The sequence below is a fragment of the Antedon mediterranea genome, chromosome 9 (assembly GCF_964355755.1).
Source record: "Antedon mediterranea chromosome 9, ecAntMedi1.1, whole genome shotgun sequence".
NCBI classification, from domain to species: domain Eukaryota; kingdom Metazoa; phylum Echinodermata; class Crinoidea; order Comatulida; family Antedonidae; genus Antedon; species Antedon mediterranea.
Window position 1 is genome coordinate 15109097 of NC_092678.1, and position 62584 is coordinate 15171680.

A 62584-nucleotide genomic window follows, 5' to 3' on the forward strand; every position below is an offset into this window, starting at 1 on the left:
GAATATAATTGCAACTTCGTCCTCATTGTTTGTACCTCCTTAAATACAATAGCTTACATTCTTTGCAAATAAATTACATAAAACAAACAATTAAAAATCAACCAAAAAATAACAAAACACAGTGTAAGCATAATGTACTTCACACCATTTCATATTATACACCTATCGGGAGCTAATGAAATTACCAGCCAATCAGATATTATATCGGCCTAAAAGTGAGCCGATTCCCGTTACACCTTGGCCGAATCATCCCGCATTCAGCTATTTCATAGACCTTGTATTTATTGAGAAACATAACCTACGGTAGCTTAGTGTTATCACTGCATTTGGTGTTTGGAAAAATGGTAAAGTGTTGCTGAATTAAGTTTGGCGGGAGCGATGTTCATGATATAGAAACATGAGCAAGAATACAGTTTTGTAGGCCTACCGCCCGTTTTATTTGAAATGTGGCACGGAGTTCTGCCGCTATATTATAACTGCAGCTGCGCTGTTCACATCACGTGTGCTCTCTCGATATCGATATTGCTACTTACCCTAGTGATCTAATTGTGACGAATGAAAATGGCCAATAATTTCCGAAAGCGGAATTCGGCAATTGCAAAGAAATTGGCCTAAAACACATTTTTTCGTAGACATTTTCGTTATAATATAGACTAATGGATAGAGGAGAATTAAAAGGTGCCCCATCTCGAACGGTGCTAGAATCAGTTTGGGAGGAGATTTTGGCTTAGTGCTATTATAGATTGAGCCCACGTTCACAGACCAATAATACACCAGCAAACCCTTTTATTTTAATTTGTTTTTTGTTTTATTATAATTACTTTTCTACAATTATTTGCTGCAATAACATGTATGTATAAATATCATGATTATGAATTAATTATACGACGGAAATTCCCATGTCACATACATATCTCTAAAGCCTAATTTATTGAATAAACGTCCTGCTTTGAATAAATTCCCTCTCAGATAGACAAATAAAGTGAGTGAGTGGCCGAGCGGTTAAGAGAGTGGAACCGTAGCCATAACGTAAGGGGTCGAGGCTCACTCGCTCTATGGTTCTGGTGGTAGAGAAAGAGTCTTCTCGGATAAAGACTATAAACCGTAGGTCCAGTGTACAAATCTAGCTCATGTGCATTTTAAAGAAAGTGCATATTATATTTATACGAGTAGGTGGTTACACCGTTGTACTACATTACTAAGCAGCCACAAACTAACTAATGAGGGCCCTTCCTTCAAAAGAACTGGATAGGCCACCCTCATTAAATATGGTATTAAATAAAAAAAAATAGAATCTCAAAAATGGTATACTTACCATCTAAGATACCGACAAAAAAGTTTAGGTTTAGTTCTACGAATTGATCATTATATTTGACTAATATATATCCATTTAAACATGCATAATATTTAAAAGTAGTTGAGGATGTATTGTCCCCTTGACAAAATAATTGTTTTACATTTTTTGTTGAATATGTCATTTTAATTTCACGTAATAGTTATTCACTTTGACCAAAGTTTGGATCGAAAAAAAAATATTGACCTGAGAAAACTTTAATGTAAATCAAAACATTGTAAAATTGTATGCAAGACAATGAATAAGTAAAATCATTATTTTCTTTGGGTTTTTTTCTTATTGAAGTGAATAGTTTTATTAAAACTGCAAAATGATCTATTCAAAGTCTGACTTTATAGCTCTTTAATTTTCATGATTTTGGGGGCAATACATCTTTAATTAATAATAATAATTATTATTATATGGTAGCCAATCACCAAAAATGGTTGTTGCCCAAACGGCCATACATCATTGTACAACCTGGAATCTCTCAACCACCCGATTCCTACCTCTGGATTATTTAGCTGTGTGTCAGACAAATCTAAATTAATGTGAAACTGCAGTTCTAATTAAAGTTTTTTTTTTTATCAACTATTAAACAGTAGCTGTTTCGTCTGGATGTAATGTGGTTGTCTCACGCCATGAGCAGCAAATTTGATCTGATGTTTTTTGATATTATGATGATGTGTTTTCTGTTTTAAATATATCTAACAATCTAGATTTTCAACTTTTCAATTATTAATTGTATCATCATCCTCACCATCTCCTTTTCAAATACATCTCTTATCACTATTGTTGATCATCTTTTGAACCACTTTCCGATTTGCTTGAACCATTTTAATTAACTGAGCCAATGTAAGATGCAATGCCTCGCGAGCTTATGAATACGTTGTAATAAGCCAGCTTTACTCCAATCCTGGTGTTGTAGTTGTTCAAGAGTCGCTTATATTCGGCAAACTTTGATTTTGCAATCATTTCAAAGTTACCGGTTCCCATTTCTTTATAAATGATCAACCTATCAAGTGATCTAAAACCTTCTGACTTTCTTAATGCATTTCACCATTCCTAATAATGGAGTATGGGTATTCATGTTTTCAGTTGTTACATTATAACAGTATTTCATTTCATTATTTATTCTGTCTATTTCAATATATAAATAACAAAATGGTCAACCTAAGTGAACTTAATCACTGTAGCGGAGCCGGTTGACCCAACCCCAAAGTTATTTATAAGACTCATTATATTTGATGTTTATGACTTCTTCACAGGCAGGAAACACACCGATCAATATTTATCTGAGTCGTCGTGATGTGGAATTAGAGATATTGTTTTGTCTGATAACCAATGGTGTATCCCCCACATTAACAAAAGAGGTAATTCGTCATAAAAATGTAAATCGAAATAAAGCATACTGGTTGTTTTTGTTCATCCTATTATTACCTTCAAATGTAGAAGGTAATGTACTATTGTACTATGTTGTTTAATTATTATTAACACGTTGCAACTGCTCTTGGTATAATACATTTAGCTCCTTACAATTAATTTGATTTAGTTATCCATGTTGCATAATCAATCGAAGAGAAATATTTATTTATTAAAATATAACATTTTTTATTTGTTTAGGAAGGAAGCAATGCTCTACATATACATCTAAGTGGTAGATATGTTAAACCTACGTTAAGAATAGTGACTAATCTTCTTAAACTTGGTGTATCTCCAACATTACAGAATAAGGTAAAGTACATAAGAGTGTGCCTATATTCCCGTGATCTAACATTGTTTAATTATCGGGTGGGACTCAAACACACCTCAGATCACGAGTATGGTGTTGTTCATTGTTTGTACCTCCTTATATACAATAGCTTACATTCTTTGCAAATAAATTACATAAAACAAACAATTAAAAATCAACCAAAAAATAACAAAACACAGTGTAAGCATAATGTACTTCACACCATTTCATATTATACACCTATCGGGAGCTAATGAAATTACCAGCCAATCAGATATTATATCGGCCTAAAAGTGAGCCGATTCCCGTTACACCTTGGCCGAATCATCCCGCATTCAGCTATTTCATAGACCTTGTATTTATTGAGAAACATAACATACGGTAGTCTAGTGTTATCACTGCATTTGGTGTTTGGAAAAATGGTAAAGTGTTGCTGAATTAAGTTTGGCGGGAGCGATGTTCATGATATAGAAACATGAGCAAGAATACAGTTTTGTAGGCCTACCGCCCCTTTTATTTGAAATGTGGCACGGAGTTCTGCCGCTATATTATAACTGCAGCTGCGCTGTTCACATCACGTGTGCTCTCTCGATATCGATATTGCTACTTACCCTAGTGATCTAATTGTGACGAATGAAAATGGCCAATAATTTCCGAAAGCGGAATTCGGCAATTGCAAAGAAATTGGCCTAAAACACATTTTTTCGTAGACATTTTCGTTATAATATAGACTAATGGATAGAGAAGAATTAAAAGGTGCCCCATCTCGAACGGCGCTAGAATCAGTTTGGGAGGAGATTTTGGCTTAGTGCTATTATAGATTGAGCCCACGTTCACAGACCAATAATACACCAGCAAACCCTTTTATTTTAATTTGTTTTTTGTTTTATTATAATTACTTTTCTACAATTATTTGCTGCAATAACATGTATGTATAAATATCATGATTATGAATTAATTATACGACGGAAATTCCCATGTCACATACATATCTCTAAAGCCTAATTTATTGAATAAACGTCCTGCTTTGAATACATTCCCTCTCAGATAGACAAATAGAGTGAGTGAGTGGCCGAGCGGTTAAGAGAGTGGAACCGTAGCCATAACGTAAGAGGTCGATGCTCACTCGCTCCATGGTTCTGGTGGTAGAGAAAAGTCTTCTCGGATAAAGACTATAAACCGTAGGTCCAGTGTACAAATCTAGCTCATGTGCATTTTAAAGAAAGTAGTGCATATTATATTTATACGAGTAGGTGGTTACACCGTTGTACTACATTACTAAGCAGCCACAAACTAACTAACGAGGGCCCTTCCTTCAAAAGAACTGGATAGGCCACCCTCATTAAATATGGTAATAAATAAAAAAAAAATAGAATCTCAAAAATGGTATACTTACCATCTAAGATACCGACAACAAAGTTTAGGTTTAGTTCTACGAATTGATCATTATATTTGACTAATATATATCCATTTAAACATGCATAATATTTAAAAGTAGTTGAAGATGTATTGTCCCCTTGACAAAATAATTGTTTTACATTTTTTGTTGAATATGTCATTTTAATTTCACGTAATAGTTATTCACTTTGACCAAAGTTTGGATCGAAAAGAAAATATTGACCTGAGAAAACTGTAATGTAAATCAAAACATTGTAAAATTGTATGCAAGACAATGAATAAGTAAAATCATTATTTTCTTTGGGTTTTTTTCTTATAGAAGTGAATAGTTTTATTAAAACTGCAAAATAATCTATTCAAAGTCTGACTTTATAGCTCTTAAATTTTCATGATTTTGGGGGCAATACATCTTTAATTAATAATAATAATTATTATTACTAGAGGGTGAGCTCGCTTCGCTCGCTCCCCCTCTAGGAAGTGTAGACGATGGTTCTCGGAATGATAATGTTCTCCTTATACATTTTCTGTCGGTTACCATTATTGAAAATGCTTGACATTCGTAAAACTAAACTACTTTGTTTCACAGTGTTTTAGATGATTAATAACATTTTAAAGTATAGTTTTTATTGTTTGGTAGGGCCCTTTGGGGAGGCGGAGGTCATTTGAGGGAGGTGCTTATTCGAGGGATATACCGTATGTTAAATTGTTTAGTTCTAATAATATGGTAACATTTATAATCAAATGAAATCCTCTCATAGATATGAAAAGTGGTAAAAAAGAATAACAAATGCTTGGTAAATTGCAGATAACAGTGCGGTGAATTCTACTACAAATAGTATAATTGTGTTATTATAAATATGTGGATGGACGTTTATTAGATAGTTGGGTTGTGGGGGGGGGGGGTTGGGAGGGCGGGGGTTTATTATTCAAAGTGATGTTTTATTGGAGAGGCGTTTATTCAAATGAATACCATCCTAATAATTATTAATACATTATTTAATTTAATCATCTTTTGAAACTAACTGCCGTGACAGAGTGGGCCCAAGAAAGAAGACATTACGGCTTGCAACATGGGCAGACATCTCGGTCCTAACGGGACACAGGAAGATAGCCTACAGTTATTCCTGCAAGCTTACTTAATAAAACTCAGCTATCGGGATTTCACTCGAAAAATGTCTTATCAAATCTCCCTATGTAATTTTATAATACTATTCCCCACAATATATTCTGATTCTTTATGGCGTATATTTAATTTGATCTTTATTAATTTGCAGTATAATTCCTATTATTTAACTACTGTACCTTCACACACGTGTGGTATGTTTTAAAATAAACAAAAAACTGAAATGGCTATGATTAATGGCCAATTTTTTTTTTTCGTCTTCCAAAGGGACACTGTATTGATTGATGGAAAGTGCCTGTTTCCAGTCACCTTTAAGGTCAAATCTATTATTTTAACTGCTCCCTTGTGTATAAAAGAGAGAAAATATTTGAAACTAAGTTGAACTTATCTTAAACCCGGAAATTACTTTGACCGGGAAGAATTGAAATTGAGAGGAAAATCCAATGTTGAAATCATAAATGTTGTTAAAAAACTCTTTATAACATCTTCCTAAGATATTGTGATATAAAGATATACTTTTATATTTAAGAAATTGACCTTTGTATCGGAATTTAAATAGGTTCACAAACTTGACCCAGAAAGTCCAAAGGAGAGTTTGTCCAGATGTTTTAATGACCATTTAGTTTATAATAGAATCCCTAAAGAAAACACTTAGCTTAATTTTGTGACCTTTCCCATCGTTAAACCAGGAGTGATGGACACTATTTAAGTACAGATTTGACAGTGTCATCCATCACAGAAATACCTTATTATACCGTTAATCACTCCCACTTAAACACCCCTGGATCAACTTAGGACCAATCGTTACCCTCACAGATGATGTAATGACATTATGCAAATGAACTGAGCCAATATACTCCCAAGTTTCAGAAGGGCCCAGACACACCTTACAGCCACCTCACGGAGCACACACCTTACAGCCACCTCACGGAGCACACACCTTACAGCCACCTCACGGAGCACACACCTCACAGCAGACCTACACACTTCACACCTCACCGACAGCATCATTGACCGTCCGTTCCTTATGTATACTTATAGTTGTATATTGTACTGAAGTATTATACTGAATAAACAATATAGTGTTATGACAGTCAAGCGAGTAAGAGTCTTTCATTAGTACCTCAACAACCCAAACGTTATAAAAGGGAAACAGAGGGATGTGATATAAAGATATACTTTTATATTTAAGAAATTGACCTTTGTATCGGAATTCAAATAGGTTCACAAACTTGACCCAGAAAGTCCAAAGGAGAGTTTGTCCAGATGTTTTAATGACCATTTAGTTTATAATAGAATCCCTAAAGAAAACACTTAGCTTAATTTTGTGACCTTTCCCATCGTTAAACCAGGAGTGATGGACACTATTTAAGTACAGATTTGACAGTGTCATCCATCACAGAAATACCTTATTATACCGTTAATCATTCCCACTTAAACACCCCTGGATCAACTTAGGACCAATCGTTACCCTCACAGATGATGTAATGACATTATGCAAATGAACTGAGCCAATATACTCCCAAGTTTCAGAAGGGCCCAGAGACACCTTACAGCCACCTCACGGAGCACACACCTTACAGCCACCTCACGGAGCACACACCTTACAGCCACCTCACGGAGCACACACCTCACAGCAGACCTACACACTTCACACCTCACCGACAGCATCATTGACCGTCCGTTCCTTATGTATACTTATAGTTGTATATTGTACTGAAGTATTATACTGAATAAACAATATAGTGTTATGACAGTCAAGCGAGTAAGAGTCTTTCATTAGTACCTCAACAACCCAAACATTATATTACATGGTGGAAGACCCAAATTTCATAAGGAACGGAGTGAGAAAACAAGAAATAAACACTTAACAAGACACGAAGACGAAGACGAAGACAAAAATAACCATATTTGTTTGAAAGGAGAGAAATTTACTTTGACTCAAAGGACAAGCTGAAATTATATTTGAATGAGATCGAGACAAGCAGAAATTTTATCAAATTATTACCATTGGATAAAGACAAAGAAGATAATCGAGGAAGACACAAAAGACGAGCTGAAATTATATTTGAATGAGATCGAGACAAGCAGAAATTTTATCAAATTATAACCATTGGATAAAGACAAAGAAGATAATCGAGGAAGACCCAAGCAGAATCAAAACAGAAGCAAGCGGACAAGAACTGTTTCGTTTGGACACTTTCAACTTCACGCAGTTTTTTTTTCGATCGTTTTTTTTAACATTTACTTTTTTGAACATTGATGAACACCTTTCGCATTTTTTTTAATTCGTTGTTTGAAAATTTGAACATTGATGAGCACCTTTAACATTTCTTTAATTCGTTGTTTGAACATTTAAACAATATTGAACACTTTTGCATTCCTTTAATTCATTTTAATTGGATCCGAAGCATTTGGGGTAAGTCGAAACCATTTTGAATTTTGATTTGTAACCTTGATTGAAAAAGTGAGAGTTTACATATATATACACTAAATTGTTTTTGATATTTGATTAATAATTAATATTATAAAGTATGGTCGACGTTGTTGATAACGAAGTAATTTTAAATGAGCCCGTCAATCCTCACCCCGTGCCCCACCTAAGACAAACCGATTTCCTTCCCAAAAGATATGACGGTTCCATAACCGATCACGACCAATGTAGTGCACACTACTTATCGTTTACCGACTACCTTGAGGCCCACACTTTAGAAAACCCTGTAAACAATGCCCAATTAATTAATGTAATAAGTATTTTTAAACGTAGCCTTCAGGGCCAAGCTAGACTCTGGATTGAGGGAAAGCAGTTCGATTCACTAGAATCCTTAAAAACCCAATTCATCAACAGGTTTAGTAAAAACAAATCAATCTATGCGCACATAAGAGAATACGATTCAATTACATACACCACTGGCGACAACGCCGAAAAGCACTTAACCAAAATCAAACAAGCCGCAGACAGAATTGGATACGCTGACCAGCAGATAAAGAATAAATTTATTTCGACCCTTCCACCAAAATGTAGAGCAGCTGTAGCCATGTCCACCCCAATCGATGCCACTATTGAAAATATTGTAAATAGCACACAAAATTACCTTGACCTTTCCGTAGATGATGCCACACGGGAAGTTTCATTCAATATCAATAAGGAAACAGATAGGCCTAATAGTCTCGAATCGCTCCAACATGAGATAAATTCTCTCAAGTTAGACATGGCCACAACAAAACGATCCCTTAATGATGATACTCGACGCTCACGTTCCCCCACCCGAAATTATATCCCAAGACGAAACCGAAGCCCAAGCCCATACAAACCCCGATTCCAGACCCCACCGACCCCAAGATATAGACAACCTCCCCCAACCTGTTATTACTGCGGGAAACCAGGCCACATAGCAAGGCACTGCCGACAACAAAACCGCTCTTACGGAAACTATCCCCCGCCATACCCATACCAACAGTCAAACAATTACTACCCTAGCCACCAGCAGGATTTTTAGAAAGGGGACTAGATGCCGCCTATAATCTGGCCCCCCATACTAAATACGACAATTTTAAGGCAAAATACTTAGGGAATTCAGATAATATTGATTTGTTACTTAACGACAGAAATTACGTTAAAGGAAATTTACCAGATGGTAGAAATGTTTTAACTTTATTTGACAGTGGTTCAACTAGAACTATAATCTCACAATCGTACGTTAATTCCTCACTTTATTTATCGCGTTTAAAGCCAGTTAAAGTAAACACAACTAAATTTCGATTAGGTAACGGTGACTTCTTATATGCCAACCACTTAGTGCAATTCGAATTATTTATCCAAGGACACAAATTTAAAATTTCAGCATTAATCGTTAAAAATTTGACAGGTATTGACCTGATACTTGGAACCGAAACATTGTCTGAACTCGACGGTACTTTAAATTTTAAGGAAAACACATTTCGCATTAGACCAAAGATTTTTAGCTTTCGTCCTGTACACAAGATTTTTCTTAAACCCGGTGATACTAAAACAGTTAAATTAAAAGGAAGGGTTCCCGCCTTTGTACGCAATTCTGATGTTGTTCTACATGCAACCACCCATATTTCAAAACTTTGTCCATCAGATATGTTAGTAAAATTACACAGAGGAGAAACCAACATTGATATCACTAACAACACAAACAGAAACGTATCTCTAAATACACATCAACCTATCGCGAGCCTTCACTTAACCAACCTTGTTAAACAGCAACAGTTAAATTAAAAGGAAGGGTTCCCGCCTTTGTACGCAATTCTGATGTTGTTCTACATGCAACCACCCATATTTCAAAACTTTGTCCATCAGATATGTTAGTAAAATTACACAGAGGAGAAACCAACATTGATATCACTAACAACACAAACAGAAACGTATCTCTAAATACACATCAACCTATCGCGAGCCTTCACTTAACCAACCTTGTAACAGTTACTAACGACCTACCAATTGATAGAATAAAGTTGACCAATGACAACGCAAACAAGTACCCACATTTAGAACGTACAGACCCATTGCTAACTTTAACCGAGGAAGAAATAATTAGAAAACAAGTTGATTTAAAAGACAGCGTTTTAACACATAGAGAAAAAGAAGATTTGTATATAACATTACAACAAAACAGAAACGCATTTTCACTTTATGGTGAACTATCTAGCTGCCCAAACTTCAAAGCTGACATACGCCTCTCTAACGATGAACCATTTTTTATTCGACCATACTTCGCGACAGACAAAGATAAACATGTTATTGAGGCCGAATTGAACAAATTAGTCAAACTAGGAATCTTAGCAGTAGGACACCAATCGTATACTTCCCCTGTCCTTCTTGTTTCAAAGAAAAATTCAAAAGATAAAAGAGTTGTCACAGACTTTCGCTATCTAAATTCCAGGATAAAACGTATTAATCACCCATTCCCATTATTAGCCGAAACTCTGAAAACAATAGGTAACGCTAATTCACAGATTCTTAGCGTAATTGATTTGAAATCAGCGTTCCACTGTGTACCATTAGCCGAACATGCCCAACAATACACAGGTATAGCTTCATATCATGGTGGAAAACATTATTATTATAAGAGATTAGCACAAGGATTAAACGTTTCGCCAGGTATATTTCAAGCAAAGATTGACGAAATTTTAAATGAAATCCCAAATTCTAGAGAATTCTGTATCGCCCATCATGATGATATTATTTTATTTAGCCAAGACAAATTTGCTCATAAGCAGCACCTTGTTTCCGTTTTACAAGCCCTACAATTAAATGGTTTTAGAATTTGTCCAAAGAAATGTAAGTTATTCAAGAATAAAGTGCAATATATGGGACACACCATCCTGATTAATTCTTCAGGACACGCATGTATCACACCATTAGGCGACAGGTGTGCAGCTATCCGAAATTTGCCAGTCCCACGAACCCATAAAGAAACTAAACGATTTATTGGTGCAGTAAATTATGTATCCCATTTTTTCCCTCAAATACAATCAATTTTACGTCCGTTACACACACTCGCAAGCAAACGCCGAAAATTTTGTTGGTCTACTGAACACCAGAAAGCATTTGACGAAATTAAACAATTAATGGTTAAACCACCAACTCTTCAAATGCCTAGAAAAGAAGGTAGATTTACGCTATATAGCGACACTTCAAGAACCGCAACAGGTTCATATTTAACACAAACAGTAAACGGTAAAGAACACATAATAGGTTATTATTCCAAAATCTTACCACAAGCCTGTCAACGATATAGCGTCACAGAATTAGAGTTATTTGGACTTTACATTAACGTTTCAGCATTTCGACATTTACTAAAGGGTTGCGAATTTGATGCATTCGTAGACCACTCAGCAATTGTACAAATTTGGAATTCAAAAGATCAGCCATGTACACCCCGTTTACAGAAACTAATATTACGATTGTCCGGATACATTTTCCAAATTGGTTATAAGAAAGGAACTGAATTAGTTTTAGCAGATTTTCTCTCCCGAGCCCCTCGTGATGACGATTCCGAAATCGATCAAGTTGTACCCATTGCATTTAATATTACAGAGACTGAATCTCTTAACCCGATTACAAACACATTTACTAGCAGACCAGTAACAAGGTCATACGCCAAGAAAATGGGAATAAATATACCTGACCTACATAAACCCAAACCCAAACAAACGCCTGTCATTAATCAAAATCCAGTGACACCAAACACGCGACCTACACCTCAACCTACCGCTACACCACAGATAATCACGAGACAACAAACAAACGCACATCGATCACCGCCTATCATAACGCCACCTATCGTAACACCACCCCCAATACGTAATGTAAACATTCGACAACCTCCAGAGGAACGACTAGTAGACAAAAGTAAGCAAAACAAAGATACTACACATCGAAACGTACCAGTTGAATTGTATACATCGCCCAAACCACTAGTACCAAACATAACTGAATTTAAGTCAGCACACATCCCAAAACAACAAGACTTAGATAGATTAATGGATGTTATTCAAAGAAAGATAATTAGAGATTATAACCTCCCAATAGATGTTAAACAATTACGTGTTGAACAAGAAACTTCACCATTTTTTAAGCCAGTTTATGATTATTTAGTTCATGATATCCTTCCAGCTGATAAGAAAGCAGCTCGTGCAGTTCAGAATAAGTCAGAGCAGTACATATTGTGCAACGGTTTACTATTCCGTTTATTTTTCCAAGATAAAGGTGGAGAATTTGTATTGCAATTAGCTGTTCCTGAAAACTTAGCAGAGACTGTTATTTCTCAGTATCACGACAATTTGTTAAGTAGCCACCAAGGTACGATGCGTACTTACCTTACTATTAGGAAATTATTTTACATGCCCCTTATGTTCGAGAAAGTCAACAATTATACCCAAGCGTGTCTTAGATGTCAACAATTTCGTCCCAAAACCGATAAATTACGTCCTTTACACGATCGAGTACCAGCAACTTACCGTCCCTTTCATACACTCAGTCTAGATTTTAAGAGTATGCCAACTTCACCTTCAGGTTTTAAACATATTATGGTAGTATGTGATGAGATAACTAGATTTTTTATTTGTGTACCTTTGAAATCCATTGATGCCGAAACAATTTGTGAAGCACTAATTCAAAAGGTCATCAGTATTTTTGGACCCCCATCTCGTCTTATTTCAGATGCAGCAACCTCCCTTACAGGAAAATTATTAACACTATTATGTAACACCCTTAATATTGATAGGAAAATCATCAGCGTCCACAATCACGGTAGTTTACAAGTTGAACGTCATATCCGCACCGTATCGGACCTGTTAAAGGTCAACCTTAACCAATTCGGAACAGATTGGGTTAGATTTGTATCAACAACATGTTATGCTTATAACTCGTTTTCATCCCCACATCTGGGAAACCACTCCCCTTACGAATTAGTTTTTGGCCGCCAACCTCCAAGTTTGACCTCATTAGCATTTAACCCTATTTCAGGATTGTCTCATTCCTATGAAGAATACTTTGAACATCTCAAGAAGAAATTTCAAAACATTTCACAGACAATGCTACAATTACAGCGAACACAACAAAACGTCCAAAACTCAAAGATTTCCCAACGCTTAGAAAAAAGTCCAATTTACTCAGTAGGACAACTCGTATATTTATACAAGCCAACATCATCATCACTAACAGCAAATTCAAAGAAAATCGCCGCAGAATGGGTCGGACCATTAGTGATTCATGAAGTACTAGACAGAACACACTACATCCTAGCAACGATTAAAGGAGAAATACTTCGCGACGTATTCAATTATAACAGACTGAAACCCTGTTTTATGAGAACGCCTAAAGAACGCAAAAATTTTACACATCTCCAAAAACTTAAACAATTGTTGAATGAACCCACCGATGATAATAACGATAAAATCCAAAACACCATTAATGTAGTAAATGACGAAACCAATGTTGAATTTGTAGACGAACATGATAGGACACCCACCCAATTGCATACAGATACCCTTACACATCCAACTAAGATAGAACCCCTTAACTTGCAACCTTACATTGACTGTGTAGAGAATAACATGGGATTAGCAGCCCCATTCCAAATGAAAGAAGAACAAATAAAGGAACAAACTAATCTAATTATGACAGCACCTAATGATTCAAATATGACATTAAACCGAGGTAGATTTAAAGCAGGACATTTCCAAGTTTTAGTTTCGTATTCTAAACCGACTTCAGTCAAACGCAACACTGATAAAACAAAACACGAATCTAATGATCGCAAATTTTGGTGGAATATTGACAGATATAACGATACAGATAAATTGATTAAAGAGATCATTAATGATAAACAGATACCGATAAGTGGATCGCCAAAACGATTCATAAAACGTTTGTATAATGCAACAAGTTACTGATTTAATTTTTTTTGCAGGATTATTTTTAAATTACGACATTTGCTAAATTATTGATAGCATAGTCTACGTATTTGATGAGATTTGTTTAGTAATGATGTGATTTCAGTTAAAAGAGAATTGAATTTATGTTTAAGTATTGATTTTGTAACGAGTTTGATAAAGATTAATTTTGAATTTTGAATGATCGATATATTGAGATATTAAAAGGAACGACAATCATTTTGTAACAAATATTTTGTTTAACCTTTGAGTCGTTAATCTCAAGCATTAATTAATTGATATACAAGAACAGGAGATTTTCTTAGTACTCTTAATTGTAATTTTGTTGACATTGAGTACAAAAGTCGAATTTGTCGATTGATTGAAATCGTAATTACCTGTAAATATAAATGCTTAAATCGATAAAGTTGTGACGATAACGATATATTGTGGATAAGTTTGTGTCAACGGGACACATACATTCGTTTCTTTTAAAGTTTTAAGTGATTAAGTTTGATATTTGATTTTAGGCTAATCAGCCACAGTTTCTTGAATTTTACGTTTTGATTTGATTGATTTATATTTGAAGGCCATTAGAACGCGATAAGTTGTCGCGCTATTTGATATATATTCATTGTACATATTCTTTAAGTTCTTTAAATTTGACCAATTGACGTTTGATTAACGCTCGAGGGAGGAGTAGAGCCAATTACGAGCTATATATATAAACAACCGGATGGGCAGACTATAAATAAGTCGCACGAGCGTATCAAATATACAGTATTTACTGTCGAATTATAAGTTAATTTACTTTTGTGAGATTGTTATAATAGTTGAACTTGAAATTTTATTGTTTGAGTTTATATCGTTTATTTAGTTTAATATTGTTTATTTTAAATACATTTTAATTTTATTTATCTTAATTTTAGTCAATTCCAAATTTCCCCCTAAAATGGAATCCGAAAAGCTTGACGTTACACAGTTATGCTTAAAACACAAAATTCAAATGACGCCCCTGTCCACAGAATGTGCCCTTATAAAGAAGATAATCCTTTACCAAAGCGAACAAAACGTAATTCTCCATATTACCAAAATGATGCCATTTACTTTAGATTCCTTGAAAAGAGTTTTATTATTCCTTTGCGACATCCGTCCAGCAGACCAACTGACAAACCTCAAATTAAATACCCTTTTACACATTGGCAGTTATTTATGTTGTTTCGACAAAATGTCCTCCCCCATTATAGACTACATTTGGAAGCATAAGAGTGAACCAGCCCTACTTGACTTTTCCACAATCGACCTTTCCATTAATCTAGACGGCATCGCCACTTGTATACCAAACACACATGAATTTCACAGACAACATATTTATTCTATGACCCTCCTGCTCTTAGCAATTACAAAAGACATCAAAGCCCCACAATGCACAACATTTTTTTCAAGAGTCCGACAACAAACAGGCATCATACCCCAAGACGAATTAAAACCTAGCGAACACTCACCATTTGGATATGTTGTAACTAAATATAAGAAAAAACTATATTCGCACATTCGTAACATGCAGTACCTGGAAAATAAATACCAAGATACCCCTGCCAAATTTGTCAATGTAACCCCGAAATTAAAAACTTTCATACTGATTGTACAATCAACAAATGCTGCGGAACATTGTTTCACAAAAATTGCCAACAAATAAACAAGAAATACCAATGCTTGAATTGCGGTATGGTATATTTGAATGAGATGCCTTACACTGCTACCTACATATTGGACGACGGCACACTGTGGACTACATCCCATTATTATCGATTATTATATGATTGATTTCAATTTATCCTTTATAAATTTTTTTTCTATTTCAAATAATTAACGAGAGTCGACTTCTTGACCGATGTTTTTTAGGGAAACCCAACCGTTGTGATGTTTATATTTCGGTAATCCGAGTGTAGCATGCCTCCAAAGCAACGGACCCACAATTATGTCGATCTTGAAGAACACTTTTGTTTTTTTTATATACATTTTTTGTTTCAAATTTTATATAAATTCCGGAATTTTTATACGAAATTCATTTTTAATTTCATTTTTTTAAGAGAGAGAAGAGAGAGAGTGAAAGTGATAAGGTTACACTTCAGAGTCAATGGTTTTGGCTAACTCAATTTTTGCTTATATGTATAATAATGTTTTTTTTCTTTTATATAACTTTAATTTTGCATGCCACTATTATAACCATTTTTATATGTTAAATAGATTAGAAAAAAAAAAAGGGAAACAGAGGGATGTGATATAAAGATATACTTTTATATTTAAGAAATTGACCTTTGTATCGGAATTTAAATAGGTTCACAAACTTGACCCAGAAAGTCCAAAGGAGAGTTTGTCCAGATGTTTTAATGACCATTTAGTTTATAATAGAATCCCTAAAGAAAACACTTAGCTTAATTTTGTGACCTTTCCCATCGTTAAACCAGGAGTGATGGACACTATTTAAGTACAGATTTGACAGTGTCATCCATCACAGAAATACCTTATTATACCGTTAATCACTCCCACTTAAACACCCCTGGATCAACTTAGGACCAATCGTTACCCTCACAGATGATGTAATGACATTATGCAAATGAACTGAGCCAATATACTCCCAAGTTTCAGAAGGGCCCAGACACACCTTACAGCCACCTCACGGAGCACACACCTTACAGCCACCTCACGGAGCACACACCTTACAGCCACCTCACGGAGCACACACCTCACAGCAGACCTACACACTTCACACCTCACCGACAGCATCATTGACCGTCCGTTCCTTATGTATACTTATAGTTGTATATTGTACTGAAGTATTATACTGAATAAACAATATAGTGTTATGACAGTCAAGCGAGTAAGAGTCTTTCATTAGTACCTCAACAACCCAAACGTTATATTACAATATAAATATGGAACAATAGCGTCGGCGTGCACACTAATGTTATCAAATCTACGTTTCGCGGTACATCTCGGATAGATAAGGTAGGTATCCAAGGCGGAGATTTGTAGAGAAGTTTTTGCATTGTGCTCGCCTATGTCAGAATTAACCATAATTTATATATAGATATGGTAGCCAATCACCAAAAATGGATGGTGCCCAAACGGCCATACATCATTGTACAACCTGGAATCTCTCAACCACCCGATTCCTACCTCTGGATTATCTAGCTGTGTGTCAGACAAATCTAAATTAATGTGAAACTGCAGTTCTAATTAAAGTTTTTTTTTATCAACTATTAAACAGTAGCTGTTTCGTCTGGATGTAATGTGGTTGTCTCACGCCATGAGCAGCAAATTTGATCTGATGTTTTTTGATATTATGATGATGTGTTTTCTGTTTTAAATATATCTAACAATCTAGATTTTCAACTTTTCAATTATTAATTGTATCATCATCCTCACCATCTCCTTTTCAAATACATCTCTTATCACTATTGTTGATCATCTTTTGAACCACTTTCCGATTTGCTGGAACCATTTTAATTAACTGAGCCAATGAAAGATGCAATGCCTCGCGAGCTTATGAATACGTTGTAATAAGCCAGCTTTACTCCAATCCTGGTGTTGTAGTTGTTCAAGAGTCGCTTATATTCGGCAAATTTTGATTTTTCAATCATTTCAAAGTTACCGGTTCCCATTTCTTTATAAATGATCAAACTATCAAGTGATCTAAAACTTTCTGACTTTCTTACTGCATTTCACCATTCCTAATAATGGAGTATGTGTATTCATGTTTTCAGTTGTTACATTATAACAGTATTTCATTTCATTATTTATTCTGTCTATTTCAATATATAAATAACAAAATGGTCAACCTAAGTGAACTTAATCACTGTAGCGGAGCCGGTTGACCCAACCCCAAAGTTATTTATAAGACTCATTATATTTGATGTTTATGACTTCTTCACAGGCAGGAAACACACCGATCAATATTTATCTGAGTCGTCGTGATGTGGAATTAGAGATATTGTTTTGTATGATAACCAATGGTGTATCCCCCACATTAACAAAAGAGGTAATTCGTCATAAAAATGTAAATTGAAATAAAGCATACTGGTTGTTTTTGTTCATCCTATTATTACCTTCAAATGTAAGAAGGTAATGTACTATTGTACTATGTTGTTTAATTATTATTAACACGTTGCAACTGCTCTTGGTATAATACATTTAGCTCCTTACAATTAATTTGATTTAGTTATCCATGTTGCATAATCAATCGAAGAGAAATATTTATTTATTAAAAATATAACATTTTTTATTTGTTTAGGAAGGAAGCAATGCTCTACATGTACATCTAAGTGGTAGATATGTTAAACCTACGTTAGGAATAGTGACTAATCTTATTAAACTTGGTGTGTCTCCAACATTACAGAATAAGGTAAAGTACATAAGAGTGTGCCTATATTCCCGTGATCTAACATTGTTTAAATATCGGGTGGGACTCAAACACACCTCAGATCACGAGTATGGTGTTGTTCATAACTATATACCTGCTCAAGAGTGGTTACAGCAAGCAAATACAGTTGGACACCACTAACGTTCGTGGTACCGATATTAAATATCTAAATAGGAAATCTAAATATATATTTTTTTAATTATCCGCATCCTTTGTTTAATTTAATTCTTTATTGTATAAAATAAGTATGTATGATTTATAATGAACTTTAGAGAAAAGTGCTATACGTAAGTAAAGTAGTAACGTCGAAACCTAAGCTAATGCTAACGGCCTTAGTGCCCGTCTCCATTTCCTTAGCGTTTGGTCCAGGCTCCACTAAGTGTGTATGTTTGCGGGGTACGCCACTCCTCCCGCACAAACGAGTCTGATTTACCTTCCCAGTACTTTTAACATACCGGTACCCATTTCTATCACCTTGGTGGGGAGGAACAATGTGGATAAAGAATCTTGCTCAAGGACTCAACACCGCAGTGACCACGATATTTCTTTTCGTACATAAGTTGAGGACCCTCGTGAAACGTCACAAAATAAACATAAGGTGTGACAAAAGAATTGAGCTAACTACAATTCGCTAATGGAAACGATTTCTGTCGAGCCGTCTGTGTAGTCGAGTGGATAAGACTGTGGACTTTATATGTCGATGTATGGGGTTCGACTCCCATGAGCTACTTCTTTTACTTTATAGTGAGAGAGATTATTTGGAGGGTTAGGTTTAGTTATATTTTGGAAATAGTTTGCCTATCTTTCACATGGGTCCCCAACTTATATACGAAAAAAAAATCGCGGGCCGAGCTTGAATCGGCAACCTCTTGATTGCAAGTCCAATGCTCTAACCACTGCGCCACAGTGCTCCACTAAGTGTTGCCTTACGTACGTCTTCATTATTATGTAATATTACATCTTCATATCACATAGCATAAGGTATAAGGATAGAGATAATTTATTGAATGAATTATCAATTTAACTATGTTTTATGTGGACATGTCATTATAAAATTAATGGTTGAATTTAGAATGATGACTGGAAGCAATGTTCACATTAATCTGTATGTAAAAACTACACGATTATGATTTCTTTTGTCAGTAAAATTGCAAAATTAGGGAATCAACAGACAATTGATATAATTCGGTCTACGTTCAGAGCATAAGCACCTGCCAGCAAAACCTTTATTTTAATTTGTTTGTGTATTATTTATCATTGCATAACATAACTGATTTTCTGCAATAACCTGTATGTATAATTTCTTTATAGGACGGAAACACCCCGCTGCATGAATACATGCGTTCAAATAAACCTACCTTAGAAGTAGTAAACTATCTCAGGAAACAAGGTGCTTCAATAACAGCACTAAATAAGGTAATACAGGGTTACAGATAAGTTATTATGATTACGTACGTATGATCTGCACCGCAACAATATCTTATCCACTTATTTTATATCATATTACAATTGATAATAACTATACTTATTTGCTGCAATACACTGTTTGTATAAACTTCTTGATTATAATTTCTTGAAAGAACGGAAACACTCCACTGCATGAATACATGCGTTCAAATGAACCTATCTTAGAAGTAGTAGACTATCTCACGAAGCAAGGTGCATCCGTAACAGCACTAAATAAGGTAATATATGGCTACATATAAGTTATATGATTACACCTAACGTCGGCGAAATTATGTTTTTTTTATCTATTTTTTACCCCATTTAAAAATGTAATGTTTTGGTGTGATGTCACTTACAACAATGGCATCAAAATAATCAATAAGGATACGAATGAATTATACGGTGGCATATAAGTGTCACGGAAACTTTCAAAAAATATCACGGCAATTTAAAAAAAAAGCCACGGCAATTTGAAAAAAGCCACGGCAAATTAAAAATAAAACATCACGGCAAATTAAAAATAAAACATCGCGGCAATTTAACAAAAATACCCCGGCAACTTAAAAATGAAACACCACGGCAAATTAGTATTGAAACACCACGGCAAATTAATAATGAAACACCACGGCAAATTACAGAATGCCACGGCGGAAGGTTCAAATAAACCTATCTTAGAAGTAGTAGACTATTTCACGAAGCAAGGTGCATCCGTAACAGCACTAAATAAGGTAATAATGGGCTAGAGATAATTTCAAAATAAGGGAATGCACAGACAATTGATATACTTCGATCTACTTTCACAACATATGCACCAGCAAACATTTTATTTCAATTTCTTTGTGTATTATTATCATTACCTAACTATAATTATTTGTTTCAATACACTGTTCGTATAAACTTCATGATTATAATTTCTTTAAAGGACGGAAACACCCCGCTGCATGAATACATGCGTTCAAATGAACCTATCTTAGAAGTAGTAGACTATCTCACGAAGCAAGGTACATCCGTAACAGCACTAAATAAGGTAATATGAGGCTACAGATAAGTTTATGATTACACCTAACGTCGGTGAAATTATGTTTATTTTTCTATTTTTTACCTCATTTAAAAATGTAATATTTTGGTGTGATGTCACTTACAACATTGGCATAACAATAATCAATAAGGATACGAATAAGATAAGATAAGATAAGATAACTTTTATTGATCCTCAAAAAGGAAATTCATTGCTTGTCATAATAACAAAGAAAACACAATAAAAACAAATATAGCATAAAACCATTCATATAAAAACATCTAAAAAATTACAAGATAAAATTATCTTCTTGACTTCCTGTTGTACTGGATGATACCGGAAGGAATAAAGGATTTAGCAAATCGATTTGTTTTCACACTGAGGAGCCTCAATCTACCACTTGGATTAAGTTGGTCTATGATCACTTTGTGGAGAGGATGAGAGGCATCCGACTCAATGCATTCGAAATGAATGAATGAATTATGACTGGAAGAACACGCCGCGGAATGTTCAAACGTTTCTATTCCAGTACGAATACTACTTTCAATTACAACCTAGCTATCTCATATTGCATCTTGCATAACACTCAACATCTCCTTACCACAATGCTAATTTTCAAATAGATTCCAATATATTCATGGTATGTGGTACTGATATTGTTTACGTTTAATAATAAACTTCGTCTTAATATTTTTTTTCTCTATAGGACGGAAACACCCCGCTGCATGAATACATGCGTTCAAATAAACCTACCTTAGAAGTAGTAAACTATCTCAGGAAACAAGGTGCTTCAATAACAGCACAAAACAAGGTAATATAAGTCTGAAAATAATTTATATGATTACACCTATAACGTACGTATGATATGTGCCGCAAATATATTTTATCCACTTTATTTCATATCAAATTACAATTGATTGAGTTATTTAGAATTACTTGCTGCAATAATTATTTAGTAGTAATTAAACAAGATCCTACAATTATTATGGGATTGGTATATTGATTATGTTTTATGTGGACATGTCATTATAAAAGAGCTGAATTTAGAATCATGAGAGAAAGCAATGTTTACGTTAACATGTATGCATAAACTACACGATTATGATTTCTTTAATGATTCTGTAAAATTACAATATAAGAGACAATTGGTCTGCTTTTGACCCCATTTAAACATTTAACTTGTTGGTGTGATGTTAATTACAACAATGTCATCCAAATAATCAACAAGGACACGAATGAATTATAACCGGAAGAACACGCCGCGGAATTTTCAAAACGTTTCTATTCCAGTACGAATAATACTTTCAATTACAACTATCTCATATTATTGCATCTTGCATAATACTCAACATATCCTTACCACAATATTAATTTTCGAATAGATTCAAATATAGTCATCGTATGTGGTAGGCCTACTGGTATTTTTTTACGTTTAATAATCCTTTTATAATATAATGGCTTCGAATTTTGATAATTTTATCTTATTTTAGGAACAAATGTAAGTAAACTTACCAATTCGATGTTTACCACTTCGAGTGAACATTTTGAAAACATTCAAAACACATACATATGTGTCTAGGCTATACTAAAATAGCTTCCAAGTTGGCTACATCATAATCGGAATCACCCTGGAACCATCAACTTTAACCAATAGGTTCTAACCAAATTTAAAAGAACCGCACAAATACACATTTGACGCGTAATGCTTATAATGTGGGCTGAAATTGTTTAGTACGCGAATGACCTAGATATTTGATATACTTTTATGTTCATAGGAAGGAAAAACAGCAGTATCTGTTTTAGAAGAAAATACGCAGATAGAAAAAACAAAACAAATCATGATTTTAGAGTATTTTGACAGTAAGTTAATAAGATTATATTAAAATTTATCTAAATTAAAGTTGATTTAACTTTAAACATTTGCATTTTAAAAACAAATGTTATTCATACATTAAGTTTTACATAAAACCATGAATGCGAAAACCGAAATGATACATGTATGTTATGCGTATTTTTAATTATTTGAATTAGAACTGCTAGTTCCTCCAGAAATATTTGCCATGGGTAAAGAGGCTATTAAGATATATAAAGATGAACTGAAAGATGGTAAAATTGCAGTTGTGAATTCAAGATGTATGTTTCTTGGGAAAGAAGGTGCTGGTAAGACAAGCTGCGTAAAGTCCATGCTTAGAGAGAGGTAAAAAAAAATACAATTGATACAAATATTATTGTGTTAACATTAGGATAATATTATTAATCAATTATTTCAACGTAAATATATACTTGTATTATGTTGACTAAAGGTTGCCTCTCTTGAATTTTTATAATATATACAGCCTTCTAAAAGTGTGTATTTGTATCACTAGTTTGATAATTTCAATTCGTTAAACGTAATGTAATGGACTAAACGTATTTAATGAATTTTGTTTCAACTTCAACGTACATTAGTAAAAACTTTCATCTGGATCACTGTATAGTATTCAAGTAAATTTTCTTTTGGATGATCCAAAGTCGACCAGCGAAAGCTAGAGTAAAAAACGTAAGTTTTACGATTTTTATTTGACTTTGGATCATCCAAAAGAAAATTTACTTGAATTCAACATTCATGTTTACAATAGATTCAACCCTAAAGAACCTTCGACAGATGGTATAGTTACAGCTACCGTGTTTAAAGCAACTGGAGAGAGCAATTGGAAGAAGATTAAAGACGGTAAGATAATGTGATTATCCGAACTCTAATAGAGAGAAATGGCGAACCGCGATGACGTCACTCAAATTTCACCGAGTGGGTATAGATTGTAAACAAACCATTTCGCCACATGTTTTTGTATGGGAAATTCCGATGGGTTGAGTTAAAAAGGTAGGTAGAAAAGAACGTTTAAAACACACATAATAGCAGTATCTTTTTTTTTTGCAACACCCTTAACAATTTTAATGTTATATGGGCAAATCTTCAACATATTTTATTTTAATTTGGATTGAATTAAGACGCGTTTTTGTTATATACTGTACCCAGCTCTAGCTAGGCTGGCTAGGCCCTAATAAATACTGTAGTTGGCCTGTATGCTGTAGTACCTTGAGTACTCGAGCCTTGCACGGATTATCGGTTATTATAATAATAATAATAATATTGGAAATTCGTTATTGCATACTGTACTACTACTACTTTAGCTAGGGTGCTGCTAGGCCTCTCCTAGCTAGGTAGTAAGACTAAATAGAGCATCTCTAGTAGATGTAGGCCTAGCATTAGTTTCAGCTTGACAACAACTGCCATTTTGTTATGTGGCTAGTGATGCTTCCTGTAGGTGAGGGGGGGGGGGGGGGGGCTACCGCCAGTAATGAATACTTGATAACACCATTCTACTATAATATTATAGACCTACAGATATGAGATATTTTTAGGAATATGATTGTGAATGATGGATGACTTTTATACATATTTCATTGTTTTATTGGTTTATTTTCAGTTATATAATGCCACACTACTGTATTGCATTTGGTTGCAACAATGTGTCATCCGAACATCCCGAACTGTCATATCACAGTGTACCGTCACACAACCATCTCCTAAGAAATAAGTGGTTCAACCGCATAAAAAGAGACAAACAGCATTTGGCGTTAACATCATCTGCGAAGGTGTGCTCAAGTCATTTTCATCAACAAGATTTCTGTAACCCAACATCAAAAAACAGACGACGTCGACTAAAACCAGATAGTGCACCTTCAAAATTTGCTTGGACCATACCTGCAGCTGGCGAGTCATCTTCAGAGGATGATGAAGTACGGTCTGCCTTTAAAAAGCGTGAAGATTTCAGGGCCGAGCAAGAGGATGAAACAGATACCGCTTCTGAGGGAAAATGCGACATTTTCCCTGAAAATCCAGAAATTATTTCAAAGTCAACTCAATACAGAAAAGTGGATTATACTGAAGATGAAGAAGATGAAGTAGAAGAAGAATGCCATCACTCATTCTCAGCAAACCAACTCTACTATAAGTGTCATACAGAAAAAATGGAGTACAAAATTTTCATGCATTTTACTGGGTTCCCATCAAAACAGCGTTTCATTGATTTTGCTCAATTTGTTATACCAACATTTGGCAATGATGATATTGTTTATTGGAACACCAAAGCTTGTAAAAGAAGGCGGGTTAACATGGAGCAATTGCTTGAGGTTGGTTTAGAGAACACTGAAGACGAGACCGCTAGTCTAGACGATACCCGCCAGAAAAGTCGCAAGATGACTGTTTGGAATGAGTTACTACTGACATTGATGAAACTACGAACAGGGTGTTCAAATATCGACCTAGCAGTCCGGTTCAACATTGCCGAAGGAACAGTGTCAAATAAAGTAATCACACATGTAAATCTACTTTATACAACTCTTGGGTCCCTTAAAATATGGCCACATCGTGATATCATACTGAAGCATGCGCCAACAAAATTTTTAAAGAAGTATCCAAATACAGTTATTATAATAGATGCTACAGAGCTTTTCATTCAAATCCCAAGTTCTCTACAAAAACAAAGTGAAAGCTACTCACAATATAAGCACCACACTACCATGAAAGGGCTTCTTGGTGTTGATCCTAAGGGAGGGGTTATCTTTGTTTCACAATTATTTGAGGGGTCAATCAGTGACAAAGAACTCGTCAATAGAAGTGGGTTCCTAAATGTTTTAAAGGCAAAAATTAATTGCGGTGTAATTCATAAAGGTGACACTGTTATGGCTGATCGTGGTTTTCTTATTGAGGATGAACTAAGGGCTATGGGTTTAAAGTTAAATTCACCACCTTTCCTGAGGGAGAAGGGTAACTTCAACGTACATGACGTAATTAAAATCCAGACTGTAGCAAAACATCGCATTCACATTGAAAGGGCTATTGGAAAAATAAAACGTTCATGATTTTCAAATCAACACTTCCAGTAGCAATGTTTGGCACATTAAACCAAATTTGGACTGTTGTTTGTCTGTTGTCAAACTTTCAGAACCCTATCCTGACAAATGAAGATAATGAAAACGTAGATAATGAAAATGTAGATTTTGAAGCAGCGACAAGTAGTAGGGCAAATTAGCAATGTGGCAAGTACATACTGCCCTTAAGTATTAATATACAGTATTGCAATACAACAGAAATAATTATACAGAGAGATTACAAAACTTTATATTTAGTTTTCACCTTGTTTTTTTTATATTAAACATGAAAGTTCTTTTATATTTAACACTGTAAATAACATTGTGTATCATTCAGCTTGAAACTTATCAGTATATTCATTTTTATACATTATAATACATAAGAAAAAATGGTGCTTTCTCTGTAATATTGATTACAAAACTTTATATTTAACACTGTAAATAACATTGTGTATCATTTGGTTGCACAATAACCAAGTACTGTGTACTTAGTTCAGCTTGAAACTTATCAGTATTTATTTTTATACATTATAATTTACATAAGAAAAAATGGTGCTTTCTGTGTAATATTGATTACAAAACTTTATATTTAATTTTCACCTTGTTTTTTTAAATGCAACACTGTAAATAACATATAATATGCAATACATAAGAAAAAATAGTGCTTTCGAACTGTATAATACTGATTACAAACTTGGTTTAATAAATGTTTTTTATACACTTTAATTTTATATAAACTTTTTATTTACATAGTTTACTTCAACAAACATCTTACATTCGTTTTAGATAAGGAATAGAATGCTTGTAAAATTTGTTTAATTTAAGAAGGAGACTGTTCCAATATTGTTCATTGAACTTAACTCTCAAAACTGCCATTTGTCTAGAATCTGACAAATACACAACAAAATCACACCAGGTCAAACCTGTGATCGCCATTTGCCCTTGTATTTGTTCATAATAACCCATTTTATGTTTTTGTTTCAACTCCAGCTTGCCATCAACCCGATTGATATAAAAGTCACCATCGCTTATAGCATCTTCTATTGTTTGGCTTTTTTTAGTAAGTGGGCATTTAATTTCCACAAGTCCATAGCAGGGATTAGAAGAAGGGTCATATACTTTGCCATCTGGTGTAGCACCAAGGTGTGGTAAATCTGGATTAATCACCAGTCCACTATCGTAAACCATGAAGTTATTAACCCGTTTTGCAGACTCTGTTGCATATATTTTTAATGCTGGTTTTTCATTTGCACTTCCATGGCTAACAGACCGGATATGTCCAATATTTTTGCTATTAAATATAGCCTTATAAAACGATACATTAGCACCTTTCACACGACTGTTGATTTTACCAAATTTTGACGATGTCAATCGCAATTTTCTCTGTTCTCTCCATTCATTAGAGTTTGATTGCAAAACAGTTTGCCTTTCTATGGCTCTCGCATTTTCGAGATCAACGGCTATCTGACCTAACCACTCCTTATCCATATCCTGAAAATTATAACGTCCACAACCCATTGGTAAATCTGGAAAACCTTTACATTCTGTTATGAGTATGAGAGGCCCAGGATCCTTAGAGAAAAACATGGTCACTCTTTGTTTTCCCGCATCTGTTGCCAGTTGATAGGAAAGGCAAGAGCCTAGCGGCACACTTCCTAGTGGTGTTTCATAAGATACTGATGGTTCCTGATCAGTTAGTAAATAGGAAAATGGTGGCGGAGAAATTTCATCGCAATTTTCTCTCATTCTTGTAATCGCAGGAATAACTCCTATTTTATCAAAGGTTTCCTTTAAATATTTTCGTCGTGGGTCATAAAGTTTACAAAAAACAGGTAGCCTTTTTCTACCATGCCTGTCAGTTTCTGCATTTGCATAATGTGTACCCATTACAGGCAAAGGAATGATTGGGTCCTGCCTAGGTATATTCCACTCTTGTGGTTTACTTGTGCACGAAATATCCGACGGAATTTCACTCAAGCCATCTGAACTGTAGTGTAGTCCAAAAACTGATAAATTATGGCCAGTACGTGATTACACAGCCCTCCTGACCCTGCAACACAAGAGCAATGAGCTTCTCTAAGTTGTGCTCTCCCTTCAAAACTAAAAAAGCATATGTTGCTACAATGTGGGCTTTGTCGTTTTCTTTGGCTGCGATAGCAATATGCCTGTATAACATAATCTGTGCCTTGGCCATCCGTCCTAGGCACATGGGCAATAACCCCACCGTGTACGTATTTTTCCTTAAAAAAAGTCCACGATTTACCGTCGGTCTCCTTTACCCCTTTTGAAATCCAATCTGCCATAGTAAGCGGAGTGAATTTGGGAACATTTATCAATGATTTTTTTAAATTTAACTCACGTGTAAATACACAAATACAACAAGAATTATGAGCGTTACAGCAACAACATTGGTTAGACGACGCCATGATTCACGTGTATAAACATAAGAAATGTGCCGCCCTCAACGGTTTGTTATGATTTCATACCCACTCGGATTTTAGACGTCGGTTCGCCATTTCTCTCTATTGTTTGAGTTACTTTACTTTATCACAAGTATTTATATTTGTTTAAAGAATTGATAAACTCTGTGTCAGGAATAGTCACCATGTTATGTGAATGTTTAAAACACTGTCACTACACAGTAATACAGATACAGGTTAAATTTAATTTCGTCTGTCTCATAAATTAAAAAAAAACAGCTTTTTATACGATTTTAATTTTTTTTTAATTGCATTATTTGCACAGATTCTGAGCTCACCAAGAAAATGCGTGAAAATGCGTTAGCAAAAAGAGTTGATAACGAGTTAAAAAAAGGTAGGTAGGCCTACAGCAAAACCAATGAAAGCGTGTTTATATAAGATAATAAAAAAAAGTCGAATCATACATTTTAAAATACTAAAAACATGACATTAAACATACCATCTAGGTCGTGCCCACAGATTGTTCTCGAATACATACTAATTTCAGCGTAAAAAAACTGGTGATTTCAAATGTACGTACAGCAGTACTTTAAAACATTGTCGTTTACAGAAACAAATAAATAGACACAATTATTTATGAAGTCAACCAAAATTAGCACCCTGGAAATTACTTTCAAAATGAGTCCAAATTTTTGATTTGGACTCATTTAAACAAATCCAATTTGTGTTTTGTATCTAATATTAGAATTGAGGGTTGGGGATGAGGAGAGGTACAAAGAGGAACAATTTTTTAAATAATATTAATAATAATAATAATGGAAATTTGTAATATATTCTTTATATTATATTATTCTTTAGATTTCTTTATTATCCACTCAGTAACGAAATATTTTTGTATAGGCTTATAATAATATACCACTAAATAGATTAAAACATTTCCGATTTAATACTTTGTTAAAACTGTCACTGTCATAGTCGATTGAAATAGTAAAGTACATGTAACGATATACCACTACGACGTTTATATTTTTTGTAATTATTAATTAATACAAACGTTGAAAAGCAACTGTCAGTAATGAAGTATTATATTATTATGTGTTTATAATCTAAAAGTAGGTGTTACCCACACTCACAGTAAAAAGGTTTATTAGTATATTTGTTTATATTATATCTAACAGTACCTACTGTACACTCACTATAAGAAATTTTCGATTCAAATGGGGATCAAAAGTGGTTAATACCTATTTATTAGTAGTGTATAGCATTACAATAATATTTATGTTTATTCTCCATGGGCCCATAAATTTACCTACTTGGACGTGTTAAACCACGGAGGTATGCATCCATAGTTAAACCAAATAATGTGGAATGTTCCATTCATTGCAAATCAATACATTTTTATAAACGTATATTAAATGTATCAAAATAGCATTTTTTAAAGAAAATCGGCCTGTCTTCAACATTATGATGCTGTACACGAACTGTTAAACCGGTTTTCAGCTATTAAAAACAATTATCGTAGGAGGAGATAGGAAAATGCGAAGCGTCCTCGTATTATTGTGTGCGGGTATTTTTCAAATTGACATCCATTAGACAGTGTATATCGGAAAACACCCCTATTTGGGGCAAATCGTTGAACCTAAATTTGTTTTAATCGTCAATAACTAACTACCGAACACAATTTAATTAGTAAACAGGGTTACATCAGGTGGTTAAAATCAGTACCGAAAGTACGAACCAACTTCATATGCCATCGAGTAATTAGGATACAACGTTTTCAGTTGCTGTCTAATGTACACATATTTAAGGTGTTTTTATACACAAGATACAAAATTGTATATATCGACGTATATAAAAAAAATTAGTTCATCTGAGGATTGTTGGATTCTCTCTGTGTAGCCAGATGTTCTAGAACAATGAATAACTGTATTTAAATACCGATAAAGTGGATATAAATAAATGCACCATGCAATATAATAGCTTCACAATGATGATGGGTAATGTTTCTGGAACATGTTTGTAGGTCGACAACCATCCGTAACTATCAGCTTTAAACTATTTCAAACGAGTTGTTTTATTTTCATTTTAAAACTCTTTTTGAAATTTTGAATTATTGAATCACTCAAAAAATATGATTTTATTTCATTCTTGTTAGAACAATGTGTTCTCTCGATTTCGTTTTCTCTTTTTTCTTAACATCATTTTGTTTCCTAAAATTGTTATTTTCGTGACCTCAACACTATTCTATTTATTAAAAAAATGTAATTCCTCCATCGAAATCATGTCTTTCTTTCTAATTTACATTTGAAGAAAAAAAAACCATAGGCATACGTAAATACACCGGACAGCAGTTCAAATGATTTTTGTTTATATTGTGTTTTTATTTATGTTATCATGTTATCAAGATTTTGTAAGAAGTAAAACCAGAAGTGTTGATTCAGAGAGTATTCCAAATGAAATAACTAGCATATGGGACTACGCTGGTCAACTGGACTACTATATAACACACAGGGTATGCTAATCAAAATGTTATTTAAAAAATACAATATAAACAATATAATACAGTATATAAACATGATGTACATTCAATTTAAAATTATCCCTAAAATGAATAGGTAGGCGTAATTTAGATATTACCCTTACCGTAATTGTATATTACATACCAACCTATTAAATTAAAAATTATATGCGGTGATGGCTATCTATATTAACATTTTCTGCGATAACGTAATCATCCCCTTACAGTTTCAGTATAAATAATTCTTCATTATTGTATTATAACAATGCTGCTATATACATATTACGTTACGTAAATCTTGATGTAGGCCTAAATATTTTTCAAAGCGTAGTTTGCCTTGTTTGAACTGCAATGAAACGATTATAATATGTATCATTTTAACATTAATCAGTTTACATACTCGTCACAGAATGCAATATTTCCGATAGCATTGCGTCGATATGATATAATGATATTGTCACATATACCTAAATTAAAATATATATAAATTCAACGCCAAACATATGCGAATGATGTTCAGTAGGAAAATTAAAGAAGAAAATAATGAATAGTCTATTAGATGGCAGATCACCAATCAACCATTCGTGTTCATAATTATTACATGTCAGGTATAATTATTCTAATTGTCATTTTGGGGATTGGAGCATTCTCCAATTAAATTTTAATCCTAATCGGTCCCCATAGTTGTCAAAAATGTCATATACCACAATGCACCTACCATAAACAAGATTTTGTAGTAACAAGGCCATATACATGGCTGCAGTCTCGTGCTCAAGTTAGTGTCTACCGACCAACCGTCCGACCGCCCAACCGGCCGACATAGTGAGCTGTAGAGTCGCGTTGCACGATACTAAAAATGTCCAATAAAAAGAGAATTAAAAACAATGTACACAACCTACATGTGTATAGTATTAGTAGTATTAACCACAAATTGCGCTCCATGCAAGTTGAGAATGCTCCAACCGGCCAAAATGAGGTTCAACAAATTATTATATCCTATACATCAATTATCTGTGTTTTGTTCAGTTTTTCCTCACAAATACAGTATCGTACTGCGTTGCGTTTAGTGCGTTGGATAAATTAGACGAACTAGCTAAAAGACGAGATCCAGCTTTGGTAAGCTCACCAAGTTATATTATGCTTATTATATTAAAATGTAATATTAATAGTTTAATATAATATACGCTGGCTATATATAATAGAGTATATATCATTTAAAAATCTATTTTACATTTCAATTCAGGGTCCGTTAGGAATGACTAATTTAGACATAATTCTGTTCTGGGTAAGGTCAGTATATGAACATACTGTGGTACAACATGCTTCAGGAAACACCATTTCAATTGATGGCAAAGTGATAAAATCGCCTCCCATCAGTTTGGTTGCTACTCATATAGACAAATTGCCAGGAACAAAATCAGAAAAGCTGAAAGAGGTAATAGCCATAATAAAATAATGAAATATACAGATTTATGAATATATATTGATTATTTCGGTCTATTAATTTATAGCAGTGTTTACTGAAGTAGCAGTATGTAAAAACATAATTAATATAATATGAAGAGCAATGGTCATAACGTTGAGTATTACAAGATACACAGATAAGATGTATAATATAATAAATATTACACTATTATCAAAAATAATATTCCTGGGGTTGTTTTTTTCGGGAGAATCACAAATGTTGTATACATTTATGAGTTCTTAGAAATCATCAATATATACTGTTATGCGTTTGGGTAACGGTTTCCCAAGAAAATGGAAATAATCAGCACACATCTATCACATCAAATAATGATATCAGGAAAAAAAGTGTGTAATTAAGAGACTGATTAGTACCAAGATTAGTGCTTCAACAAACAACAACGTGTATAATGATAACGCTAAGAAAATTATAGGTGTTTCAATGAATGTTTTGTGTTGCAAGCTATGCACCAAAATGACACTAAGATACGTCTGAAACAATAATACACATACATCACATATACATTGAAATCAACATCAAATCCGAGAAAAAATAGCCCTATATAATATAAACTGTGTAAGAGGGTGTAGGCGGGAGGTTAGATTGAATGTCTTACTTACAAAATTTGGAGGTCTGAACCTCGTTGCGACCAAATTGAAGAGGTTGAAATTAGGCCCTCTCTAGTTTCAAAATAGAATTGTGTTCGACTGACACTATTCATATTTGTATTTTCCGAATTTGCACTTATGCACTTATCAACATGTTCTTAGACTCATCAACTTTATAACAATTCCAGTTAAGCCAACAATGTTTCCTTATAGCTTGAATAGTGTTTGTCCGCAAATATCTCTTTCTCACAAAGTGTTTCAATTCAATCGTAGGCCTAATGAACCAGTGTATGCTTATTTAAAATGAATCACGATACCATACTGTATTCGCCCACCACAACCAAACGGTTGCATTAAAGGCCTTGTGCGGGCTAAACATTTATATTGGTCATACATTCCAATAATTATCGATCTATAGTTTCCCCTATGTTTCATAATTTTTGGGATTTTATTTGTGTTACACAAGCTTGTTAAAAATAAGCACTTTCATATCAGTGGGGGGATAGTTCAAATTTCACAGTAAAATCTCTATTCTTTTGTACACACATTTTGTAAATAGAGAGGCATTTTAAAAAGCTATGAAAAATAAATGGTGTGGTAAAAAATGTTATCAGATGACTAAATATTTTTAATTTAACTTGAATATTACATTTCTGATATTTTTATTCAACTTATGATTTTTATTTTCATGCTATAGCAAAAATTATCCACTGTATATCCATCATCTTTTTTCGCCGTCTAGGGAGTCACCAGACATGTTATTACATTAGGTTAACTACCTAACTACTGGAAAAAGGTCTTCCTGGTTTGTATGGAAGAATTTTGCCAAATTTTGTATTTGACCATACTAAGGGAAATTCATGTTTTTTGTCTCGATTTCTGTTACAAATATTTGATTTATGTACAAATAACCAAATATTATATTTAAAATTCATGCCTGTACCTGAGCTTTAAGATAAATGTAGAGTTTATTTTAGTATTGACACGACCGTGGTTGTAGGCATAGTATGTATCGACATAGGACATCTCACGTAATATCAGTTATCTAGCTTCGTATCATCTGGACCGCTAGGCATATACTGTACATTAAAAATAGTATTCCACTGAAACAACATTAAACATTGAATCTTATAAATTTTACAAACTTTAGCAGTAAGCATAGTTGGCAACATTAAACACAAACTGTAATTATATTACAGTTAAAACGTATTAATTATTTTAGAAACACAGACTGTAGTATTAATGCATGTACTGTTATTATTTGAAGGTTCAAAATATGTATAAGACCATTTTTGCTACAATGGAAAGAATGGAATATGCCGAACATGTAGATCGTGAAATGTACATGGTCAACAACACGGTGAAAAAACACGAAGGTATTGAGAAACTTAAGAGAAACGTTGTTAGATACATGGATGTAATAGGGACGAAGGTCATTCCTCTAAAGTGGCTTGATTTTCAGGACAGATTGCAAGCAATTGGAAAAACAAGACTGTGCATTTCATTTAATGAGGTAAACCTTGATTGTGCTTTCATGGTATAATAGCAATATCTATTTCTATGCAATTTCTACGTATGTGTGATAGCATTTATTGTGTGCACAAAATATTTGAGCTTAGTTAGATGCATCTAACATGAGCTTTACATATAAACAACAATAAAATAAATAACAATATCCAATGAAAAGGATTATAATTGAATGTCGGTTTTCTTTTGATCTACCATTTCCCTCTTGGTGAGTTCATTCTTATTGAAATCACGTGTTCGTTCAAGAATAGTCGGACTCGAAGACAACGTCACAATACCAACAGTTTGTTAGATGATAGTGTATCATTTTGTAACGGCTAACTGAAAACACAAGTATTTGAGAGATTTGCAATTACTCTAAAAGACACTGTAGAAAAAAACAGTGTAGTTTATTAGTATGATAGTATAACTATTTTTCTCGGTTCTTATTATTTATTTAAAAACCTAATTTTGAATACGTGATTGTTTACTTATTGTATAGGCTTTGCCAAATACACTCCTTAATTGTATCACATTTGAAAGAAAATCTCTACCGCATTAATGATATTGTACCACGTATCAAATTAATAGCTAAATATGTCGATTTTGTATGTTTTAATTTTTAATTCGATTGTTTTAAAGGAAATTTAAAGTAATAAATTATAGTTTATACACAGCACAAGTACTTTCTTTTAACTAAGGATGTGGTATATAAATGTGGGTAGATTTCAGAGTTATAGAAGTTTTAGGATGAATGGTTTTGTTTTTAAATGGTAATTAAAAAGTGAATGTTATTCAAGGGAGGCACTTTATCAAAGTTCCAACCACATTTATTATTGACATTTTATTTCTGTAGACCAACGGGTATATGAATGTATGGAACCACAATATATATATATATATATATATATATATATATATATATAAATCTGATTGATTGATGATTGATTGATGCATACTAGCACACTTCATTGTTAAATTAGCCGTTCAATAGTTTTACAAACTTTTCAATCTACCCACCCAGCCATCCCCCGGCATCATCCAACACCTAACTTCAACACAGGCGCAACTCATATGTTACTCATTTTATTCGCTCATTTGGCTGGTTTAATTCTGGTGAATTATTTTGCCCTCAAATTCCACAATTTATCTCACTTACATCTTTACCGATAAATACTGAATAACAACCATTTGATTTACTGGCTCCTGTGACCACACACTGGACCTTTAATACAGCGATTTCATATGAGTGGTAGCCCCCAAGAGGCCAAAATGTAGTTTATTATTAAGCTATAGTAGTACTTCGTTAGCCTCCGAGCTTTAATACACCAGACACTAATTGTATCAAAGTAAAACATTTACGCCATCCTAATAACACAATAAATTATCCATTGTTTTTGCGAACAAAATTAAAAATATACAAATAATACATCAAAACACAATGCTGTTACCTTAACCAGCTTACACGTGACAACCAAATATCAACGAATCATTATACATTCAAATACAGAAATGTATACAATATGAGCCGTATCTAAAACTATAAACTAATTAACTAACTAATGCTTAAATCAATATAATCTAATGATACTGTTAAAATAAGCCTTGTAGGTTATTATTATTATTATATAATAATATTTTTCCCTTATTTGCATTATAACATTTAATAACATAATATGCATTGTAGTAATTGGAAGTGTAGGCCTAATTACATTATGAATACAATTGTAGTTTGTTATCACAAAGTTTATATTACTCGCTTACATGTTATAGCATGTTGCAAGGATAAGCTACTAACTGCATGAGACCTGTATACCTACCTGGATAGTGAACGTATCGGTTGCATTAAATATAGGTACACTTTTGTTATTTATTCTAACTAAACATCTACAATGGCCAACGTTGAAAACAAAGAGCCAAATATTTCTAATTTTAATATTAGCGCCGCTGAACCGAACACCTGGCTGTCGACTCTCATCAAGTCAATCATGGGCTGCAAAACCATTGCTGATATTAAATCAACATTATGCGACGCAGTCACCAAGATTGTCTCCTTGGAAAAAGGCATTACCATCCTCAATCTTGAAATCACCGGTTTACAAAAAGAACTGAGGAATTTGCACGCCGATAAGCAGGAAAATTCTGATTTCATGGATGTTAAGCTGAAGGATATTGCCGAGGATACGCAGCAATCCACTACGGAATGCATAGAAGAGATACGCGACAAAATCGACAACCTAGAAGGACGTCAACGCCGTAACAATCTGAGGTTTACTGGCATACCCGAACAAGCGGAGGATAGCGAAGGTACTGTTAATTTCCTTTCCTCATTTATTTCCAATACCACCGGCATCTAAATCGCTAATGATGATATACAACGAGCCCATCGAGTTGGACCACGTAATACCACCAGGAATAAACCGAGACCACTTGTTGCATACTTTCTCAGATATTCCACTAAAGAATGAGTACGCAATGCAGCTCCAAAAGTGAGACCTAAATTTAAAGATAATAACATCTACGTAAATGATGATTTTACCAGCAGAGTGATAAGTAGAAGAATGGCATTATACTCATCGATGAAATACCTGCATTCCAACAAAGTAAAGGCCTGGCTCCACCTTGACAAATTGCGTTACATAGATACAAATGGTTATGTTCGCACATTCATCGACATGGATCATCTTGCCAAATACTACCCGAACCTCAAGGAAGCACATGAGTACTGAGTAATTCTAGTCGTTGCAATAATTAACTTTACTTTGACTCTACTTACCGTCAACCGAAATATTACCTATAATAAATTTTTATTTCAAGAATTGTTTATTTTGCTTCTCATTAATTATGTATTAATGTATACAGTCTCATGCATGCTTATTGCTGTATTTCTTTTTTAGATAACGTTATACGCAGCTATTGTTAATGAATGTTAATTATCTTCACTTACTTCCTTTTTATGACTTTAATGTGAACTCTGAACTTACTAACAACAATGATATTTCTAACATAACCTTTAATCCAGTTAATTACAATGAAAATGACAAATATGATGAATCTTTTGATCAACTAATTAATAATCTCAATTCACAGTCAGTTACCCTAGATGAATGCAGCTTTTATGATTATTCACAATTTACTTCTAAGTTTAATACATCCTTTAATACTAAACTATCTCTCCTGCATCTTAATATTAGAAGTATTACGCATACAGTTAATGATCTCGAATGCCTTTTGAATTCAATTAATAACAAATTTTCCATAATCGGTATCAGTGAAACATGGCTTAATGAAAACTCCCCTATTCCTTTCATTAATAACTACTCCTTCTTTGCAAGCAATAGAAGCAATAATCAAATTGGCGGAGGAGTTGCATTTTTTATACGTAATGATATTAGCATTACAATTCGAAATGACTTAAAATTACCAGACGACCTTTCCGAATCACTTTTTGTTGAGATTGAAAATTCAAAGACAAAAAATGATATTATAGGCATTATTTACAGAGCCCCCTGTGGAGGGCTAGATTCTTTTACTAAATCCGTCGATAATGTATTAACCCAAATTAACAATGAAAACAAAAATTGTCATCTCATGGGAGACTTCAATATTGATTTATTAAAATTCAATAACCATAAATTAACAAACACCTATCTAAATACTTTAATTTCCCATTCTTTTTTTCCAACTATTTCAAAACCAACTAGGATTACCTCAACTTCGGCCACCTTGATTGATAATTTTTATTCCAAACAATCTAACTATAAAATAGTTGCTGGTGTTTTACTTAATGATATCTCCGACCACCTTCCTATATTTCAGTTCATTGATCAAGAAAATAATGATCAAAACCTTGATGATAATAGCGCCAACTATTCATTTCGTATAAACGACCTAAATGCCTTATCGATTGATTTAGAAGGTGAAGACTGGTCTATGATATTTGATTGTGCCCCAAGATTGAGTTTTGAAAAATTTACAAATATCCACTCCAGACACTTGGTTAAAAGTAGTATAAAATCAAATAAAACGTTTAAACAACCATGGATGTCATCTGCTCTCTTAAAATGTAGTTCTCGGAAACATAAACTTTATAAGAAATATATGCACACACGTAGTAATAATGACAAACTAAACTATACAAAATATAATAATATTTTCACTAATCTTTGTCGCACTGCTAAAAAGAATTATTATACTTCCCAGTTTGATAGATATAAAGGTAATCTGAAGAACACATGGCTTGTAATAAATTCTGTTTTAAATAAAGGTAATAATAATAACAAGCACCCGAATCTAATTAAAGACGGTGATAATATTTACAAAACTCAAAAAGAGATATGTGAATCGTTTAACAACTATTTTTCTACAATTGGTCCTAATCTTATTAATAGTATGCCAACTAATATAACTGATCCATTATCTTATCTTCATTCTGCGTTTGCCAACTCGTTTTATATTAGCCCAGTTTCAATTGATGATGTTAACCTAACTATATACAATCTAGATTCTAATAAAGGGTCTGGATCTGACGGTTTTACTGCTCGTGTCTTAAAATCTGTATCTCCCTTAAGCATCCACCAACTTACCCATTGTATAAATTCATCTTTTTTATCTGGCACTTTTCCAACACACTTAAAACTAGCTAAAGTTGTGCCCATTTTCAAGAAAGGTGAACGAAGTCAATTATCTAATTACCGGCCAATATCACTACTTTCAGTGTTTTCCAAAATTATTGAAAAACTCATGTATTCTAAACTTTCTGATTATCTCACAAAATTTGATATACTTAATAAACGCCAATATGGTTTTCGAAAAAATCACTCTACATCCCATGCCGTTTTAGATCTTATTAATACTATTACAAATTCATTTGAATCAAAAGAAAAATGTATTAAGTTTATTTATTGATCTTTCAAAGGCCTTCGATGTTATTAATCACGATAATTTAATTAAAAAACTTGAGTGCTATGGAATTAGAGGTATTTCATTGAATTGGTTTAATAGTTATTTGTAAGATAGAAAACAATATGTTGCATTAGGATCTTGTACATCGTCGACGATGGATATTACTTGCGGAGTGCCACAGGGATCTGTGCTTGGGCCATTGCTCTTCCTTATTTATGTTAATAATCTGGCTAATGTCAGTAACAAAATGCAAGTAATATCCTTCGCCGACGACACCACCTTATTTTACTCTAATTCCAATATTGATTTATTATTTACTACATTCAATGATGAATTAACAAAATTGTGTGACTGGTTTATTTCAAACAAATTAATTATTAATACTCTTAAAACAAATTATTAATTTTTCACAATTCTCAACGTAAACTAAAAGTTGATGACCTAAATATACTTCTTGACGGAATTCATATTGAACGCAAAACTGCAACACTTTTTTTAGGTGTATATATTCATGAAAACCTCAAATGGAAAAGTCATCAAAATTACGTTTCGAAAAAAATATCAAGATCTATTAGTATTATTAACAGACTTAAGCACTTCTTCCCTCTAAATATTTTAATTTCTCTTTATAACGCATTTGTACTTGTTTGGGCTGCAGATTACTCTTCTAATATTGCTAGATTAACTAAATTACAAAAACGTGCAGCTAGAATTATTACTTTTTCACCATATAGAACCTCATCTGAACCCCTTTTTAAACGTCTTGGTATACTAAAATTAACGGATATCCACAATGTTCAAGTTGCCAGTTTTATGTTTAATTATTTTAAAAACCAACTTCCTATTTCTATGATTGATATGCTCTGTAAACGTATCAAATTTCACAATTACAATTTAAGAACTTCTCATTTAAACATTCCTTTTGCTAGACTTACTAAAACTAAATTTTTTATAACTATATCAGGTCCTAATTTGTGGAATCATATCCCACCAAATATCAAAAGGTCAATATCATTATTTACTTTCCGAAAAAAGTTAAAGAATCATTATATATCTAAATATTATACTGCTTAGTTAATATGCTTATTATCATTATTTATACTCATATACTATTTATGTTTACACAAAATATTAGTTGTTGTTTATTATTGCAATCTTTAATCTATACTATATATAATGTATATATAGTATATACTATATATATACTGGAATTATAATTTATGTATACATATTTTTTTTTTCATTTACCAATATCGGTAGTTATTTCATTTATAATTATCATGAAACTATTGAAATATAATTTAAATAATTTTTATAAAGAAGATGTTAGTTACGTTATTATACTGTAATTTTTTATCCTAAATTATATAATTATATATTCTAGGTTATTTTTATTTTTTTAGTAATGTGTTTTGTTGTGGGTCCCTACGAGACAAGTTTTTAACTTCTAGAAGGGATCCATGATAATAATGACTACCAATTACTGCTTTATCTATGTTCACTTTAATATCTTTTTTCTATTTTGTATATATTCATTCATTATTATCTAAATAAATATTATCTGCAGAAGATTTACTTATTCGTCAATATATTGGTAAAAAAATCGTTTTACTAAAATGCTCATTTTTTATTAGGCTTCTCGAATTTGCAATGACTGTGGAATTGCCGAAGAAGCGATCATCGTTGCCATAAGGTATATGAATGACATTGGAAAGATTATGTATTCCAATAAAGACGAAAAATTAAGGAACACAGTAATAACTAATCTTCACACGATGATACAGATGTTGACAACTGTGATCACAGTATTTCCACCACATATTGAAGATGTAAGTAGACAAATCATAATAATTATCATAGTATTAGAATGAGAAAAAAAATAGATAAAATGTAATTTCTATTTTGCTGACAACTGGAGTCTTCAATTGTGAAGCAATTTGTAGTAATTATTGTGTATACTTACTTCCTTACTTATTTGTAAATAGAAGAAAATGAAGACGCTATGGAAAAGACTTGACGAAGAAGGTATTCTTGAGGAAAAGTTACTACGTTATTTGTGGACAACTCAAACCCAAGATCACTTCGAAATATTCATTGAAGTGATGAGGGTGTTTCGGTTGCTTTATGAGAAGAAGAGTGTAAGTATTATGTGCATCAATTGATAATTATAAGATATTATTCTCTCTCATCAATAGTGTGTAATCACCAATGTTTATAATAACAGGTACAAGAAGGTAACCGTGAATTCTTGGTTCCATGTCGGATGAAAGTTTATACAAATACTAGTCTAGAAGTGACAAAAGATGACATGCAGATGGTATCCATTTACCTGACTCCGACAGACTTTCTTCCTGAGGCTGTGTACCACACTTTAGTTGTTGCATTTCTTGAATTGATGACGGGTACAGATAGTGATGATTCACAAGTGTTCCGGAATCGTAGTGATTTTGAATTTAAAGATCACAAAGTCAGTTTAGGTGCCGTACAAATTAAGCGTGAAAATGAAAAACCACACGCAATTAAGGTAGGACAATAATAGTTAAATATCTCACTATTTTTGTAGCATATACATAAATACTAGATCAATAGAATATATGGTCTATTTATTACTTAAGGTATCGTATATGATTGCATAACGCATCTTGCACTACGCACCTACCAACTTAACATATCTATTATAGTAATGTTTACAATAACACAAATCAACCAACAAAATTATCAAATGATGTTTACACATCTTTAATAAAAAAAAAGAAAGGCTTCATCAATAACCATTTACTTTTCTTTATTACTTAATAGCTTCAAATATATCGTAGGAAAGAACAGAGTTATGACACAGAAGTTGGTGGCGCCAAACCAAAGAAACGAAAACTGCAACCGAGTGTTTGCATGAAGGTAATCATTATTATGCATGCTATTAACACTTCCAAACAAAATGTAATGTAAATGTAAATTAAATGTAATATTCTACACCACTTACATGTGTTCAGGTACTAAGTTACTTGAGGGACCAACTACAAACCGTATGCAACATATACGAAGGTAGTGCTTACAAGCTACGTGTGGTATGCGATGCTTGTAATCCAAAGGAAAATCACTTAGTTGACCTTGAAAAGTGTTTGAAAAATGATGCAGTTCCATGTGGAACCGATACGTCTATGAATACAGCTCATATCAAGCGATATTTTTCTACAGGTAAGTTTTTTTTTCGTTTATGTTCCTTCTTCAATTTTATTAGTTGATCTTAATTAAATCTACATCAACAACACACTACAAAATTAACTTAACTCGTTTGGACCTTAGGAGTTTAATGACAGGCGCCTAGCAGATGAATTTCAGTCATGCATCACATATCATTGACTTTATCGGTTTACATTTTAATCTTTTAAAGAGCTGCTATATTATTTCATTGATAGTTTAACAATAATACAGGTATCGTTCCCCTGTATTTCATTTCAAAAACTAAGATGTTTGTTCTTTTAACAAAAGAGTCTATAGCTTTTGCTAGTGATTATAACTTTGTCACTCAGATATGGTGTCCGTTAGAGCTAATCTGTCACTAAACATTTGTAAGCAGTTAGATAATTGAAGTAATAGTACTATAAATATTCAATTCCAATATACAATACATATATTACAATTAATTACTATACAATAGTTATACACACAGGATAAAATAATATTTGTAAATAGTTTCAGTCATATAAACTATACAAAATCTCTGCGATTTCTACAAAACGAATGTTCCGTGGACTGTTGGAAATATGTTGTGAAGGCACATAAAAGCAAATAAAAGACACATTGCATCTAATTTGCTTATTTTTGGGTAAAATCAGTGATTAACATAAATCGAGAGAGGAAAAATTCCTTTGCCATCTAATCTGGCTCTTGAAATTAAATATAGTGTAGCTGCTCCTGTTAAATACTATAACGTCCAGTAGGCCTATATGTCTAGAGACAATAAACATCACCTGCATTTTAATTGTCTGTTACTACATTTCCATTACATAGGTTCCTTATTAAGTATCCTGGGTCGTCGCAAATATAAATCCCTTTCATGTTTCTAAACATGGCATGATAAGGAGAAATACCATTGTACTACAAAAATTCATGTTAATTTTATTCCCCGTATTTAATTTCTTGAAACATACAGTAGTTCTTTTTATAATTTTTTGTCGTTCTGTTACAAATAATACTTTACATTTTATCTTTGTGGGAACATCTAATATTCTACTTTACCAAAATACTAACATTTCTTTTTTGTCAATAGCAATCTTTTCAACTCAATTATTTTTGCGGCATTTCTTATTATTATAACCAACAAAAGTACCAAAGAATGTACACGGTCATCAACCCACTGTCTTCCAAATGCTTTACAAAACTTAATGTTTTGTAGATTCACATTCTTATGGTTTTCATCTTTGGTTGAAAGTGTATATTTGTGATAACCTGCAAAATTACAAAACAAGTACTTAATTTAAATAAGTTTCATAATTGTTTATCTACAGCCAAAAGTAGTGTATCGTCAGCTAACTGAGCTATTTTAATATCATGTTGCTTCTTACATTTATAGCCATTTCCTTGCAAAACACCAACAGTCTTCCAAAATCCTTTTTATTGATCTATCATTCGTTGTAATCGAGAGTCTCAACCCATTGTATTGGATCCTGACCTAAACCAAATGGCAATTTATTTATTAAAACTATTTGTGAATTCTAGTACAATTTCAACACGTTTTGTTTTCACCAGTGAAGCTCGTTTTATGAGGCCCTGACATTAGTATTAGTAGTACACCTTTGACACACTTATTGTCTGTAATTCAATCTGTTATATTTATTTCAATTTATTACCCGCTTTGGTATGTAACGACCATTTTTTTAATCATGACATTTGCCAAAAAAAAAAAACCTTACAATCTAGAAGATGTTTGTAATGATCGTATGTATCATAATATCTAACAGCACATTTATTTTGTAATGGTTATTTTTTTTATTTTTACGTTGGAATTAATTTTACTATTGGTCTCTACACGTTAAGCATCCTTCGTACACAAATCCGTTGATTTTAAATAATGTTAAATAAATAATAACGAAAAATATTTTGTTACAGGTTTTGTTGGCGCATCAAGTTCTAATCTAGGTATGTTATATTTTAAATATATCTTTTGAAGAGCTGCTATATTATTTCATTGAGAGTTTAACAATAATACAGGTATTGTTCCCCTTGTATTTCATTCAAAACTAAGATGTTTGTTATTTGAGCAAAATAGTCTACAGCTCTATTGCTAGTGATTACAACTTCGTCACTAAGATATTGTGTCCGTGAGAGGTAATCACTAAACATTTGTAAGCAGTTAGATGATTAAAATAATAGTGCTATATTTATTGAAATTACAATGTATTACTATACAATAGTTATACACACATGATAAAATAACATTGGACAATTTCCTCAGTCATATTAACTATGTAAAACTATGTAAACATTTCTACTAAAAATAATGCTGTGAGGACGGTTAGGAATCAACCTTTTATATTTTTAAGCAAATACAAGATACATTGCTTCTAATTTTCTTATTTTTGGGTAAAATCACTGATTAACATAAATCGAGAGATGAGCAAATCCTCTGCCATCCAATCTGGCTCTTGAATTAGTGTAGCTGCTCCTGTTAAATACTATATCGTCCAGTAAGCCTATTATGTCTAGAAACAATCAACAGCACCTGCATTTTAATTGTCTGCTACTACCTTTCCATTACATAGATTACTTTTTAAGTATCCTGGGTCGTCACAAAAATAAAACCCATTCATTTCTCTTAACATGACATGATACGGGGTAATATCATATTCCTACAATAAAGCCTGTTAATTTTATCCCCCGATTTTAATTTATTGGAACATACAGTAATTTCTATTATTATTTTTTCTCGCTCTATTACAAATAATACTATACATTTTATCTTTGTGGGCATATCTAATATACTACAGTAGTGTAAACTAGCTTGGAGAGTTATTATTTCCACTACTTTACAAAAATACTAACATTTCTTTTTTCCCATGTTTTCAATCTTTTTAACCCAGTTATGTTTGTGGTATTTCTTGTTATCATAACCATCAAAAGTACCAAAGAATGTACAGGGTCATCAACAAACTGTATTCCAAACGGTTTACCAACATAACGTTTTGAAGATCCACATTCCTTTGATTTTCATTTTTGGTTGAAAATGTATTAAATGTGTGATACCTGCAAACTTAATTTAAAAAAGTTTCAATAGGCCTACTTGTTTTTGTCTACAGCCAAAATTATGAGCAATGTTAACCTCCTGTTGCTTCTTAGTACATTTATAGCCATTTCCTTGTATAATACCAATATTCTTCCAAAATCCTTTCTAATGGTCCATTATTCGTTGTAATCGATAGTCTACACCCATTGTATTGGGTCCTTTACTAAACCAAATGGCAATTTATTTATTAAAACTATCTATGTATTCTAGTAAATAAACTAATTCTAGTCTTGTTTTCGCTAGCGAAGGTTCCTTTAATATAACATTTCTAATCAGTATCTATTATGTCACCTACTACCAATTTTAGATATTATTATTAGCAATAGCATTATCGGTATCCTGCTTTTTAAAACTGGTTTTACCATGTTTGCACATCAAGAGATTATTCCTCTGTTGTTCCTTTGTTCCTTTGAAAACTGATAATTTACATATATTAAAATAACAATTAAATGCATTACATAGGGTATCAATGGAATTCCAAAACGTTTGATAAACCATCACTGCCTGAAGCCTTATTGGATTTCATTTCAAACGTGTTTTACATTCATCAATGTTTAGGATCCATTCACATATTGCCTTGTTCTTCTGATAAGGCGCTGACATTAGTATTATTTAGTAGGTAACTTAAAATACCTAAAATTGTGGTTCAGACCATTATAATTTATAATCATTATAATGTAACCAGATGAATCTGGAGTTTATATTTTGTATGGAAAAATGTATTGTATTGTTGTTTATGTTACAGGTGTTGTTGTGGCATCCAGTTCAACTACAGGTATGTTGTATTTATTATGGTATTGGTTTAGATTAAGTTAATATTAATTAAACTGTACAACTTTCTTCATTAAGCAACTAAAAGACACATTTAATTTTCCTATTATTTGAAGTAAAATCACTGATTAACATAAATCGAGAGATGAAAAAATCCTCTGCGATCCAATCTGGCTCTTGAAAATAATAATAATAAATAATATATTTATACAAGATAAAACAATCAAATAACAGTGTATCTGTTTTACATTGTGGTCCTGTTTTAATCAAAATATACAAAAGAGAAACTTAATTAAATATAATACAGTGTTTATGAAAAAAAATGAGATTTGTATCTAGCCTTAAAGGAAGTAATTGTTGGTGCCGATTTAATATTAATTGGTAAACTGTTCCATATTTTTGCGCCTGCAACTTTAAAGGATGAATTCATTTTACTAAGGGTATTGTTACATTCAAATTTTCTACTCCACTTGTTAAGTGGGTATGAATATCGCGAATCAATTCAATTTCATTTACTAATCTAATTGGTGCAAGGATGTAAACACATTTATACATTAGACATGCTATGGAGAAATCTCGTTTCTCTTCAAGAGTTTGCCACGATAGGTTCTGGATGATTTTGTCACCCCTTACATTAATATAATCAAAGTTGCTCTTTTTTTATGTCGCTTTAAAATATTTTTGTTTAACTCTGTCGTATTTCCCCAGACTGTTATAGCATAATCACTACAATGCTGAATTGTACTAAGAGTTTCTAGTAACGGTTTACTTAAACTACTAGCCATTTGGATCAGCATATGTTAAATTTCAATGATATATTATATAATTATCAAAATCCATTGTTATTAACATAGTAATTATATGAAAGTGGTCAAACATAGCTACTGAAACAGAACCAAGTTTTGAATGTTGGACACAAAGGTTGATTTTGGATTCTGTTACTTGTTTTATTAACCGTCCTCATTATTTAGGAGATCCCAGATTAGGCTGTCATTAATAATAATAATACTCTTTATTTCATATTCAAATGTACATATACAGCATTACAGATACAAAGCTCTTTAACTAATATACATAATTACATAATAAAAAAATACACTAATAATACAAAACACATGGACCACAAACCACCACAAATCATTATAATTACTGCCTTATTGAGATTTGTTTATTAGGAAAGGGTTTTATGAAATTAAATTGTATGTTTATTTATTTAAAATAAGCATTTGAATAATTATATCAAGACCACCATTACAAACACTGTACTGTCTTGGTTATCAATACTCAATAACTTGATTTTTTGATGTTTATTAGGAAAGGGTTTTATGAAACTAAATTGTATGTTTATTTATTTAAAATAAGCATTTGAATAATTATATCAAGACCACCATTACAAACACTGTACTGTCTTGGTTATCAATACTCAATAACTTGACAGCTTTCCAAAAGATAGTTGTACAGTACACTGTCAAAACTATAAATATGATTATTTAGTGTTTAGCACTAATGTGTTCGTTTCGTTTTGTGTTTTTACTTTGGTGTGTAGAAGAAAAATATGCTTATCTTTCAAGTGTTTAGCCTTTTCTGTGTTTGGCTCGTTCTGTGTTTAGAAAATAGTAGTGTTTTTGATGTAGTGTTTTAGAAGAAAAATATGCTTATCTTTCAAGTGTTTAGCCCGTTTTGCGTTTAGCACAGAAGTGCTTGGAAAAAGTATAGTGTTTTAACTCTATAGTGTTTGGAATATCATTTGTGCTTAAATGCAAGTGTTTAGACCGTTTTGTGTTTAGCAAAGCAATGTATTTCCTGTGGTATACACTTAAGAATACATGCCTACTTGAAATATTTAGCAAACGTTTTTTGCTGTGGTGTTTAGAAGAAAAATTTGCTTATCTTTCAAGTGTTTAGCCTTTTCCGTGTTTAGCTCGTTCTGTGTCTAGAATATACTGTATTCTTTATATCTCTGGGTTTTCATGATCTGCATTAACACTTTTTCATAGCCAAAAATCACTTATTTTGTTGTTACCTTAAACTCCTATTGGCCTTTATGCGTATCAGATTGACATCATTAATTAAGAACACAAAGAACGAAAGTGATATTTTAATCAAAACATTTAAATTATTTATTCATGTCTACCAATATAAACTTAACATATAGCATCAGATAACTGCCCTTTGACTTTAAAAACATTTTCATTGCAGAAAATGCATGATTCTATCCGTGTCCCTGTGGTATTCTGCCTTGGTGGTTATATGTCTTGATCCATTTCCTCATGCAAGAGAAAAAGTAATGAATATTAAAAATAATCTGGTTTATTAATTTATTGACAACCGTATACAAAACAGCATTGTTCAAATTCTGCAATTACCTGCAATAAACAATGGGATAAAATAAAAAAAAATGTTAGTTCTGATGTCTCCTCTATAATTTTGTCCAGATGCTTAGAAGCATCTTCTATACGGTTACCAAGCCATACACGGACTCTAGATGAATATATTGGAAGGGGACATTCAGTTTCAGTGCTAAAAGTGGACCAATTATGTTCATCTTCTCCTTCTCCACTAGAGAAAGAAAGATGGTTGCTCAATATCCATATCAGATGTCTAAGAAGAATAAAAGAAATAATATTTTGAAACAATATAATTGCATATTGAATTGTTGGTGCCATTATCAGTCACGGTAGCTTAATGACCATTGTAGTCTTATTTCCATTGAGGTAGGCCTTGTTCCAACGTTTATTGACATGAAACAGTTACTGTATACGAATCCCTGAATTTAGACCCCTGATATGATTTTTTTTAACTAATTTTTATTTTAAAAAGACATATTTATTGAAACAACTACACTCCACAAAAAGCCTGCAGTTGCCCTAAGACCTCATGAGGCTGAGTAGTTAGAACTTCATTGAGACAATAGTCTATTTATTTGGAGTGTACTGTTATTATTGATATTTTAATAATTGTATAAATTTGTTGTTTTTAAATAAACATACATTGTTTATTTGTTATTTTAAAAGACATATAGAAACAACTACACTCCACTAGAAGCCTGCAGTTGCCTTAAGACCTTATGAGGCTGTCTAGTTAGAACTTCATTGAGACAATAGTCTATTTATTTGGAGTGTACTGTTATTATTGATATTTTAACAAATGTATAATTTTGTTGATTTTAAATAAACATATATTATTTATTTTTTAATTTAAAAAGACATATTCAAACAAATACACTCCACTAGAAGCCTGAAGTTGCCCGAAGACCTAATGAGGCTGTCTAGTTAGAGCTTCATTGAGACAATAGTCTATTTAGTTTAAGTGTTAGTTTTACTGTAGGCCTATAATAATATAACGATAATTATTGTTTTCCAATGCATTATTTAGTATTTTTAAATACAGGTTAGGCCTATTTTCATTATAATATGTGGTCAGATTCTGAAAAAATACAAGAAATTTACCAGACTATGTTAAAACAATGATTACATTCAAATTGGTTTTTTAAAATAAAGAATAAAAGAGCAAAATATAATTAGCTTAGTGATATCTAAAAATAAAACTAGATTTTAAATTCTTACCTTCATTTATTTTGGCATCATCTTCTGGGATTCCACACAAGTTTTGATTTCTTCAGCAGAACTGTTATCATCTATTAAATCCATGCTGAAATAAAAAAGGAACCAATAATACTGTATAAACATATACCTTACAAATACATTATATTTGCAATCTATTTTTATACAATACTGGTACAGTACTAGGCTATACTGATGCACTAGATATTTGTGGCAACAACACATCACTCTTCAGTGATCAATCATTCAGCTGATTCATTCTCAAAGAATTCAGCTTACTCTAACAAATTCAGGATAGTAATGCTTGAGTGATTTCTCTCTCCTAATTCTTGTCCTCATTCTCAATGAAAATATTTATTTTCTTTTCTTTTTTTCTATAAAATTATAACAATAATACTAATAGTAAATGACATTAACATGATCATGACCTATGAAGGAACTAAGGCCTAGTCTAGAAAACTAAGTAAATACTTTTTGAGTCCAGTTCCTAATATTCACTCAGGGAAGAAATACAAGGTTTCCTACTTAGTACTTTCTAGAATTTTTATCAAATAATTTACAGGGTTAGTATATATTATTTTGACAACTCTAGTAACATGACCACAGTGCTGTTTTTCCATTTTTCCTCTAGACTATTAGTAACTGTATTCAAAGTAAAAAAGATAGGATAGCTATTTTTATTGTTATAATACCGATAGTGGAAGGGGCGAGTTCTAGGTTTGCCGATTTATTTGCTTTTCACCTACTTTCGAAGCTGCTGTTGTCGACCGTTGGCCAAAATTAGGCCGGCTTTACAAGACATCGGCAGGCAACTATTATTCCAAAAGGCAAATTTAATATAATAAATACATATTACCAATACAAACAATGTGAATAACTTACCTGCAATATATGATTACTTTAAAGATGTATTGTCCCTTGAAACACAAAAAAATGAAAGTCAAAATATTCTAAATTTAAATTGGCCATATCAAAGTAATATTAAAGTTATTCACTTTAATTCGAAAATTCGTGCCAAAAACAACAATTTTACGTAATTAACAGGTAAATTAGTTTGATTACATTTCGTCTGGAAAATCGTCACGAGAGAAAGTAAACAAAGATTTCAAACCAAGAGTATGCATTATGCATGATCCTAATTAGGATTGTTTACAACTCGTAACGGTTGAGAAGGTGTTTTCACACAGATCGCGAGGAAGTTTATGATTATGCATACAGAGTAGCCAAACAAGCGCGTTGCATTATGAGATATGTTTTGATCGAAAACTTTGACTGGAAGTCACAGTTTTTTTTAAACTAAAAAACGTCTATATTTCAGTTAAATAATTTTTTTTTCCGACTAATTTTTGGAGAAAGTTAATAACTATTATGATACTTCAAAATGACCCACTTTTTTTTTAAATCTTCTAATTTTTATTTTTTTGGAATTTGACAAAGGGACAATACATCTTTAATCAACTTAAAGCTAAGAATTAGAACGATTTTTGTTTCACCTTCCCGACACCACTCCCATCTAGACTTGTCCCAAGTCTGTATTTATTGTTTTTTTTTTTAAATATATTTGTTTTCATTTCGACCACGATTTTTGTCTGAAAATACATCCAAACTCAAGTAATACACGTATGAAACGCCATATGTGCAAAAATATTTATATTTTTACAAAACTCCGTCTGGAGCCCAGACTACACTCCCATCCAACTCAACGGCTTCTGCTGAAAAGGCGCGCACTAGATTCGCGGTTTTTTCTTCTCATCCATCATAATCAGTCTTTCCTTGGGGTGTTGCTATTGTATGTATATATGGATATTTCATCATTTCGCAAACATTTATAGCTTTTATTATAATCTTAACGCCATAAAGTGTTTTATATTAGTTATGAAATATGTGTTTATGTAAATAATTAATATTTTTAATTTGAAATTGTTCATGCCAAGATCATTATCTACCATGAGAATGAATGGTATCAACTGTATGTTGATGCATCATGGTCAATCATTGTTAGTGTGTGTGTAAGGGGGGAGGGGTGCACGCCGTGTGGTAAAAGGATTGGAAATGTTGTGTATTTTGGTCGAAAGCGATGCATCAACAAATATTTACTCTATTAATCAAATTATAACTTATTAATTAATAAATTATAAACTAGGAAAAGTACAGGGCCAAGCAATATCCCCTGTGGGACACCACAAGTCAGTGACTTTGAAGATGACAAAATCCCAGCAAACTTGGTGTTGAGAGAACGGGAAGTGAGAAAGCTGCAGACGATGGGAATTATGGACGACCTCACACCCAGTTCAATCAACTTTATAATAATAACATTATGATCAACACGATCAAAAACGTATCTAAATGAATCTATTTACTGTACTTTCCCAAAACAACATGTTGGTACCGTAAATCGAAATCAGCAGAACTTATCAATCCAACAAACAATTTACCAAACTAAATGGATCTATTCAATCCAATACACATTTCCAAATGCATGCCAGCATAATAAAGAATATAGCAATAACAATAAGTGTGTTATTAAACACAGTGGTGTTTAGATTTGAAACGTAAATTCTTTAAACATTATTTAAACAAACGCTTTTACTTCTAAACACCAATTTTAATAAGCACAAACAAATATTAAACATGTAAGTTTGTTTTATTAAACACAATCATGTTTAAGATTCAAACGTTAATTTTACTAAACATAATACATATACTAAGCACGAACAAATATTAAACACAAAAGGCGTATACAACTTTAGGACGTGCTTAGAAATGTGTTTAGCAATAATGTTAACGTTGCAATACCCTATTCTATTCTGAAATATTGTTATATAAACGGTTGTGTTTAGAATCTAAACATATGACATGTTTAGAAATGTGTTTATGTGTTTTAAAATTAAACACAATGCTAAATATGTTTAGGTGTAATACGTGTATTTTATGTTTAACAGCTAAACACTGTTTTTACAGTGTATACTAAATTAAGTGACTTTTATTGATTATTATTTTATTATTATAAAGGTTCTGCTCATAAATCAACTGAGAAATCATTGATCAGTATTAAAAATCTTCAAGAAATCCATAAACCAGGTAAGCTATTTACACTAGCTATTTTAAATAGTAAATCTATAGACATAGATATAGGCCTACAAAGCAGTTACTACAATTTTGTTATCAAATAAACAACATAATAAAATGCTAAAATATTTTCATCCCACAGGTCAAATTACAAAGTTAAATGTCGGCACTGATGGTGGAACTTTGACAAATAAAAAGACAAAGTTGGTGATATATCCTGGAGCAATTGAAGAAGGATTGAATGTTGAAGTATCGCTAGAAAACACTTCTTTTCCTAGTGATTTGTTATCTGATCCTCTTGAAACAATACTTTCACATGTTGTTAGATGTGGACCACCAGGCACAGTCTTTAGAAACCACTGCTTGCTGTCATTTCCTCATAATGCAATAAATGAAGAGTCTTGGGAATTTACTTTGCTTGTCACAAAAACCCATGAAGGAGAATGGCGAAAAATAAAACTGGACAGTAAAGAAGATGACATAACATTTTCTTTACACAATGGTCAATGTCATATACATTTAAATCATTTTTGTGGAATGGGTCTTATAAGTCGCTTAATTAATAAGATTAAAGGTCGAAAAACAGCAATGTTAGGTGTGTTTGGAAGGGTACTGACTGATGAATATCAACTTCGAGTAAGAACCTGGGACACAGACAGAGAAGAGGTAATTATATTTAGTGTTATTTACTTTGTAAAAAAGAGATACCAGTACATCAGGTAGTTTGTGGGCAAACTGTGTATGTGTGTCCACATATTATGTCACAATTTTTTTAATCCTGTGCCTTAAATGGATTTTCGATGTGTTTTGATGTATGGATTGCATTGAATTGCATTTTATCAGCGGCAATGAAGCATAACTATTCTGACATAATTTTGGTATAAAATCTTCCAAGACAAAACATTGATGGTCACACTACCTAGGTTTTGGCCTCAAATGGCACATTTTGCCAAAACTCTCTATTATTTTTAGTATAATTCAGTATGTCTACCAGTACTTTGTCAACAATGTCATGAAAAGTTCACCATTTACCCAGTTATATTTGACAGTAAATATGCAGTACATTATACCATGTTGATTTAAATTTATTTGGAAATCATTATAAAAAATACATAAAAGTATTAAATACTGATTTTCCAGGATATCCCAAAAAACTTAAAAACATATTTCCATATAATCTAAAAATTAATTTTTAAAAAACAATGTACTGTATTATAATACCATTTTATAAAAGTACAAGGAAATAACAATGGCTCACTTGTAATACACGTCCAGTGTCATAGAAAAATACAATACAAATTCTATACAAATACATTATCAGCACTGCTCTTCAATTGACTATTTTTACCATTTATAGGTGGTCAAATTTCACAATTATTAACAAGAGGCATTCAGTTTTTTTTAATAATATCGGGAATCTATAAGTTTTGATATCTATTAGTGGGGTTGGGTTTTGTAATCTAGATACAATGGCTCTTTCACCAGGCATCATATCACGATGCCTCTCTGACTTGAGTATTCCTTTTCTAAATTTTGATATTACTTTCTCTCTACGTTTCAGGAGATATACAAAGAGAATGACATATATACAGAGATACCTATACAAATGCCAAAATGTATAGATTTGTTGCACACTGATATGGAAATAGAAGTAGAAAAAGCAGTAGGATGGAAAGTGGAACCCCCTAAGCAGGTATGATCATTTAATTCAATAACAAAAATGTAATAACAGTTTAAAACAAATAGAAACATAGATAACCTTATAGCTTCTACCCATTAAATTATAAGTTAGGTTCTATCGAGGAATAAGTTAATTTCATAATTAATTTAACCAATTGGTCAGCTGTTTGCCCTACTCTGATGTAATGTGTTACTTTACACTATTGAGAACACTTTCAAACAAAATTGCATCATCCTGTTGGTGCAGTACCCAATGCATACTTGGGCTCGACTCTAGCCACCAGAACAAGCTTAGTGGGCTATAGGTATGAACGCCAGGCTAGTGATCTGGAGGTATTGGGTTCAAGTCCCACCTGAGAATTACTTGAAAATCTACTCAATTATTCAACTCCCTGATGCAAAGCTACTCATTTATTCATTTTAGCGATACAAAAATACATAGTCCAAGATGGCATGGAATGACCACAGTTTAAAATAAACTTTGACCCTCAGGCCACAGTAGTTAAACACAATTATTATCCTAATTTAACTAATACAAGTTTTGAAAAAGAATAGGGTGAAAGGGAGACAGGAAAGACAAGAGGCTTATCATAATTATGTTAAAGACGCAATATTTTTTTACAGACTATAAGTGCTAGTGAATTATGGAAAACTAAAACATGGTGTGTATTTGATGTAACAAGAAGTGATCCATTGAAACATAAATTTAGGGCAAAAGTACTAACACAACAACGACAACAAACAATTGAGTTACCATTTGTCTGTAAGTATCAATGTAAATGACAGTGCTGTACACAACTTAATATTTAATATTAAGTTTAGTACAGTAAAAATATATATGTATTAAGAATATAGGTGTAATGTGATTTTTCGTCGCCGTTTTTTTCACATGGAAATTATTTCAACCTAATTCATCCTGGATCCAAATAAAATTAGGAACCACAACAAATAGATAAACACGAATTCTTTGCTTTCTGCATTTTATTTTATTATTGTAAAAATGAAATGTATCAATTACATGTATTTATGGAATATTTGTATGATGTATAATAAAAATGTTATATGACAACCTTTACATTTAATAAAAGAAAATCAAAGCTAAAATTTTGAAATATTTGCAGGGGAACTTGAAAAATCAAGAAATCCAGGATCAGGTATGTACATTTAGTTAGGCATGTAGCTTTTAATAGTGCCCAGAAATTAAATCCTTGATTATTCTGCCATTTAATTATCTTTATAGAGCCTACACATTTTTTTTTAAATTCATAATTTATTGTAGACTGTATTCTAAAACAATGCTGTTCAAAATGAAGAACATAAGTAAAAAACAAAAAACTTGCTACAAAATAATTTCATAATGAAATATTATATAATTTAACATAACATTACATTTCTGACTGTATTACTTTTTGATTTAGCTTTATGCTTAAAGATGTATGTTACAGAATAAACTGTTTATGTTATATACAGTGTAGCATAGACAAAATTACGAGACCCATCTTTTAAATCCAATTATTAATACGATGACGTCATCAAATTGACATATAAAGATAACATTTTTAGAAGATAATTATCTAAATAATTACATTAAAACAAATTAGAAGAATTTTGGGCACGTAAAAGTGAGATGCGCTCTATTTAATGTGATGAGCAATAACGAAAGAGTAAAAAACCCTATATTTTACATTCGTGTGGCCATACGATGACGTCATAACATCCGAGGGGTAAAGATTCTGCATGAATTCATATCTACAACATATCTACTTACATATAAAATTTAAAAAATTGGGGGTCGTGGATGGTCCTGATGAGCTATAATAGATTCAAAATTGCCATTATTTTGACAATATTTATAACTTTTTCAATTAAAACGCGCACAAATGGTATAAATCAACGTGTTCGTATGACGTCATTTTAATTTCAAATTATGTCAATCTTTTTTTAAATGACTAGGAAAGGTTGGAAAATCATAATTCAAGAGAAAAAAACATGATTTTCATGCTCCGTGCGCACCATACGCGTAAATTTTTTTTTGCGCGCGGGAATTTTTGACATGCTCAAAATGTCATGATCAGCGTAGAAAGTTGATTAGAAATTAATTTTGCGCATTTTGAAACTTTAAATGCGCGTGCGCGCGTAACTTCTTGTGAAACGTGCCATTTTTAATCCATAGAAAGTTTGACCTTGATATGACTTAAATTTTCACCAAGTGTCAATACAAAATGACTTTTGGTTTATAATCTATGACCAATCATTGAAATTCATAAAATCGCGCGTAACTTACGCTACGCGACCCTAACGTCATATAACAAAGTTTCCTGCACATCTACAGCTACAGGTTAATCTTATGACAAAGTTATAAAAAGTTATGTCTACAAATATTTGAGATATAGCTGCAACAAAATTCCGGGAAAGAAAGAAGAATAAAGATGAAAAAAAAAAAGATATTTACAATAACAAGGGTTATCCGCAACTTACTAGTTGCGGATAACCAAAAAATCAAATTTTGAATAGACCGTTTTGTAGTTAACATAAAGTTATTCACTTCCACCGAAAAAAAATCCGAAAAAAAATATTGATTTCGCTTATAGAAAAATCAAAATAAGTTTACCATTTTTTCGAACTCATCGGCTCAGAAATTAGGCCGGTAGAGCTAACTCATACATATGCATGATATGTTAATGAGCATCCACACAGCAGAGATCTGATCTAACAATGGACGATGCACGTTGTATGTACAACAACACCACCAGAGATCGACGCGACTCGACTGTGGGTTTCCCTGGCCTGATCGTATAAATATGTAAAGCTGAGCTGTTAATTTGTCGGTAAGTAGGCCTAGACGGTTATTTTAAATATAATAATATATATAACGCAATAATAACAGGAAGGTAAATTAATTAACTTAGCCTGGGATTTTTTCCGTTCAGGGCTAGGCCTAGAATAATTAATACATGCTGCTGCATATTACTAGGCTAGTAGCAAGCAGACTGTGACAATCGGGTCCCTGCAGAAGATGCCCAGCTAGGCCCTATACATTGTAGGCCTACTCTTCATAGACTGGCCTAGGCTATATGCCATCAATCTTGGGTGTCACGAAACCTAAGACCACGAAAGCTAAGACCTCCTAAGACCTAATATCACGAAAGCTAAGACCCAATACCTAAGATTACAAATATTTATCTTTCGCACCTGCCTTGTATTTTAACTTTTATTCTGAATACCACACCTTAGAATTAGCACTTTATGAAAATAATCACATAAAAAGTAACAAATACATACAGACGTTTTTCTCGCACACATACTGTTTGCGAATTTCGCATGACTAGCCCTACACTACAGTAGGCCTACATCATGTTCAATGGTTTTGTTTCTATGGAACGTCAAAAGAGCAAAAATTATATAGAGTGCTGAAAACTCTGTGGAGTCCATCTACAGTGTGGATGGGACAATGTAAAATTAAAATTGTAATAATAGTATAATCATGCTAGTACCAAGAATTAAATACTCGCAAATAAATTTACATTTAAAATCATGATGATAAGCTTTTTTGTTTCGTTTTCTTTCTGTTTTTATACTTGTACTATTATTGTTGCTCTTTTGGCGCTTCATAGAAACAAAAACATTGAGCATGAGGAGTCCTATATACAAAGAAACACGTCTGTAAAAACATCAATTTAAAGGATTTATTTATTTGTTTTTATGTGTTTCTCCTTCTGAAAGTACTTATAAGTACTAATTTTAAAGTGTGATATTCAGAATAAAATCAGTTAACAAATTCGGAGTCAAAATACAAGAAAGGCAGGTGCGAAAGAAAAACATCCTCTGAACCAACACAATGGAGTAAATATATACCAACAAACAACCAGTCAAGTTTGTTTGTTTGTTGTAAAGAAAAAATATACATTTACTCAACGGGCGAAAATAATGTGAGTTTATCTTTGTTTTGCGGTAGTATTTAATTATATTTATGGTAATAAATGAAACCTACTATGTTTAAAATTATGTATGGATAAACAAGTATTGTTTTTAAGCTGTAGTATATCTTAGAATTTGCAATCTTAGGTCTTGGGTCTTAGCTTTCGTGATCTTAGGTCTTAGAGGGTCTTAGCTTTCGTGGTCTTAGGTTTCGTGACACCCCATCAATCTTAGCTACATTCCGAAAATACAGCCAACTTGCTGTACCATATATATTTACAGTTGAAGCTTGTTTAACTAATTTTTATGATAAAAATAAAACAAACATTTTTCAGGGAAAAAAATGGTTGCAATACAACAAGCCTGAAATTGAGAACCTTCCAGCAGCACTGTACAAGTAGACAGAGGGGAAAAGCCAGCTTAGCCATTTTACAACACAAACAAATGTTCTCTGTACTGTAGTAAGTCAAATATTTATTTTCTCTTTTTATAAGTTATAACATTATAAGTAATGTGTTTTAATTACCATAGAAAGGTAGTATACTTATTTGACTATGTCAAAGTAAGCAATTTCACTAGCCCAATTTTGCACTAAATATGCATGATCTATTTTTTCCAGATTTTGATACTTTGCTTTTACTTTTTTAAAGACGTTGAGCTGATGAAGACTGGAACAGAGGTCACCTAAAGACAACAATGATAGACTCGGTATTGGAATATGATTGGATATTGCAGGAAAAATATTTCTGACTCTCCTGCTGCATTCGGCCAATATGTTCTTGTCCAGCTTGTAAAATATTGTATAATTTTTTTTGTATTATATGTACAGTATATTATTATACAGTACACAGGATAAATTCTTCAAATTTACTTACACTTCATAATTTTACTGTAAATATTACAGTGCAAAAGGAGTTAATAATATATATATATATACAGTATATCTTATTGAATTCCTGTATTATTTTTTTTGTCAATTTGTCTACTAATTATCAATGTGTTGATTGTGGCAGTAATTACGACAGCTATAGTCTTCTAAGATCGCTCACATCCATTACAAAGTGTCATTTTAATAGTAAGAAACGTTTCAATAAATTGTGAATGTTGCCATTGTACGATACATTTTATGTTTCTCACTACTTCCTCTTATTGTTCAATCAATCAACCTAAAAAAAAAGAAATTTGTGTCAAAATATCTGCATAAAATGTTTATTTGTGGAATGTTAATTTGAACCTATTGCATTTGATACAGAAAATATTTTTAAAATATGGCATCAGTAAAACATCCAAAACAATATTTAGATTTTCTTTTTTTTTATTTTCACTGCCGAATAGATAGTTGAAATCTTTAAAAATTAAACCAATTCATCATGATTAAAACAAAAATACATCCCTTCTGGTGGTGGTCTACTGTAGCCCTAGCTAGCAGTGTACTGCCTAGGCCTAGTACACTCTACTTCTAGAGACAGAAGTAGGCAGCAGTTAGGCTACTCGAGACTGTCACTGTAAGTGCTAGTAGTAGTAGTAGACTAGTAGTACAGTAGCAGCAAATTCGGGCCTAGGCCTAGCTAGGCCTCTCCTGTTAGCGAAACAAAAACTCACCTAAATGAATAAGATTCAACATCAAAGTTACCAACTGTAATTCTAACTTAGCATTCTGCTAGCTATAGTTTTCGTGTTTTCTTCAAGATTCGTCTCGCATCACTACTCGACTCTCTCGCACGCATGCATTGCTATCGTTGTTGGCTGTCGATTTGGAAAGCATCATCATCCACACGATGTATCCATACAATATGAATATTTATGAGCTAACTCAGGTCAAGGGTTAAATTAAACCGGAACACATTTGTATTCCAGACAAATAGCTTCCGGTTGGTTAATTTTTGCATTAAATTGTGATTTTCCCGTGTAAAAAATTATTTTTTTCAATCCGAATTTAGGTCAAAGTGAATAACTTTTATGTGCAATTAAAATGGCCTATTCAACAAAAATATTGAAAAACAAATTTTTTCAGGGGAACAATACATCTTTAATTTATTTATATCTCCATTGAGATCCAGCCACTGATACAGCATTATCATTTTATATCTCCATTGAGATCCAGCCACTGATACAGCATTGTTATTTTTACACTAATTTGCCTTTTGATTTATAAACAAAATATAACATTTTTGTACATTTTAGAGCCGACAATTGTATCTGCAAATCCACCACCAACGCTGCAAACGGATAGGAGAAGAGACTATGGTAGGTAATATTTTTTAATGCTTCTAAAATCTGATGAATAATCAGATGAAGATCGGTTTAAGATTATAACTATTTCTTTTAGAATTTATTTTATTAACATTGTCATAGTTATATCTAAAACCAGAAATTAGGCACTCCTCTAAGTATAGCAATATATATCCGACACTTTAAACTCATATGAGAAAAGGTTAAATTTAAAAAAAATCGCATTGCTTGTATACAATTATTTCAATTTCGTTATTACGTTTTTCTTTTCTTGTTTTCATCATTTTCTGCTGTATATTGGACCAGACTACATTGTTTGAGTGCGACAGTTTCAAAGGTGAATGGTCATCAAATAAATAGTATTAAGTATTAATATATTTTGTAATTTTAGATGCGCCATCTACATCTTCAAATCCACCACGACAACCGCCGCAAGTGGATAGGACAGACTATGCATCAGGTACAGTAGGATAGACTTAAATAATATGTTTAATACTTCTAAAATGCAAACATATACCGGTAATCGATCAATAATATGATGTTTATATTTATTATTATGTTATTGTTACTATTATAATCAGAAAGAAAGAAAATCCTGGTCCTGGGGGGTTGGACATATTATATTTTGAAATATAAACAAAATATAAATGTCTCCAGAAAGTTGTATAGGCCTAAACACATTTTGAAGCAAAAATCAAGACTATTCCATCATAGGTCATCTTGAATAAGCAGTTTTGCTTGTTTAACACGTTTAATATCCACACCAGTTAGCTAAAGGGGGTTGAGATTGTCTAGGTTTGCAACTGATAAGCATTTTCTTTTCATTAACGTTCATTTTATTTATGAAAGACCAGTTACAGAACAATTCGGCACCTCATATACAAACCTGTATAGAATAGATTACAGTATATATGTCTTCACATACAGACTTAATTGTACTTTTGCATTTGCTAGATAACTGTTCAGATACTGTAGTGTCGTCCATATATTTAACAGTGTATTCATCCTTAAGTCATTGATAAAGATGATAAAGAGAACAGGTCCAACCCATTTCCCTTGGAGACACCACCCTTCGGACACACCTTTCACATAACAAATTAGTTTAGATTAAATAGCATTTCACAAATAATACTTTTGGTTATTTTTGCACTGATGTTAAAGATATTGGTCAGAGGTCGGATTCGATTGACTTGGGGATTGACTTTAGGAATAGTTACTATGTTTCAGCTTTCCATTCGCTATTATTTATATTACTATAGTTGCTACTGATGCTGATGTTACTCCAGCTACACCAAATGAACCAACCTCAATGCCAGGTTAGTTGATTGTTTATTTTTTCCAACTCATCCAATGTTTCTAGTTTCAGTTTGAATTATCAAGATGTACTGTAGGCTATAACATTTTTCCTTTTTGTCTTAACATCAATAAAACAAATATTATTTAAAATGAACAGGGGTGGATCTATGATTTTTTTAATGGAGAGCTACATATAATATTATAGTAGTTCATAATTTCAGTTTTATCTGTAAAAAGGAGGGAGTTTGCCCTAAGTGCAACGCCCTGGATCCACCCATGTTAATAATTGACAAAAGGGACCTACATATTTTTGTAAATTACATTAAGGCAAGGTTTACAATTGAAAGGGAATTAGTTTTGAAAAACATTCATTTTTACCTAATAACAATTATAATGTCAATACAGCCTTGTAGAATAACATCAAATAATGGTAAAACAAGCTATCGTGTTTAAAGAAAGTTATAGTAATAATAATAATATTCATACTATTAGATCAACAAACGAAATTCTCTACCAAATCACATAAAATCTGAACTTCATAATTAGTCCTTTAC

The 62584-nt window shown here is 32.5% G+C and overlaps 3 protein-coding genes, 1 long non-coding RNA gene and 1 pseudogene across 4 annotated transcripts; 4 read left to right on the forward strand and 1 right to left on the reverse strand.

Annotated features, from left to right (window-relative positions):
- Positions 1-7812: 7812 nt before the first annotated feature.
- On the forward strand, positions 7813-9086 carry LOC140058222 (uncharacterized). Its single transcript, XM_072103786.1, has one exon. It carries the CDS (start codon positions 8121-8123, stop codon positions 9084-9086), a length of 966 nt encoding a protein of 321 aa, XP_071959887.1. The 5' UTR covers positions 7813-8120.
- Positions 9087-21506: 12420 nt separating this feature from the next.
- LOC140058224 (uncharacterized) lies at positions 21507-26026 on the forward strand (annotated as a pseudogene).
- Positions 26027-26567: 541 nt separating this feature from the next.
- On the reverse strand, positions 26568-27531 carry LOC140058225 (uncharacterized). Its single transcript, XM_072103787.1, has one exon. It carries the CDS (start codon positions 27381-27383, stop codon positions 26568-26570), a length of 816 nt encoding a protein of 271 aa, XP_071959888.1. The 5' UTR covers positions 27384-27531.
- Positions 27532-28220: 689 nt separating this feature from the next.
- LOC140058226 (uncharacterized) lies at positions 28221-42164 on the forward strand. The gene is made up of 10 exons (XM_072103788.1): positions 28221-28263; positions 28542-28610; positions 30622-30728; positions 31761-31850; positions 31978-32169; positions 34075-34320; positions 40853-41077; positions 41204-41356; positions 41443-41742; positions 42018-42164. The coding sequence occupies exons 1-10, from the start codon at positions 28221-28223 to the stop codon at positions 42162-42164; spliced, it is 1572 nt and encodes a 523-aa protein (XP_071959889.1).
- A 2163-nt stretch (positions 42165-44327) lies between these two features.
- Positions 44328-62184, forward strand: LOC140059140 (uncharacterized). The gene is made up of 3 exons (XR_011847126.1): positions 44328-44357; positions 46247-46276; positions 61994-62184. It is a non-coding gene; the product is annotated as an uncharacterized lncRNA (long non-coding RNA).
- Positions 62185-62584: the final 400 nt, after the last annotated feature.

Coding starts and splice junctions, on each gene's coding strand:
- LOC140058222 (XM_072103786.1), top strand. CDS start 8,121: ATGGTCGACGTTGTTGATAACGAAGTAATTTTAAATGAGCCCGTCAAT.
- LOC140058225 (XM_072103787.1), bottom strand. CDS start 27,383: ATGTTTTTCTCTAAGGATCCTGGGCCTCTCATACTCATAACAGAATGT.
- LOC140058226 (XM_072103788.1), top strand. CDS start 28,221: ATGATTCACGTGTATAAACATAAGAAATGTGCCGCCCTCAACG. Junction 28,264..28,541: donor GAAATGTGCCGCCCTCAACG/GTTTGTTATGAT, acceptor TTATTTGCACAG/ATTCTGAGCTCACCAAGAAA. Junction 30,729..31,760: donor ACTACTATATAACACACAGG/GTATGCTAATCA, acceptor TGTTTTGTTCAG/TTTTTCCTCACAAATACAGT.